The 72089-nt window shown below is 44.9% G+C and overlaps 3 protein-coding genes across 5 annotated transcripts; 2 read left to right on the top strand and 1 right to left on the bottom strand.

Moving 5' to 3' along the window:
* Positions 1-27004: 27004 nt before the first annotated feature.
* TNFAIP8L2 (TNF alpha induced protein 8 like 2) lies at positions 27005-40454 on the top strand. Of its 2 annotated transcripts, none has more exons than XM_077259465.1 (2): positions 27005-27260; positions 38447-40454. In XM_077259465.1, exon 2 carries the CDS (start codon positions 38450-38452, stop codon positions 39008-39010), a length of 561 nt encoding a protein of 186 aa, XP_077115580.1. In that variant the 5' UTR covers positions 27005-27260; positions 38447-38449; the 3' UTR covers positions 39011-40454. The 2 variants fall into 2 exon arrangements, with proteins under 2 accessions (XP_077115580.1, XP_077115590.1); XM_077259475.1 differs by lacking the exon at positions 27005-27260 and adding an exon at positions 36207-37117.
* Positions 40455-42443: 1989 nt separating this feature from the next.
* Positions 42444-48729, bottom strand: LYSMD1 (LysM domain containing 1). Of its 2 annotated transcripts, XM_077259453.1 has the most exons (4): positions 48510-48638; positions 48200-48398; positions 47043-47341; positions 42444-44476 (listed from the first exon to the last, which is right to left on the bottom strand). In XM_077259453.1, the coding sequence occupies exons 2-4, from the start codon at positions 48365-48367 to the stop codon at positions 44317-44319; spliced, it is 627 nt and encodes a 208-aa protein (XP_077115568.1). In that variant the 5' UTR covers positions 48368-48398; positions 48510-48638; the 3' UTR covers positions 42444-44316. The 2 variants fall into 2 exon arrangements, with proteins under 2 accessions (XP_077115568.1, XP_077115560.1); XM_077259445.1 differs by having other exon boundaries at positions 48200-48729.
* On the top strand, positions 48647-55642 carry SCNM1 (sodium channel modifier 1). The gene is made up of 8 exons (XM_077259432.1): positions 48647-48798; positions 48995-49065; positions 49376-49464; positions 49532-49629; positions 50333-50424; positions 50567-50721; positions 54827-54959; positions 55072-55642. The coding sequence occupies exons 1-8, from the start codon at positions 48748-48750 to the stop codon at positions 55169-55171; spliced, it is 789 nt and encodes a 262-aa protein (XP_077115547.1). The 5' UTR covers positions 48647-48747; the 3' UTR covers positions 55172-55642.
* Positions 55643-72089: the final 16447 nt, after the last annotated feature.

Below are 72089 nucleotides of genomic sequence, written 5' to 3'. Positions count from 1 at the left end.
ACCAATCATCCTGAAGATGGCTGACATAACATCTTAGATATTGTTCCAGCGTCTGGTTGGTACGCTCAGTCTGAACATTTGTCTGGGGATGGTAAGCAGATGAGAGACAGACATTAATATTGAGTGCAGAGCAAATCTCCTTCCAGAATCTTGAAGTGAACTGTACTCCATGGTCAGAGATGATCTCATCCGGAACCCCGTGCAACCGAAAGACATTCTGTATAACCAAGTTCACTGTATCTTTAGCTGAGGGGAGGCCAGTGCACGGAACAAAATGAGCAGCTTTAGTCAGGCGATCAACTACCACCATGATTGTATTCATGCCCCCTGATGTAGGCATCTCCACAATAAAGTCCATTGATATACACCCCCAAGGGCGGGATGGAACAGGTAATGGTTGTAGAAGACCCGTAGGTGCCACATGAGGAGTCTTGTAACGGGCACATACCTCGCAAGAGAGAACATAGTCCTTGGTATCCTTCAGGCAAGTTGGCCACCAGAAGAATCGGCTCAGGAACTCTTGTGTCTTCTGTACCCCCCTGTGACCAGCCACCTTGGAGTCATGTACCAACTTGAGGATCTGCAGACGGACGACCTCCGGGACGTAGATACGTCGATCTCTGAACCACATGCCACCCTTAAAGACAAGATTAATATCCACAGGTGGGTTGGCCAGAAATACATCACCTTCATAGGCCTCCCTGCACTCCTTCCACAAGTCCTAATCGTGGATAACTCCGATGAAATTGGCATCAGATAGAATGGTCTTGGATGGGGCTCCAGGTACGGAATCCGCAGCATGGATTCGGGATAAAGCATCAGCCTTCCCATTACGAGAACCTGGACGGTACGAGAAACAAAGTTAAATTGATTTAAAAATAAGTTCCAACAAGCTTGATGAGGAGAAAGACATCTAGCGGATCTAAGGAACTCTAGATTGCGATGGTCAGTTAGCACTATGTTCTGTTGTGTAGCTCCTTGCAGATGATGCCTCCATTCTTTGAAAGCCGCAATAATAGCCAGCAATTCCTTGTCGCCCACGTCGTAATTCTTCTCTGCTGAGGTTAGTCTACAGGAAAAGAAAGCACAAGGATGTAGCAGACCCTTCTCTCCAGTTCTTTGGGAGAGAATAGCCCCCAAAGCATTATCAGAAGCGTCCACCTCCACAATGAAAGGAAGTGTTGGATCTGGGTGTATCAACAGCGGTGCTGATGTGAAACAGACTTTAAGCCGATCAAAAGCTTCTTGAGCCTGTGATGACCACTTAAAGGGCTTTTCCTTCTTTGTCAAGGAAGTAATGGGACGGACAATATCAGAAAAATTTCGAATCAAGCGTCTGTAGAAATTTGCAAAACCAATAAAACGTTGGACCTCCTTAACGTTCTTGGGTACTGGCCAGTCAAGGATAGCCTGAATCTTACCAGATTCCATGTTCAGCCCCAGGGGAGAGATGATATAACCTTAAAAGTGTATCTCAGAACGATGGAACTCGCATTTCTCCGGCTTAATATACAGATGGTTCTCTTTCAGACTTCTTAAAACAGTTTTGACATGTTCTTCATGTTCCTGTAGAGAGTCAGAAAAGATTAGTATATCGTCCAAATAGATCACTACAAACTGGTCCAACAAATCTCTGAAAATGTCATTAGCAAGGTGTTGAAATGTTGCAGGGGTGTTACAAAGCCCGAAGGGCATCACAAGAGATTCAAAGTGTCCATACCGGCATCTGAATGCTGTCTTCCACTCATCCCCTGGACGAATACGCACCAAATTATAAGCCCCACGAAGATCCAGTTTATTAGAGAACACCTTAGCATGGCGGACTCTTTCCAGTAATTCGGGAATCAGAGGCAAAGGGTAACGGTTTCGTATGGTTACCTTATTGAGTTCTCGATAGTCAACACAGGGTCTCAGGGTCCCATCCTTCTTCTTTACAAAAAAGATAGGTGCCCCTGCTGGTGAGGAAGAAGGATGTATGAAGCCTTTGGCCAGATTTTCATCAATATACTCTTTTAAGGCTTGAAGCTCAGGGTATACGTTACCAAAAGGAATAGCTGCCCCAGGAAGCAGCTCAATGGGAAAGTCATAATGCCTTTGTGGAGGAAGCTGATCTGTATTCTTCTTGTCACAGATGTCAGAGAACTCTTTATAAGCTGGAGGTAAAGAAAATACCTATACATGTGGTTCCGTAGCCGTGGACTCAGGGACAGCTTCTGTTAACGCTGAGTTGCTCCTTGTTGGGAAGATAATCTCCTTGGTCTCCCAGTTGATAATTGGGTTCTGAGAACGCAACCAAGGAATGCCTAAAGTCACAGGAAAATGAGAAGAAATTAGCAAGAAAGAAAGTTGCTCCTGATGCTTAGGCTTCAACAAAATTTCAAGGGGTACGGTCTCCTGATCCACAGGCCCAGAGATTAAAGGTGACCCATCCACTGTTTCCATGGTAATTGGAGAGGCTCTTTGCTGAATTTTAATACCATGTTCCTTGGCAAATGCGATATCCATGAAATTGCCACCTGCACCAGAGTCAATCATAGCTGAACTGGAAGTCCACTGTCCTGAACACAGGATCTTAATAGGGAGAGAACAGTGAGAGTTCTTTTCCTTCAGCTCTTTGGGGGGTGAAGTCATAGAAAGTGAATGGAATACAGCGTTTAAAGGCAGGCTACATTCAGAGATGTCAGATTCATCATCACAGTTGTCATACTCCCCTATTGCTGCTAGCACCTTGAAAGGCCGTCTAGAACAGGGGTCCCCAACTCCAGTCCTCAAGGCCCACCAACAGGTCATGTTTTCAGGATTTCCTTAGTCTTGCCCAGGTGATAATTGCATCACCTGTGCAATACAAAGGAAATCCTGAAAACATGATCTGTTGGTGGGCCTTGAGGACTGGAGTTGGGGAACACTGGTCTAGAACACTTAGGGCAATTTATCAAGAAGTGGTCAGACTGGCCACAGTAGAAACATAGACTTTCATGCAGGCGATGCTCCCGGAGCTCATTGATCTTGCGCCTCTGAACGGAATCAATTTGCATGGGCACCTCCTCCATTTCCCGAGAGGTTTTACCTGCAGGCTCTTTGGAAGGAAGGGAAAAGTTAGAAACACGGTTATATGCAGCAAATTTCTCCTGCCTACGCTCAGTAAGGCGAATGTCTATGCGCACACAATACTGTATAAATGTCTCTAGCTCTTGTGGTGACTCAGAGCGGGCTAGTTCATCTTTTACAATACTAGACAGACCCCTTTTAAAAATAGGCAATTGTGCATAACTGTCCCAATTGGTATCTACCGCCAATCTCCTGAATTCAGTGGCATACTCAATAACAGAACGTTTAGCCTGGTGTAAAGACAACAAAGCAGATTCAGCGGTTGCACGGCGATTAGGGTCATCAAACATTAATGCCATAGCGGCCAAGAAATCATTCAAGTTATTTAACCGTGGGTCACGAGACTCATCGGATTCGCCCAGGCGAGCGCTCGTGAGGTCAGTAGCATTATTACACAGAATACTTTGGATCTATCAGTAGTAAAACGGTCAGCATGCACATCAAAATATAGCATACATTGATTCACAAAGCCACGAAATTTGTCACGATCACCATTAAATCTGAATGGGGGCAACTTAGGTGGGCTAGCTGGTGGCGGTTGCCCAGAGGGTAAAGTCACTTGTGCAGCTATTTGCGTGCTTATGTCCTGAAAAGCCCGTCCATACTGGGACTCTATGCCAGCAAGTTTGTTTTCCTGGGCTGCCATGCGGTTGCTCAAGTCCTGCAAAGTTTGTCCAAACACTTGTTGATTGTGTTCAAAGCTTCCAAACTTCTTTTGCAGACCTTCCACATCTTTCTGCAGTGATCTAATTATGGAAAACACCTGCTCTAATTTGCTTTCTGCAGTCATTGTTCCAGCAGTCTCCTTTTTTTTTAGGCTAGAGTATCCTGTAATAATTATAGGGGATAACTCAGGAGACTCTTTGCGTGGAACAAGACAACTACAGGACACAGTTTTATAAGTGGTAAAGTCTATATTACCACATGGTGATTCAAACAGGGGCAGAGAGAAACTCAAGTCCACAACACTTGGTGCAAATAATAAATGCAGCTTAGCAGTCTATAGGAAACTTCAGAGGAAAATGCAATCAAGGAGAAAGTCTATGAAGCACAGTTATTCTTGAGGATACTTGACACGAATAAATCCTTGTCTTAGTCCAGGCACAGATAGATATGCTTATTAGGCAGTTGAAATCATATCTTAGCTCAACCAGGGAGGCCTGGTTAATAGTCTCAGGTTATTGCAAAGAGAGACAGGAAGAGCAGGAGACACAGTGCACATGAGACCAAAGACGCCATCTTGAAAAAGGGCAGTAATGCACAAAAGGTAAAAAATGTTCAGAGTCCTGACAGTACTGGCTATTGGGCACACACTACAGTGAGGGTGATATAATTATTCCCAGCCGCAGCCTAGCAATACACTATAAAAACCTCGTTCCGTCACTGCCAGCGTTACCCACCAGCGCAGGACACTTCGCTCTCCACCAGCTCCTATTTCTTAATAACGTGCCAGGAGCTAACCCAATTGGTAGCGTAATTTACTTCAGAGAACGTGTAAGTACGTTATAGCGCAGGGAGAAACGAAGCAAGTAATTTTATTTATTTTACTCCAAAAGGTAGGCAGTGTTACAAAAGTCTAAAAAGATATTACAAAATGAGACAAGTATCATATGTACAGTACAATTAGAAAAATAAAAGGGATTAAAGGTGACAATAAACTTACAGTTCTTTCATATTATGGCTGACTATGCAGCTGGGGGAGGGGAGCATATGTTCCAATGCATCACAGAGTGTCTCTCAGCTAGTTCCCTGGACCAAGACTGAAGCAAAATAAGGTCTCACTGTCTTATACCCCTGGCCGTGTCATCACTGAGTGGGCAGAGTTATGGAAGGCACTCCTACTTTCTCAGAGGGACTCAGAGTTACGGAACATTCATAACCACCGTAGTTTCGAGGATGCAACCTCGTATAGCGACGATGGAATTATCATTGATCTTGTTTGGAGATTAGCGTTCTATTAATACCAAACATGACCTGGCTATGCAACGTGGGTAAGCAGTAATTCGTTTCTTGAATACCAATGGTACGGGAAATTAGAAAACGCACTGGGTGATGGCCTGGCCGATGCAGAGGCCAAAAATTTATTTGTCCTGCTTCCAAACCTAAGCTGGGCTATTATACACCAGTTTAAGAGCACAAAAGGAATGAACCATGCTCTTTGAACAAGGCTTTGTATGCCTGCTCACTGCACACTGTGAGGGAGAGGGAGGAGCTGACAGTGAAAAGAAGAGCTTTCTAGGCAGTATGAAGAGGGGGGTCAGAGATCCCACAGCGTGTGTCTGGAAAGCCATGGAACCTTCTGACGAATACCCAGAACATGGCATATTTACATTATCGTGACACTCGTGTACTGTATAAGCTAAGGAGGACGTTTTCAGCACACAAAAAATGGCTTATACACGAGTATATACAGTAACTACTATAATACTGCCCCTATGTACAAGAATATAACTACTATAATACTGCCCCTTGCACCTAATAAGTTATATGTTGTTACTGTATGCTATATTGTTGTAGTTGGATGTATAAGTTGTCATTGATTTTTTTAGGGGGATTGGTGGGACAGGTGACTTGGGGGAGCAGCGATTTTGCATTTCCTTTTCTTGTCCATGGTAGTAGGTTTCGCCTGTATTTGCAGTTTGGAGAGACATCAGGAGACATTAGGAGGCTCTCATGAAATTGGGGAAGACAGATGTGTGACCTCTAGAAGCTGAAATTGTGCAGTAGAGCACTTGGAGTGAGAAGTTTATCTTGGCGGAACGCTCGCTGTATAACAGTGTATATTACGGATTGCACTATTTATAGACTCATTTCAGGCTACTTTTGTTCTGTGCCCGGATTTTGTCTTCAACATTGAAATGACTCCGAAAATTATTTTTTTACTTCACAATGACAGTGGGGATAAAAAGTATTTAGTCAGCCACCAATTGTGCAAGTTCTCCCACTTAAAAAGATGAGAGAGGCCTGTAATTGACATCATAGGTAGACCATAGCTACGATAGTCAAAATTGAGAAATCAAATCCAGAAAATCACCTTGTCTGATTTTACAAGATTTATTTTTCAAACTATGGTGGAAAATATGTATTTGGTCACCTAAAAGCATGCAAGATTTCTGGCTCTCACAGACCTGTAACTTCTTCTTTAAGAGGCTCCTCTGTTCTCTGCTCATTCCTGTAGTAATGGCACCTGTTTTATCTTGTTATAAAAGACACCTGTCCACAACCTCAAACAGTCACACTTCCCAGGCTGGGAAGACTGAATCTGCAATAGGCAAGCAGCTTGGTGTGATGAAAGCAACTGTGGAAGCAATAATAAGAAAATGAAAGACATACAAGACCACTGATAATCTCCCTCGATCTGGGGCTCCACGCAAGATCTCACCCCATGGGGCCAAAATGATCACAAGAACGATGAGCAAAAATCCCAGAACCACAAGAGGGGACCTAGTGAATGACCTGCATAGAGCTGGGACCACCGTAACAAAGGCTACCATTAGTAACACACTACGCCACCAGGGACTCAAATCCCGCAGTGCCAGACATGTCCCCCGCTTAAGCCAGTACATGTCCGAGCCCGTCTGAAGTTTGCTAGAGAGCATTCGGATTATCCAGAAGAGTATTGGGAGAATGTTATTTGGTCTGATGAAACCAAAGTAGAACTGTTTGGTAGAAACAAAACTCGTCGTGTTTGGAGGAGACAGAATGCTGAGTTGCATCCAAAGAACACCATACCTACTGTGAAGCATGGGGGTGGCAACATCATGCTTTGGGGCTGTTTCTCTGCAAAGGGACCAGGACGACTGATCCGTGTACATGAAAGAATGAATGAGGCCATGTATTGTGAGATTTTGAGTGCAAACCTTCCATCAGCAAGGGCATGGAAGATGAAACGTGAATGGGTCTTTCAGCATGATAATGATCCCAAAGCACACCACCAGGGTAACGAAAGAGTGGCTTCGCAAGAAGTATATGAAGGTCCTGGAGTGGCCTAGCCAGTCTCTAGGTCTCAACCACATAGAAAACCTTTGGAGGGAGTTGAAAGTCCGTATTGCCCAGCGACCGGCCCAAAACATCACTGCTCTAGAAGAGATCTGAATGGAGGAATGGGCCAAGATACCACCAACAGTGTGTGCCAACGTTGTGAAGACTTACAGAAAACGTTTGACCTCTGTCATTGCCAACAAAGGATATATAACAAAATATTGAGATAAACTTTTGTTAACTACCAAATACTTATTTTCCACTATAATTTGAAAAATAAATCTTGCCAAATCAGACAAGGTGATTTTCTGGTTTCATTTTCTCATTTTGACTCTCATAGTTGTGGTCTACCTGTGATGTCAATTACAGGCCTCTCATCTTTTTAAGTGGGAGAACTAGCACAATTGGTGGCAGACTAAATACTTTTTTTTCCCCACTGTATTTGTAGACCTTTTAAGCACGATATACATTATGGGAGGTAAACTCCATGGGATATCATGGCCAGCAAGCATTGGGCTGTTAAACTGCTAGACACACAGGACTATGACACTAATCAAGCAGACACGGAGGACTATGGCCCAAAACCACTTAACACCAGAGTCTATGGCACAAAGAAGTCTTATTTAAAGTCTCTTAAAATGCATGCAGGCCCCAATCTTTTACTTAAGGCCCCGTCTCACATAGCGATTTACCAACGATCACGACCAGCGATACGACCTGCCCATGATCGTTGGTAAGTCGTTGTGTGGTCCCTGGGGAGCTGTCACACAGACAGCTCTCTCCAGCGACCAACGATCAGGGGAACCTCTTCGGCATCGTTGAAACTGTCTTCAACGATCCCGAAGTCCCCCTGCAGCACCCGGGTAACCAGGGTAAACATCGGGTTACTAAGTGCAGGGCCGCGCTTAGTAACCCGATGTTTACCCTGGTTACCAGTGAAGACATCGCTGGATCGGTGTCACACACACCGATTCAGCGATGTCAGCGGGACCTCAACGACCAAAAAAAGGTCCAGGCCATTCCGACACGACCAGCGATCTCGCAGCAGGGGCCTGATCGCTGGTACGTGTCACACATAGCGAGATCGCTACTGAGGTCGCTGTTGCGTCACAAAACTAGTGACTCAGCAGCGATCTCGCTAGCGATCTCGCTATGGGAGACGGGGCCTTTAGTAAAGAAAATGAATTTGTAAACTAAATTTATAAAATAAAAAGAAAAACATGTGAAAAGCTAAAAATATAGATACACAAATCAACAAACAAGAAATGTCACATGTAGTGTATTACATAATGCTTTTAAATGTACAGACTATACTGTCCCTACTAGATAACTGTTCACTATGTACAATAATATAACTACTATAATCCTGCCCCTATGTACAAGAATATAACTACCATAATACTGCCCCTATGTACAAGAATATAACTACTATAATACTGCCCCCTATGTACAAGAATATACACTACTATAATACTGGAAAGCAATAAGTCCAGCGCTGTAAGTCCATAAAATCCATTTTCATTTATTGCATAGCTTCAAATAGCATTAAAACAATTAAGTCATAGTCCAGACATTAAAAACATACACGTTTCAACGCAAAAACATGCGTCCTAATCATTGGCCAATGATTAAGATGCAAGTTTTTGCGTTGAAACGCATATATTTTTAATGTCTGAACTATGACTTAATTGTTTTAATGCTATTTGAAGCTATGGAATAAAAGAAAATGGATTTTATGGACTTACAGCGCTGGACTTATTCCTTTCAAGTTCTGAAAAACTTGCCACACAGCAGGATCCGCGCGCTCACGGAGGTGTTGAGCAGACACTAAACTTTTTTTGTGTACTATAATACTGCCCTTATGTACAAGAATATAACTACTATAATACTGCCCCTATGTACAAGAATATAACTACTATAACACTGCTCCTGTGTACAAGAATATAACTACTATAATATCGCTCCTATGTACAAGAATATAACTACTATAATACTGCCCCTATGTACAAGAATATAACTACTACCGTATAATACTGCCCCTATGTACAAGAATATAACTACTATAATACTGCTCCTATGTACAAGAATATAACTACTATAACACTGCTCCTATGTACAAGAATAAAACTACTATAATACTGCTCCTATGTCTACAATGTAACTATTATAATATTGTCCCTTTTGTACAAGAATATAACTACTATTATACTGCCTTCTATGTACAAGATTATCTAATATATAAAGCTGAATGTGTGTGTGTATGTCCGGGATTGGCATCTGCACCGTCGCAGCTACAGCCACAAAATATTGCACAGTCACACGTCTGGACCCTGAGAGCGTCATAGGCTATGTTGTGAGGCGAAATTTTAACCCCGCGCGTTCCAATTCACCAAACAATTTTGCCCCTATCTACATAATCCGGAAAAAATGAAAGGAAAAGCGTTGGAGGCAAATTAACAGCTGCCAGATGTGAACAAGGGGGACTTAAAGAGTGAGAGCGATGGCGCCAAAGAGTATATTCCGTACAGTTGCTAAGGTGGAACACAAAAGTCGCCACTCAAAACTCGCCACGCGCAAAATTCGCCACATGCAAAACTAGGCTCACGCAAAACTCGCCACACGTGCAAAACTCACCTCATGGAAAACTCGCCACACGCAAAACTTGCACACGTGGAAAAATTGCCACATGCACAAAAGTTGCAACACATGCAAAAGTTGCCTCACACAAAACTTGCACATGCTCAAAACGCACCACACATAAAACTCGCCACGCGCAAAACTCGCCATGCGCAAAACTTGCTGCACACAACTTGCTACACTAACCTGTCATATGCAACTAGTCACACAAAAAGTCGCTACATGCATGTTGCCACACAAAACTCATCTCACAAAAGTCTGGTATTATCCTTCAAAAATAAAAATCTGATTAATAAGCAGACAAACTACAAGAGCAACAAATGTATCATATATGAAATACGGCAGCTGTCAGTCACATGACCTGTCTATTATGTGTATGTGTGAGCTAATATATACTGCCAGGGGAGAAGACTTCCTGTTAGCTGGGGATTTATCAGGCTGCCAATTTAGCTTATAAATACTGAGGTAAAAATACTGACCAAATAACGTGTGAACGAGGTCTAATACAGGAGGAGATGACACACAGATATATACTATATACAGCAGGAGATGACATACAGGTATATACTATATACTGGAGGAGATGACTTACAGGTATATACTATATACAGGAGATGACATACAGTTATATACTATATACAGGAGGAGATGACATATAGGTACATACTATATACAGGGGAGATGACACACAGGTATATACTATATACAGGAGGAGATGACATACAGGTATATACTATATATAAGAGGAGATGACACACAGGTATATACTACATACAGGAGGAGATGACTTACAGGTATATACTATATACAGGAGGAGATGACATACAGGTATATACAGGATATACAGGAGGAGATGACATACAGGTACATATTATATACAGGGGAGATGACACACAGGTATCTATATATATATAATTGTCTAAGGGTTTTTCTGTCTGTCTGTCTGTCCTGGAAATCCTGCGTCGCTGATTGGTCGAGGCATGGCGACGATGATGTCATAAAGGTTGCCTCGACCAATCAGCGACGGGCACAGTCTGCCGCGAATTCGCCTCGACCAATCAGCGACGGGCACAGTATCGACGTAGATGTCATAATGGTTGCCATGGCGACGATGATGTCATAAAGGTTGCCTCGACCAATCAGCGACGGGCACAGTCTGCCGCGAATTCTGGAATCATCATTGTCCATATACTACGGGGACATGCATATTCTAGAATACCGATGCTTTAGAATCGGGCCACAATCTAGTATACTAAATACAGGAGCAGACGACACACAGATATATACTATATACAGGAGATGACATACAGGTATACTGTATACTATATACAGGGGAGATGACATACAGGTATATACTATATATAGGAGCAGATGACACACAGGTATGTACTATATACAGGAGGAGATGACTTACAGGTATATACTATATACAGGAGATGACATACAGGTATATACTATATATAGGAGGAGATGACATACAGGTATATACTATATATAGGAGGAGATGACTTACAGGTATATACTATATACAGGAGATGACATACAGGTATATACTATATACAGGAGGAGATGACACCCAGGTATACACTATATACAGGAGGAAATGACAAAGATATATACTATATAAAAGAGGAGATGACACATAGGTATATACAGGAGGAGATGACATACAACAGGTATATACTATATACAGGGGAGATGACATACAGGTATATACTATATATAGGAGGAGATGACATACAGGTATATACTATATACAGGAGGAGATGACACTAAGGTATATACAATATACAGAAGGAGATGACATACAGCAGGTATATACTATTCACAGGGGAAATGACATACAGGTATATACTATATACAGGGGAGATGACATACAGGTATATACTATATACAGGAGATGACATACAGGTGTATACTATATATAAGGGAGATGACAAACATGTATATACTGAGGGGAAAATGAGAGGTGTGAGGTGAAAATGAAAAGGTGTGAGTGCAAAATGAGAGGAGTGAGGGAAAATAGTGGAGTGATCGGAAAATGACAGATGTGAGGTCGAAATGACAAGTGTTATGGGGGGAATGAGAGGAGTGAGGGGGAAAATAAGAGGAGTGGGGAAAATGAGAGATGTGAGGGGGAAAATGAGAGGCGTGATGAGAGAAGTGAGGTACTATAACTAACCACAGATATTTACTATGTCCAGGCAATGCCGGGCTCTTCAGCTAGTAACTACTTTAATACTGCTCCTATGTACAAGAATATATCTACTATATTACTGCCCCTATGTACAAGAATATAACTACTACTAGATGGTGGCCCGATTCTAAGGCATCGGGTATTGTAGAATATGTATGTAGTTTATTTATGAAGATTTCAAAATAATGCAATGAATACACAGGATTCGGACGGCTGGGCGCGACCAATTAGCAAAGCGTGGTTCAAATCCCGCGCAAATTCGCAGCCAAACTGCGTCTGTCGCTGATTGTTCGCGGCCGGCTGAGCATGAACAATCAGTGAAGCCAGGGCCAGCTCCAGGTTTTTGAGGGCCCCGGACAAAAGAGTCTGATAGCCCACATAGCATATAACACAGCCCACGTAGTATATAGCACAGTCACGTAGTATATAGCACAGCCCATGTAGTATATAGCACAGCCCACGTAGTATATAGCACAGCCCTCGCAGTATATAACACAGCCCACGTAGTACATAGCAATGTGGGCACCATATCCCTGTAAAAAAAGAATTTTTTTCCAGCCCAGGCCTTTAGCGATGCTCCTCACGACGCTCCGTTCCCAGTAATGCCTTGCGGAAATAACCCGTGTTGATGTAGCGGTCTCGCGAGACCGCTACGTCATCTGGGGTCATTGCCGCAATGCATTCTTGGGACCGGAGCGTCTCGAGGAGCGGGAAAGGCTGTCGCGGACGCCGGAAGGTGAGAATATAATGTTTTGGGGTTTTTTTATTATTATTTTTAACATTACTGTATATGTTTTTACTATTGATGCTGCATAGGTGTTTAAATCCCGCCCCAATATCGCTGATTGGTTGCGACCTGCTGGCCGTGACCAATCAGCGACAGGTGCAGTCCGGCCGCGAATTGGCGCAGGATTTGAACTACGTTTCACTGATTGGTCACGCACTGTGTTTAAATCCCGCGCCAGTGTCGCTGATTGGTCGCGGCCAGCCAGCCACGACCAATCAGCGACGCAGGAGACGCTCCGTTCCCAGTAATGCCTTGCGGCAATAACCCGTGATGATGTAGCGGTCTCGCGAGACCGCTACGTGATCTGAGGTCATTGCCGCAATGCATTCTTGGAACCGTAGCGTCGCGAGGAGCGGGAAAGGCTAGCGCTGACGCCGTAAGGTGAGAATATAATTGCTTTTTTTTGTTTTATTATTTTTAACATTATATGTTTTTACTATTGATGCTGCATAGGCAGCATCAATAGTAAAAAGTTGGTCACACTTACAGGGTTAATAGCAGCGTTAACGAACTGCGTTACACCGCGTTATGCCACGGTGTAACGCAGTCCATTTAACGGATTGCTAAAACGCTATGTGGACGCTGACTGGTGGGGAGTATGGAGGGGGCACCGACTGGAGGGGAGTAGGGAGGGGCCAATTCGCGGCCGGACTGTGCCTGTCGCTGACTGGTCGTGCCCAGCCGGCCGCGACCAATCAGCGACGCGGGATTTCCGTGACAGAGAAACAGACAGACAGACAGACGGAAGTGGACCTTAGACGATTATATAGATAGATAATACGATAATACTGCCTCCTATGTACAAGATTATAACTACTATAATGTTGCCTTTATGTACAAGAATTTAACTACTATAATACTGCCTCCTATGTACAAGAATATAACTACTATATTACTACTCATATGTACAAGAATATAACTACTACAATACTGCACCCTATATACAGGAATATATCTACTATAATACTGCCCCTATGTACAAGAATAAATCTACTATAATACTGCCTCTATGTACAAGAATATAGCTACTATAATATTGCCCCTATGTACAAGAATATAACTACTACAATACTGCACCCTGTATACAGGAATATACTATAATACTGCTCCTATGTACAAAAATATAACTACTATAATACTGCCCCTATATACAAGAATATACAGTTAGGTCCATATATATTTGGACAGAGACAACATTTTTCTAGTTTTGGTTATAGACATTACCACAATGAATTTTAAACAAAACAATTCAGATGTAGCTGAAGCTCAGACTTTCAGCTTTCATTTGAGGGTATCCACATTAAAATTGGATGAAGGGTTTAGGAGTTTCAGCTCCTTAACATGTGCCACCCTGTTTTTAAAGGGACCATAAGTAATTGGACAATTGACTCCAAGGCTATTTCATGGACAGGTGTGGACAATCCCTTCGTTATTTCATTCTAAATTAAGCAGATTAAAGGCCTGGAGTTGATTTGAGGTGTGTTGCTTGCATTTGGAAGGTTTTGTTATGAAGTAAACATGCGGTCAAAGGAGCTCTCCATGCAGGTGAAACAAGCCATCCTTAAGCTGCGAAAACAGAAAAAACCCATCCGAGAAATTGCTACAATATTAGGAGTGGCAAAATCTACAGTTTGGTACATCCTGAGAAAGAAAGAAAGCACTGGTGAACTTATCAATGCAAAAAGACCTGGGTGCCCACGGAAGACAACAGTGGTGAATGATCGCAGAATAATCTCCATGGTGAAGAGAAACCCCTTCACAACAGCCAACCAAGTGACCAACACTCTCCAGGAGGTCGGCGTATCAATATCCAAATCTACCATAAAGAGAAGACTGCATGAAAGTAACTACAGAGGGTTCACTGCACGGTGCAAGCCACTCATAAGCATCAAGAATAAAAAGGCTAGACTGGACTTTGCTAAAAAACATCTAAAAAAGCCAGCACAGTTCTGGAAGAACATTCTTTGGACAGATGAAACCAAGATCAACCTCTACCAGAATGATGGAAAGAGAAAAGTATGGCGAAGGCGTGGTACTGCTCATAATCCAAAGCATACCACATCATCTGTAAACATGGCGGAGGGAGTGTGATGGCTTGGGCATGCATGGCTGCCAGTGGCACTGGGTCACTAGTGTTTATTGATGATGTGACACAGGACAGAAGCAGACGAATGAATTCTGAGGTATTCAGAGACATACTGTGTGCTCAGATCCAGCCAAATGCAGCCAAACTGATTGGTCGTCGTTTCATACTACAGATGGACAATGACCCAAAACATGAAGCCAAAGCAACCCAGGAGTTTATTAAAGCAAAGAAGTGGAATATTCTGGAATGGCCAAGTCAGTCACCTGATCTCAACCCAATTGAGCATGCATTTCACTTGTTAAAGACTAAACTTCAGACAGAAAGGCCCACAAACACAGCAACTGAAAACCACCACAGTGAAGGCCTGGCAGAGCATCAAAAAGGAGGAAACACAGCGTCTGGTGATGTCCATGACTTCAAGACTTCAGGCAGTCATTGCCAACAAATGGTTTTCAACCAAGTACTAAAAATGAGCATTTTATGTAAAATTATTGAATCTGTCCAATAACTTTTGGTCCCTTTAAAAACAGGGTGGCACATGTTAAGGAGCTGAAACTCCTAAACCCTTCATCCAATTTTAATGTGGGTACCCTCAAATGAAAGCTGAAAGTCTGAACTTCAACTGCATCTGAATTGTTTTGTTTAAAATTCATTGTGGTAATGTCTATAACCGAAATTATAAAAATGTTGTCTCTGTCCAAATATATATGGACCTAACTGTAACTACTATAATACTGCCCCATATATACAAGAATATAACTACTATAATACTGCCCTCTATGTACCCAAATATAACTACTACAATACTGACCCTTATGTACAAGAATATAACTACTATAATACTGCCCCTATGTACAAGAATATAACTACTATAATACTGCCCCATATGTACTAGAATATAACTGCTACTCGTCTGTCCCGTATGACTGACTATGGATCTGTTACTCTTTCCATCTTCTGAAACCTCCCGTAGTTTTACACCTCTTTCTGCTGATGTCATAGATTTAGTCAGATATTATCGTAGTTATTCATAGTTAGATATCTCTGTCGCTGGCAATAATGACTCTCTTCCAGTTTTCACATCTTGTAACCAAAATAAATTATTTACTATGTGCCTCAGGATACGAGGGTCTTTGACCTCTAGAGCTGCGCTCATTGGGTTGTTATATTTTAGGTTATGGGATATTGTGCTATAAGCCACAGATAGAGTCCGCTATACTGTAATCTATATATAAAAAGCTGAGTGTATGTATGTATGTGTGTGTATGTATCAAGCCATGCCCGCTCCACATAGCCTCGCCCACTCCGCATAGCCACACTCACTCCACACGCAAAGCCCCGTCCACGCGGCCCACATTGTTAGAACACATGGGCGGAGACACCTTCACCTCAAAAGCCACCCTGAAAAACTCACCGACTGCAACATCCCAGCATCTGCGAGCTACAATCAGGGCCACCACATTCAGAGTATCAGTGCACGGCAGGCACAGGTAACATCCAGCTTCATCGTGTCTAGAATGGAGTTGCTCCTGTGAGGCATGACGTCAAGTGAAAGGGAGAAGCCTCATGAATTACACCGCTGTGGTCATAACATGAAGTTTCTGTGCATGTGTGACGGGAAGAGAGGACTGAGGGGAACATGAGAAGAGTGAACAGAAAATGAGAGGAGTGAGGGGAAAATAGTGGAGTGAGGGGAAAATGAGAGGAGTGAGGTGAAAATAGTGGAGTGATCGGAAAATGACAGGTGTGAAGGGGGAAATGAGAGGTGTGAGGGGGAAAATGAGAGGAGGGGAAAATGAGAGATGTGAGGGGGAAAATGAGACTCATGATGGGAAAATAAGAGAAGTGAGGTGCTGCTGCAGTTTGAGGCTGTGTATAGAGAAGAGTGAGGTGCTGCAGGTGGAGGCTGTATATAAGGCCACATTCACACGATCAGTATTTGGTCAGTATTTTACCTCAGTATTTATAAGCCAAAACCATAAGTGGGAAAAAAAGTGGTGACGTGTTTCTAAGATACTTTTCCTTTGATTGTAAGCTAAAACTTGGAGTAAAACAAATACAGAGGTAAAAATACTGACCAAATAATGTGTGAACGAGGTCTAAAGGAGAAAAGTGTGGTGCTGCAGAAGAAGTAGGCTCTGTATACGATACGCTTTAATGCAATTAGTGCAATTTCCCTCGGGATCAAGTTTTTCCAACTGTATATGGAAGAGGAGTGTGAGGTGCTGATGGAGGAGGCAACTATAAAGAAGAAAAGCTGTGCTTTATGTGCAATATAATCATTATAGTTTGTTATAACTAACCACAGTTAGTTACTATGCCCGGGCAACGCCAGGCTCTTCAGAAAGTATATAATAAGCACAGAATAACAAGTAAGGTTCTGTTCACACCTTGTTTTGGGTTCACATTGATCATATATGCCATGAAAAACTGCGAGGCTGTGCTGTACGTCTACCATGAAGGTACGTCTAGTCTCATCCATGGTGCTGTTGGTAGTAGTTCTCCTTTCACTGAAGGAAAAGGAAGAGAAATATCTGCAATACTTGCACAATAATACCGCCATATTGTGCCCAATAACAATTCTTTGCAGTGACTACTTAATGCGAGTTCCGCAAAATGGTGTTATACATTTCAAGAGTAAAGTCATTAAATAGTGAACACAGAAAAGTGTCATCTGCTGCAAACATTACTTGCAATTTATTCCATAAATGCTACCACCATATAGTACCAAATAATTCAATACAGTATACATGCAAAACATGGAAACCCAAGATATTCATTCTCTAGGTAATATGCCATATACTGAACACATTAAAATGCCATTCTTCGGCCACATAACCTTAAAATGTAGTCCATAGATAATACTGCCATACAGTGCCAATTACTTCCATACAGTGTCTTTGAAATTCTGTGGGAAACCCAAAATAGTGTCATTTATTTTCTGAATAATGTTGCCATATAGTGAACACATTAAATTGCCATACATTTGTGACTTAACTATTTAATCTATTTAGTTCCTAAATATTACCACCATATTATGCGAAATAGTAATATCTTACATTGCCTGGGTAATGCTACCAACTTAAGAACACATAGAAGTGCTACATTCTGCCACATAGACTTCTTAATCTAGTTAATAAATAATGCTATCATATAGTTTCAAATATTTCCATACTTTGTAATTCTGTGGTAACGCCAAAATAGTGTCATATATCTACTAGGTAATACTGCTATAAGCTACCAAACTTACGTTATACTCTAATCCCTAAATAATACCACCATGCTGTGCCAAATAACTATTCTGTACAGTTTGTGTAATACTGAAAGTTCACCAAAATGGGGTTTTACATTTCCTGGGTAATACTTTCATATAGTGAACATGTTCTTACATGTTACATGCTACACACTGCCCACATAGCTTAATAATATAGCCTATGAATAATGCCACCATAATGTGCCAAATAATTCCAAAATAGGCTTAGGTAATATGAGTTCCAATAAGGCTATGTGCACACGCTGCGGATTTTGCTGCGGATGCACAGCGGATTGGCCGCTGCAGATTCGCAGCAGTTTTCCATGAGTGTACAGTACCATGTAAACCTATGGAAAACAAAATCCGCAGTGCACAAGCTGCGGAAAATACAGCGCGGAAACGTAGTGTTGTTTATTCCGCGGCAAGTCAATTCTTTGTGCGGATTCCGCAGCGGTTTACACCTGCTCCATAATAGGAATCTGCAGGTGTAAAACCGCATGTGAAATCTGCAAAAAAAACCGTGGTAAATCCGCGGTAATCCGCAGTGCAGTTTACCTGCGGATTTACCAAAATCCGCAACGTGTGCACATACCCTAAGAGTGTCAAACATTTCCTGTGTAATACTACCATATATTAAACACAATAAAATGCCATATATTGCCTACCCAACTTTGCCATTTAGTCCATAAATACTACTACCATACAGTGTGAAATAATTCCATATAGAGTTTATGCAATATTACGATTACCCTCAAAGAGGATCATGGATTTTCTGAGTAATACTATCACATAGTGAGCACATAAAAGTGTTATGAACTGCCCACATAACTTACCACCTAAATAATACCACCATTAATAATTACAAATAATTGCATATAAATTTTATGTAGTCATGTAAATACACTAAAATGATAATGATAATAGTAATAATTATTTTATATACTGTATACAAAGCCAACATATTCTGCAGCACTACTATTAAAATGATGTTTTACACTGCGTGAAAAATACTACCATATAGTGAAAACGTAAAATATAGCTTTCTAATCTATTCCAAACATAATACTGCCATAGTGTGCCAAATAATAATTCCATACAAAGTTTATGTAGTGCTATGATTACCCTCAAAACAGTGTCATCAATCTTCTACTACCACAAAGTGAACACAAAAATCCCATACAATGCCAGCATATTTTTGTAATCTACTCTATAAATAATATCGCCATACAATAACAAACAATTCAATGCAGATTTATGTAATCATGTGAATACACAAAAATGACGTCTTGCATATAGTGAAACGTAAAATGTAGCCTTCTAATCTAATACATAAATAATACCGCTATAGTGTGCTAAATAATAATTCCATACAGAGTTTATATAATGCTGTCATTACCCAAAATGAGAGTCAAGCATTTTCTAGGTGATGCTTAGTGAACAGGTCTAATCAATAAATACTATCGCCATACCGTGACAATTAATTCCATGTTGAGTTTATGCAATTACTTGGGTTTTCAAAAATGGTGTCTTACATATAGTTAATATAGCCTTTTCTAGTTTAGTCCATAAATAATACCGCCACATAGTGCTCAATTACTGACTGACAACATGAGATTAGCTTATTATAACCAAATGCTAGGCAGAAGGTTTGCGTTGACCTGGTCAGGAAGGAGTAGTGGAGACTCACAAATAGTGCACGATACGGGCCGGTAGCCCTTTACATGTTCTGTAACTCACTTTTTTTTTCTATCTGGCTGCACCTGAAAGAAATCATCCCCCCCAAAAAAATCTGCAGTGAATTAATAAGGGTTGGGAAATACTTGTTCTGAGGAATCTGCTAATAGACTGAATGTTTGCTTTGTTGCAGATTACAGAGTTGGCTGGGCGCTGGACTGTGATGTAGGCCCGAGACCCCAGGGTCAACACTGATGCTTCCTGTAAACTGGGTGGGGTGTTCCAAGCCTCCACTGGGCAGGACGGCCCAGAATACAACTGGAGCCCTAAACGCACAACTATAGGGTGTGATCTGCAGAGCTATAGCTAAAGAAAAGACTACTCGGTGAGTCTCATGACCACCCTTACTTCCAGACTGAGACCCTCGGAGGGAGCCACCAGACAAGACCCTGATAAAGGTAACAATCCTTGTATTCCTAGACCTGTGGACATAAATGGTGCTGTACAGTAGGGTTTCGATTGGGGACAATCAAAGAGGATCTCTCCTGTTGCTGTATCAGCACTACTAATTTTACGTGCAGCGCCCCCAGAGGAAAAACATTGCATTACAAGTCGTCTACTGAAATCAGTCCTCCAGAGCTGTAAACTCAAGTGTAGGCAATATAAGCTGGTATTGTGGAGCAGGATACTCCTTGAAGGCTTCATGATCTAGGTAGACATTATCTGGCGGATGCATGCCACGAAGAAGGGTGAAGTATCAACCTGGATTCTTAATGTCAGAGAGGATCCCATAATGGAAAATGGTCCAGAGAGGATACGGTGATGGCATCCATGTATTAGAGTCACTCGGCCTAGTGGGCAAATTATGGTGCAGGTACTAAGGTATCGAACTAAAGAGATATTAATGAAGAACTGAAATACAAAGAACATTTCTCCCAACCTTCCCAGATCCAGCAGTACAGTCCTCTGTCTCAGGAGGTCAGGGGTATGCCCACAAGAAATATAGTTGAATTTAATAGTGGAGCAAGGAGCGGACAGATCCCTGCTCCATCATTGTGTCAGAGTAGGGACAAATGAAGGACTTTCAGGGACTTCCAGGTCATATGACATTATCAGGACTGGATAGCAGAGACAAGCTCAAAAGCAGAGAATTGGGAAAGTGACAACACAAACACAGGTAAGTGTGGGGTCATGAATGGGGTATCGTACTGTACAGGAAAACCAATGGGCTTCACTGGGACAAATATTTGTGTATATATAAAGGACTGAAATAAAACTATACACAGCACATCCCAATGGCCCCGATCCAGCCCGATAGTTCCAAATTTGGGGAAGTGTCCCTGCAGGTCAGGGTATGTCCTCAGGACTTAGGTACAGCATATATGAATCCAATGGTGAAGCAGGGAGCCAACAGAATCCTGCTCCATCATTCCATGGGGGTGGAGACTAATGAAGGACTTGCAGGGACCTTCAGGTTATGTGATATTTTCAGGATTGGGAAGCAGAGACCTACTCAGTGACAGAGAAGCAGGAACAAGTGGGAGTCATTATCGGGGTATCGTACTGTATGGGAACAGCAATGGGCTTCACTGGGAGCAATATTTGGGCTCATACAAAGGACTGATTCAATGTACATACAGTATCTAGCCGGACAGTTCTGAACTTGGGAAGCTGTCCTAGGAGGTTGGGTTATGTCCTCATACATACTGTACATACGAGTCCAATGGCGGAGCAAGGAGCCAACTAATCCCTGCTCCATCATTCCAACTTGGTAGAGACTAATGAAGGACCTACAGGGACCTTTAGGTCACGTGACATTCTTAGAACTGGGCAGCAGAGAAGCGGGAAAGTGATAGGACTCACAGATTACTGTATGGGGGCACAGTGGTGGCAATGGACGGGGTACGGCATTGTATGGGTACACTAACTTGCAGCAGGAGCCATAATATAGGGAGGGTAAGCGGGTTTATTTTTGGGCACAGTTGCCCCCAGATCTTGGGGTCATGGGCTAAATATATCAGCTCTGACGGAAAGGGTTCCCATTCATTGCAGGGCATTAATTCCGGTAATAATAACATCCCCAGCTGTGTTGTTGTGCCCCCATAACAATAGCACGTGCTGCACCCCCGCCCTCAGCCACCACCATACTTCTGGCGAACAACAGAAGAGATTTGTCAGGGAGGAAGCCGAGCTGTGCACTATGGTTTCCTGCCCTCTTCCTGTCTATCTCGCTGAGGAGAGGATGTGATACCATACTGGGCGCTATTCACAGTGCTGCGCCGGAGGTGGCCGATCACCGGGGGCCGCTGAGGTTCTCCCCATTGTAAAGACAATACCCCAGGTGGGGAGGACAATAGGTGTTCACGAGGATCCTACAGCCACAAATAGGGAAAATATTAAGCAATAAGGAAAATATAATGGTGAGAAAAAGGGTCACGAGTATAACAATGGAGGAGGGGTGGTGGGCACTATCACTAACGAATGTAGCCCCTCTAAGGGCACACAGAATAATGATACATCATGGGTATACAGTATGGCAGAGATCACTATACACTGCACTCACAGTGCCTCCATAATAGCAATAATATCCACAGTGCCCTAATAATAACAGTGATATCCACAGTGCCCCCATAATAACAGTGATATCCACAGCGCCCCCATAATAACAGTGATATCCACAGTGCCCCCATAATAAGTGATATCCACAGTGCCCCCATAATAAGTGATATCCACAGTGCCCCCATAATAACAGTCATATCCACAGTGCCCCATAATAACAGTAATATCCACAGTGCCCCATAATAACAGTGATATCCACAGTGCCCCATAATAACAGTAATATCCACAGTGCCCCCATAATAACAGTGATATCCACAGTGCCCCATAATAACAGTAATATCCACAGTGCCCCCATAATAACAGTAATATCCACAGTGCCCCATAATAACAGTGATATCCACAGTGCCCCATAATAACAGTGATATCCACAGTGCCCCATAATAACAGTAATATCCACAGTGCCCCATAATAACAGTGATATCCACAGTGCCCCATAATAACAGTAATATCCACAGTGCCCCATAATAACAGTGATATCCACAGTGCCCCATAATAACAGTGATATCCACAGTGCCCCCATAATAACAGTAATATCCACAGTGCCCCCATAATAACAGTCATATCCACAGTGCCCCATAATAACAGTAATATCCACAGTGCCCCATAATAACAGTGATATCCACAGTGCCCCATAATAACAGTAATATCCACAGTGCCCCCATAATAACAGTGATATCCACAGTGCCCCATAATAACAGTGATATCCACAGTGCCCATAATAACATTGATATCCACAGTGCCCCATAATAAGTGATATCCATAGTGCCCCCATAATAACAGTGACATCCACAGTGCCCCCATAACAACAGTGATATCCACAGTGCCCCCATAATAACAGTGATATCCACAGCGCCCCACAATAATAAGACTGTTATGGGGACACTGTGGATATCACTGTTATTATGGGGGCACTGTGGATATCACTGTTATTATGGGGGCACTGTGGATGTCACTGTTATTATAGGGCACTGTGGATATCACTGTTATGGGGCACTGTGGATATCACTGTTATTATGGGGCTCTGTGGATATCACTGTTATTATGGGGCACTGTGGATGTCACTGTTATTATGGGGCACTGTGGATATCACTGCTATGGGGCATTGTGGATATCACTGTTATTATGGGGACACTGTGGATATCACTGTTATTATGGAGGCACTGTGGATATCACTGTTATTATGGGGGCACTGTGGATATCACTGTTATTATGGGGGCACTGTGGATGTCACTGTTATTATAGGGCACTGTGGATATCACTGTTATGGGGCACTGTGGATATCACTGTTATTATGGGGCTCTGTGGATATCACTGTTATTATGGGGCACTGTGGATGTCACTGTTATTATGGGGCACTGTGGATATCACTGCTATGGGGCATTGTGGATATCACTGTTATTATGGGGACACTGTGGATATCACTGTTATTATGGGGCTCTGTGGATATCACTGTTATTATGGGGCACTGTGGATGTCACTGTTATTATGGGGCACTGTGGATATCACTGTTATTATGGGGACACTGTGGATATCACTGTTATTATGGGGGCACTGTGGATATCACTGTTATTATGGGGGCACTGTGGATATCACTGTTATTATGGGGGCACTGTGGATATCACTGTTATTATGGGGGCACTGTGGATATCACTGTTATTATGGGGACACTGTGGTATCACTGTTATGGGCCACTGTGGATATCACTGTTATTATGGGGGCTCTGTGGATGTCACTGTTATTATGGGGCACTGTGGATATCACTGTTATTATGGAGGCAGTGAAGATGTCATTGTTTTGGGGGTGGGGTAATCGGCAACTTGTGATTCTTCAACTGTGAGGAAATGTTGGGGGTTGTAGTGTCCGATCATCTGCAGAGTAAGAGTTTGGAGGCTGCGGTCAGGAGAGATGGTCCACGTTTCTGCGGTGTCATGTAATATTCCGTCCACGTTTTGTTCTGCAGATTAGGACAGGTGTGATCCCAGGGAGCGCGACGGTGCGGTCAGCGAGAAGTATTAATGTCAGGTAAGGCGAGTCCTCATCATTTATTTAGTTTGAAGAGAAGAGACTGCAGCAGAGAAATGGCAGAAATATCGGCTGTGCAGTGGGCACAGGACACCGTTATTAGCGCATTGTTACCGTGTTGTAAACCTCTATAGTGCGGTATTGTGCTGTTGGTTTAGCATCATATAGCACTTTGTTTCGGGATTGACATGGCACCATTGTGTGTTCACAGTGTGGCGGTATTATGTAGGTACTGTATGGCGGTATTATGTAGGTACTGTATGGCGGCAGTAAATTGAGTTCAAGCTCTTCAGACTAAGAATTTCTTATCAACGTATTAGATCCGTATTTACCAGTGGAACTTCATAGTGTCTTCTCTAACATTTCCAGAAAACTCACTCTTCTCATCATACCTTATAGATTAGATACACGGCTCAGCAGACAGTATCACACAAGATGGGATTAGATACACAGCTCAGCACACGGTATCACACAGGATAGGATTAGATACACAGCTCAGCAGACAGTATCACACAGGATAGGATTAGATACACAGCTCAGCAGACAGTATCACACAGGATAGGATTAGATATACGGCTCAGCAGACAGTATCACACAGGATAGGATTAGATACACAGCTCAGCAGACAGTATCACACAGGATAGGGTTAGATACACGGCTCAGCAAACAGTATCACACAGGATTGGATTAGATACACGGCTCAGCAGTCAGTATCACACAGGATAGGATTAGATACACCCATTGAGCAGTCAGTATCACACACGGTAGGATTAGATACACCCATTGAGCAGTCAGTATCACACATGGCAGGATTAGATACACCCATTGAGCAGTCAGTATCACACATGGCAGGATTAGATACACCCATTGAGCAGTCAGTATCACACATGGCAGGATTAGATACACCCATTGAGCAGTCAGTAACACATATGGTAGGATTAGATACACCCATTGAGCAGTCAGTATCACACATGGCAGGATTAGATACACCCATTGAGCAGTCAGTATCACACATGGCAGGCTTAGATACACCCATTGAGCAGTCAGTATCACACATGGTAGGATTAGATACACCCATTGAGCAGTCAGTATCACACATGGCAGGATTAGATACACCCATTGAGCAGTCAGTAACACATATGGTAGGATTAGATACACCCATTGAGCAGTCAGTATCACACATGACAGGATTAGATACACCCATTGAACAGTCAGTATCACACATGACAGGATTAGATACACCCATTGAGCAGTCAGTATCACACATGACAGGATTAGATACACCCATTGAGCAGTCAGTATCACACATGGCAGGATTAGATACACCCATTGAGCAGTCAGTATCACACATGGCAGGATTAGATACACCCATTGAGCAGTCAGTATCACACATGGCAGGATTAGATACACCCATTGAGCAGTCAGTATCACACATGACAGGATTAGATACACCCATTGAGCAGTCAGTATCACACATGACAGGATTAGATACACCCATTGAGCAGTCAGTATCACACATGACAGGATTAGATACACCTATTGAGCAGTCAGTATCACACATGGCAGGATTAGATACACCCATTGAGCAGTCAGTATCACACATGACAGGATTAGATACACCCATTGAGCAGTCAGTATCACACATGACAGGATTAGATACACCCATTGAGCAGTCAGTATCACACATGGCAGGATTAGATACACCCATTGAGCAGTCAGTATCACACATGGCAGGATTAGATACACCCATTGAGCAGTCAGTATCACACGTGACAGGATTAGATACACCCGTTGAGCAGTCAGTATCACACATGGCAGGATTAGATACACCTATTGAGCAGTCAGTATCACACATGGCAGGATTAGATACACCCGTTGAGCAGTCAGTATCACACATGGCAGGATTAGATACACCCATTGAGCAGTCAGTATCACACATGGCAGGATTAGATACACCCATTGAGCAGTCAGTATCACACATGGTAGGATTAGATACACCCATTGAGCAGTCAGTATCACACACGGTAGGATTAGATACACCCATTGAGCAGTCAGTATCACACATGGCAGGATTAGATACACCCATTGAGCAGTCAGTATCACACATGGCAGGATTAGATACACCCATTGAGCAGTCAGTATCACACATGGCAGGATTAGATACACCCATTGAGCAGTCAGTAACACATATGGTAGGATTAGATACACCCATTGAGCAGTCAGTATCACACATGGCAGGCTTAGATACACCCATTGAGCAGTCAGTATCACACATGGTAGGATTAGATACACCCATTGAACAGTCAGTATCACACATGACAGGATTAGATACACCCATTGAGCAGTCAGTATCACACATGACAGGATTAGATACACCCATTGAGCAGTCAGTATCACACATGGCAGGATTAGATACACCCATTGAGCAGTCAGTATCACACATGGCAGGATTAGATACACCCATTGAGCAGTCAGTAACACATATGGTAGGATTAGATACACCCATTGAGCAGTCAGTGTCACACATGACAGGATTAGATACACCCATTGAGCAGTACTAGTCCCTGGAGAGTATCTGATGGTGACAGTCAGTATATCCCCGTGATGGAGGGCGCGGTGTTCCACGAGGGTTCGGATTTCTCCGTGATATCGCACGTCCCCTGACATGTCGCCGACCACACAGCTGTCAGGTACCGGAGCTCGTCCATGACAAAGCCTCAGGTTATCTGTGACATCACGGAGTTGTGCAGCGCCCCCTCCCCGGTGGAGGGCGGGACGGCTCTCAAGTTCCTCAAGGAAGTGCCCGAGAAGTTATCGGAGAAGTGTGAGACTGTGAGCGGCGGGAGAGACCGTGAGCCGAGGTGCGAGCTGCGGGGCTCACCGGAGAGCTGCACAAGTAAGTGATGGAGGCAGACGGGCCGGCATGGGACCGGGCGCCCGGTACGGCCAGGTCTCCTGTATGGTCACTCCTTACTTCTCGGGTTTAAGCAGAAGGTGCTGCAGAACAAAGAGGTCTGCGATCTCAGCCTGATGCCCACGGCGCGTTATCACTGCGTTACCGTATGTGGCTCAGTCACACCCAGCAGTCAGCGCCAGCATCTGTTCTCTGCACCAGCTAGCAGAGACGCAGGCAACATAGGTACCTGGCAAGCATGGGGTTAAGTCTTGCAAGAAGGGACATAGCTGGAGGAATACAATGAATTCGGTCTCTTTTCTGGTCTTGTAGGGACACGCCGACGGGAATGCGCATCTTTACAGCATAAAGTGTCACCCCACAGAGGGGAATTTCCAGGAAGATTCACTTTATTTTTAGTCCTCATGGTTGTATGGTTGTCAGAATCACAATACAGGATAAGACTGAGATAAGATGTCAGCACTCAGCCCTGAATAGAGACCCTGAACTCCATTCATCACTGTTGTGGCCTATCACGGCTAGGCAAGTGACCGCCATGGGGTCTACAGTAACCCCTGGACTCAGATAATGAGATGTATAACTCACTCACTCTCTCAACAGGTGCAGATCAAGTTCTTCTGCTGGTGAAGGTGCAGAGTGCAAGCTGTCACATGTTATCTGGATTAGGCTGTCACTTCTGTCACCCATAGTCCTGATGTCACAGCTTGGTTTACAGCCACTGCAGCTTTTTCATTGATTCAAGTCATTGTGGCCAATAAGTCACATCTGACCCTGGATTCTGTCTTCTATGTACTGTAAATGTGTCTGCACTATGGAAGTCTCCATCTTCTAGACCGAGTCCTACTTGCACTCATTCACTCTCTGTGTCTGCCTCTTCTCTAGGTTTTCTGCACTTTTCCTCCTTAAATTAATCTGTAAAATACATCTCGTCACAATTTATTTTCTTCTGCCTCTGCTCTATCTCACTCTTTTCATCTTTTTTTGTTTCCTTTTGTCTTTTTTTTCCCTTTCTATCAAGTGCTCTTTTTCCTCTCTTTCCTTATTTCTCTCTCCTTTCTTTCATTGTTTTTTACCCTCTCGGTCTTTTTCTCTCCCTCCTCTGTCAGTATCTTCTCTCTTACATTCTCATTTTTTTCACTTTTTCATTCACTTTCTCTTATTCCCCACTCTTCCTCTCACCTTCTCTCCCTTTTCTTTCTCTCTTGCTGTTTTCGACCCTTTTCTTTTCTGCTACTAGCTTTCCTTTTCTATCACTCTTTCTCTTACTCTCTCTCTTACTCTCTCTCTTTTTCCTCACTCTTTCTTCCAATCTCTCTGCCCATCTGGTAGGGGTCTGTGCTGTTAGGATGGGGCACTGGTGCTTTGTGACAGGAAGAGTTGGCTGCAGGTTTTCAGGGCATAGGAACCTGTCAGTCATCCTGAGGTTGAGGATGGACAGGAAACAGGCGGCTATCATGTCATAACCCCACCATTAACCATTTAGTTCCTGTACGTGGTTACAATGTCATTCTTACAGCAAAGGCTTAGGTGCTTTTCATAGTCATCTGTACATGAGCGCTCTCTGTGGAGCTCTAAGACTGACCTGAGACATTTGCCCTCCGGTGTCCAGCTAAGCTGGGGAGATAGTGTGTGCTCTGTGTCCAACCACCAGAGACCAGAATGCCTCCTATCCATCACTAGAGACCAGCGGTGACATCACTGAGAATGCCTCCTATCCATCACTAGAGACCAGCGGTGACATCACTGAGAATGCCTCCTATCCATCACTAGAGATCAGAGGTGACATCACTGAGAATGCCCCTATCCATCACTAGAGATCAGCGGTGACATCACTGAGAATGCCTCCTATCCATCAGTAGAGATCAGCAGTGACATCACTGAGAATGCCTCCTATCCATCACTAGAGATCAGCAGTGACATCACTGAGAATGCCTCCTATCCATCACTAGAGATCAGCGGTGACATCACTGAGAATGCCTCCTATCCATCACTAGAGATCAGCGGTGACATCACTGAGAATGCCTCCTATCCATCACTAGAGATCAGCGGTGACATCACTGAGAATGCCTCCTGTCCATCACTAGAGATCAGCGGTGACATCACTGAGAATGCCTCCTATCCATCACTAGAGATCAGCGGTGACATCACTGAGAATGCCTCCTATCCATCACTAGAGATCAGCGGTGACATCACTGAGAATGCCTCCTATCCATCACTAGAGATCAGCGGTGACATCACTGAGTGCCTCCTATCCATCACTAGAGATCAGCGGTGACATCACTGAGAATGCCTCCTATCCATCACTAGAGATCAGCGGTGACATCACTGAGAATGCCTCCTATCCATCACTAGAGATCAGAGGTGACATCACTGAGAATGCCTCCTATCCATCACTAGAGACCAGCAGTGACATCACTGAGAATGCCTCCTATCCATCATTAGAGATCAGCGGTGACATCACTGAGAATGCCTCCTATCCATCACTAGAGATCAGCGGTGACATCACTGAGAATGCCTCCTATCCATCACTAGAGATCAGCAGTGACATCACTGAGAATGCCTCCTATCCATCAGTAGAGATCAGCAGTGACATCACTGAGAATGCCTCCTATCCATCACTAGAGATCAGCGGTGACATCACTGAGAATGCCTCCTGTCCATCACTAGAGATCAGCGGTGACATCACTGAGAATGCCTCCTATCCATCACTAGAGATCAGCGGTGACATCACTGAGAATGCCTCCTATCCATCACTAGAGATCAGCGGTGACATCACTGAGAATGCCTCCTATCCATCACTAGAGATCAGAGGTGACATCACTGAGAATGCCTCCTATCCATCACTAGAGATCAGCGGTGACATCACTGAGAATGCCGCCTATCCATCACTAGAGATCAGAGGTGACATCACTGAGAATGCCTCCTATCCATCACTAGAGATCAGAGGTGACATCACTGAGAATGCCACCTATCCATCACTAGAGATCAGCGGTGACATCACTGAAAATGCCTCCTATCCATCACTAGAGATCAGCGGTGACATCACTGAGAATGTCTCCTATCCATCACTAGAGATCAGAGGTGACATCACTGAGAATGCCTCCTATCCATCACTAGAGATCAGCGGTGACATCACTGAGAATGCCTCCTATCCATCACTAGAGATCAGCGGTGACATCACTGAGAATGCCTCCTATCCATCACTAGAGATCAGAGGTGACATCACTGAGAATGCCTCCTATCCATCACTAGAGATCAGCGGTGACATCACTGAGAATGCCTCCTATCCATCACTAGAGATCAGCAGTGACATCACTGAGAATGCCTCCTATCCATCACTAGAGATCAGCAGTGATATCACTGAGAATGCCTCCTATCCATCACTAGAGGTCAGCGGTGACATCACTGAGAATGCCACCTATCCATCACTAGAGATCAGCGGTGACATCACTGAGAATACCTCCTATCCATCACTAGAGATCAGCGGTGACATCACTGAGAATGCCACCTATCCATCACTAGGGATCAGCGGTGACATCACTGAGAATGCCTCCTATCCATCACTAGAGATCAGAGGTGACATCACTGAGAATGCCTCCTATCCATCACTAGAGATCAGCGGTGACATCACTGAGAATGCCTCCTATCCATCACTAGAGATCAGCAGTGACATCACTGAGAATGCCACCTATCCATCACTAGAGATCAGCGGTGACATCACTGAGAATGCCTCCTATCCATCACTAGAGATCAGCAGTGACATCACTGAGAATGCCTCCTATCCATCACTAGAGATCAGCGGTGACATCACTGAGAATGCCTCCTATCCATCACTAGAGATCAGCAGTGACATCACTGAGAATGCCTCCTATCCATCACTAGAGATCAGCAGTGACATCACTGAGAATGTCTCCTATCCATCACTAGAGATCAGCGGTGACATCACTGAGAATGCCTCCTATCCATCACTAGAGATCAGCGGTGACATCACTGAGAATGCCTCCTATCCATCACTAGAGATCAGCAGTGACATCACTGAGAATGCCTCCTATCCATCACTAGAGATCAGCGGTAACATCACTGAAAATGCCTCCTATCCATCACTAGAGATCAGCGGTGACATCACTGAGAATGTCTCCTATCCATCACTAGAGATCAGAGGTGACATCACTGAGAATGCCACCTATCCATCACTAGAGATCAGCGGTGACATCACTGAGAATGCCTCCTATCCATCACTAGAGATCAGCAGTGACATCGCTGAGAATGCCTCCTATCCATCACTAGAGATCAGCAGTGACATCGCTGAGAATGCTCCTGTTTAAAAATCTAGAAATTATTTGGTTGAACTACAAATCCCAGGTTATGTGGTGCAGTCAGGAATTCTGATTTGACACTGGAGTGCTGCTCCTCACGCTGTGTAACAAGCACGCACCGATATACTCTTCACCGCTGCCAGTGTTTACACTGCTTACAAATCACAAATCACCTGTGGATGAGTCACGATCATTTAGTGTCACCATGTCCTCTGGCAGTGAAAAATTAAATTATTCCCATTCTCGGGAATAGTGGTGAAGGGGGTTAATGCTCACCCTACTGCTAGTAAGACCTGATTGCTTTTTGAGCACATAAAAACAAAATCAGTGTGATGGGTAATGTGAACCTAATCGGGAATATTCTAATATTGGGGTGACACACATGGCTGGGTTTCAAGTCTGATTTCTAATATATAGGAGCAGTATTATAGTAGTTATATTCTTGTACATAGGGGCAGTATTATAGTAGTTATATTCTTGTGCATAGGGGCCAGTATTATAGTAATTATATTCTTGTACATAGGGAGCAGTATTATAGTAATTATATTCTTGTACATAGGGGCAGTATTATAGTAGTTATATTCTTGTACATAGGGACAGTATTCTAGTAGTTATATTCTTGTACACAGGGGCAGTATTATAGTAGTTATATTCTTGTAAATAGGGGCAGTATTATAGTAGTTATATTCTTGTACATAGAGGCAGTATTCTAGTAGTTATATTCTTGTACATAGGAGCAGTATTATAGTAGTTATATTCTTGTAAATAGGGGCAGTATTATAGTAGTTATATTCTTGTACATAGAGGCAGTATTCTAGTAGTTATATTCTTGTACATAGGGGGTAGTATTATAGTATCTATATTCTTGTACACAGGGGCAGTATTATAGCAGTTATATTCTTGTACATAGGGGCAGTATTATAGTAGTTCTATTCTTTTACTACATAGGAGCAGTATTATAGTAATTATATTCTTGTACATAGGGGCAGTATTATAGTAGTTATATTCTTGTACATAGGGGCAGTATTATAGTAGTTATATTCTTGTACACAGGGGGCAGTATTATAGTAGTTATATTCTTGTACATAGTGGGCAGTATTGTAGTAGTTATATTCTGTACGTAGGGGCAGTATTATAGTAGCTATATTCCTGTACACAGGGGCAGTATTATAGTAGTTATTCTTGTAGATAGAGGGCAGTATTATAGCAGATATATTCTTGTACACAGGGGCAGTATTATAGTAGTTATATTCTTGTACATAGGAGCAGTATTATAGTAGTTATATTCTTGTACATAGTGGGCAGTATTATAGTAGTTATATTCTTGTACATTGGGGCGGTATTATAGTAGTTATATTCTTGTACATTGGGGCGGTATTATAGTAGTTATATTCTTGTACATTGGGGCGGTATTATAGTAGTTATATTCTAGAATATTGGCGCAGTACATTTTTTATTTTACATCACTTGAGCTGTAATCAGATAATTATTAAGACGTTACATTATCTTGGCTTAATCGCGACTTTCTACTTTTTGTCATTTTTGGATGTTTATCTAGTTTTCAGCCTAATTCACATATCATATGACTCTTTCCCTATGCGGAAGTGGTCACTTTCGTGCAACTGATTCAGATTTCTATATAACGATAGCTCAGAGGATTAACTATGAATGTCCCAATGGCCTGGGAACATTGGAGATTTTTTCAGAAATGAATCACTTGCAATTGATATTGCACTTTTGTGAAAGGGGATGATCTGATGTTGTGTGAGATCATCTCTTAAAATGCTAAATCCTTACTGAAGTGTATTAGGTGCCAGTATCCCAAGTCATCTCTAGTCCATCTGGTGCCTGTTCATTTTCAATAGTTTATATGTACAATTTGGGAGAGTGGGAGTCACATCAGCTTTCGCTTGTTTGCAATGCATGGATAAAAGGACCTCAACTCCACCAGGGAAAATGGGTCCAGTTGTTATGGACTCACTTGGTGAAGTGGATTAAGGTCTAAGAAACAACAAGGACCAGAGGCAATGGTGCAGGCGAGCAGGTCTTGACGGACGACACGTGAATCATCAAAAAGAACACAAGGCAGCAGAGCATGTTTGACGGTAGACAAAAAAGCGGAGCAGGTAGCATAGATGAAGCAGAGCATGGTGTGTGGACATACACAGGAACAGTGGCAGTATAGAAAACTGGTATCTTCCAGGAAGAAAGCAGTTAATCACAAGAAAGCAGTCTCATATCTTCCAGCAGGCAATGGTTAATATCAAAAATGTAGTAGAGAAGTAAATGCAGTCTGGTATCTTCTAGCAAAGCAATAGTTAATAGCAGCAATGTATGTAAACTGAAACTTGCAGCATGGAATGGTTAACGGCAGGAATAAAATGAAGTTTAGAAAAGCTGGAAACTTGCTTGAACAGATGCGTTACCTTGATTGCAGAGGCCAGGTTTGAACAGGAGTGAGAATAGCTGCAAGAAGTTGGTAACTTATATGCTGGGGTGATTGGCTTGTATGTCACACAGTAAGCAGGACTGAACTTGGAAACAACGCTGATGGTGGCATGCAAGTCAGTAGAAGCAGAGGAGATGATGGACTCAAAGCTGAGGGGCTGAGCAGAAGAACACCTGCTCTTTAATTCCCAAGAACCTGGCTTCTTCCTGAGCTAGCCTTAAAAGGCCTAGGCTGATGAGGTCAGAGGAGTTTTCCTGGCTTCCAGAGACTAAGGCTAATGAAGGAAGAAATGTCCAAAGCCAGGATAGGCGAGTAACTCCAATATTTCAGGGCTTTCTCACTGTTTTAAATTAATTACTTTTTTGGTGTAATTACAGAGCGGATCAGACATTACATCCTACACCAAATGTGTCAAGTGGGTGTGTTTTGGAGGACCGCACCCAGTTGGTTAAAAAACAATAAGGACTAGATTTGTATACAGGGAAGAGAGGGTCATATAGCAATAATGTTGAGTCACAGGAACAAAAGAAAGTGACATTTAAAGCATGTAAAAAATAAGTTTATGGGAAGTGACATGTTCCCTTCAAAAAATTGTCATACTGGTGGCTCATTGCACCCTCGGTATCAAAGCCCTAAATCATCAAATGTCCCTGATAAAGATTGCCTGCATGGATGCAGCATAGAGTACAACACTGTTCATCCTGATCTTCCAGGTTCATGTACAGGCGAAAACAAAGACAAACAATACAGAGAGTGAGACAAAAAATGACACAATTGTGATTTGCAATCACAAGCTCATTTCCTCCTGTAATAGCGACTTTCTGTTCACAACCAAGAGGGAGTGGTGGGGGAGGTGATTGTTATATTATCCTCCCCCCCCAGCTAGATCTTTTCTACCTCTCGTGTTTTCTGGAATCTCTCCGTTTGTTCTGTCAGAGCATAAACAGGATTATTTCGTGAGGCCGAAAGCAAATATCATCTTGTGTTCCTAGGAGGGAGGAGGAATCGGCGGCACTGAATTTAAAGGGAACAAGTCCCTATGAAATCCTCCAACACCATGTTTTAAAGCAAGAGGACCTGAGCAGACTGATGTATAGTTTTGTGAAAAGTGATTCAGTCTAACTTGTATTTTCATTCATTTCAATATCTGCTTATTCTGAGTCCAGTGGGCGGTGTCTTGTCAGGGATGTGTCAGTCACTGATTAGGACTGCCCACTGGACTCCTAATCCTTAAGCTAGGAAGAATTAGAAAGCATAGAATACACTTTCTACTTCATCTTTCCACACAGAACTGTACATAAATCCGCTCGGCTCCTCCTGCTCTGTAACCCGCTGCCCCTATAGGGGTCATCACTGGCAAACTGTCTGAATGAAATCAAGGGCTACAATGCAGTTCAGAACTTTAGGAAAGCTGGATGAGCCGTGAGGGCAATCATGCTGGGTGTCACGCAGCTTTTCTAGAGTTCTGAATGGCAAGTTTGCCTAGCTATAATGCAGATTTGCTACTCAGGACTCCAGAGAAGCTGGGTGATCGTATAATCTCAGTCATATAATTAACCCCGCTTTAATGAAGTTCTGTCACTGTCCAGAAATAGACAGATTATATCTTTTCAGGACTTTGGGAAAGTTGGACATGTTGGTTTTCACCCAGCTTTAGAAGACTGGCAGCAATGGCGACACCACTGTATTGTTGGTCCAAACCGTAGGAAAGGTGGATGAGCTCGAAAATCAGCCATATTTGTGTTTAACCAGCTTTCCTGGAGTTCTGAAGGACAAGTTTGTCCAGGTCTGGCTAACACCCCTTACAAGGCTGTGGAAAGGGTCGTAAATTGGCGTACAAAGTAGCCTATCTCCACTAGGTGGCTCCAGCAAGACCGCTTTCTTTCCAGGAGAGAGCTCATTTGCATATGTTTCCCATAAGACTCCACACTCCGCTTGTCTTAAGGAGTCCTGGTTTTTCCCAAGTCACAAAACGACTCTTACAATCAGATTTCTTTTGGAGCATAAGGGGTTAAGCAGACAATTAGAAAAAAAAGCAGCATATCTTGTTTTATTGGGCTGCCCTACAGACGCTCCTCCGCAGACCATGTGACACGCGGCAGGGGAGGGTCGGGAGGCGATTGTTACTGGTAACAAGTTGGTCTGGAAATCCGATACAAAGTGACAATGGACCTCTCCGCACACCTGACAACAATGAGCAGGGCTTTCTTTTTTTCGGTAGCTTCTGGTGAAGTGTCAGACATAATGGTTGCTTGTTTGCACAGCTCGTTCTATTCTCATTAAACAGGAAATACTTCCTGCATCCTGCACGGCGCGGCGAGGAGCACGACTCATCCAAACGGGGAAGAACTGCCGCCTCCGGCTACTTATGCATGGAGCTCCGGTAATGGAGACGCCTGACAAAAAGGTCACAGATTTTGATGCGGTTTTCAAGACAAATCCATAAGTGAATCGATAAAAATGGAAGCAGAAAAGAATCTGGAGTATCAGTTTCCAACAGCTGATCCTTTTGTTCCTTGTAAAGTAAGACACCGCAAAGTCTGGTCATAGAGAGCACAGGAGCTCTTGGCGAAACCGAGCGGTCATGTGCACAGTAGACTCAAGAGTGATAGCTGGAGGCTGAATGATCATCTGACATATCTTATGTATGAGTTGCTTAACGGACGCCAAGTTCAAGGCTCGGTTTCTACAGAGTTGATCCTTCTAGGCCTTCGGAGCAGAATAATCACAAGACCCCACAAGAATCAATGAGTTTTGAGACCCAATGTGCCTCATACCAAAAATATATAACCAGCTCCTAACCAACATTTTCATATGATTTTCATAAATCAAAGATGCTTTTTTTGAAATTCAAACCAAGACTGTAAAAGTGACCTGAAGATATGGAGACCGTTGCTAGTAAAGACCACTAGGATGAGGTCTTCGTGGAAGGCCTGTGGCTCTGTGGTCCTACAATAAAAAGTAAAAATAATCAGGCAAATTGGGCTTCTCCTCCCGGCATAACATACAGGTGCACAAAATTGTGATCATGCCATCTTCATGTTTAATATTCTAAGTCCAACATTGGTTCCAAGGTAATACGATGTTTTTCTAGGCTGATGTTTTATGCAGGACCTTATTTATGTCCATAGAGTAAGAAGTTGACAGGTCAGTCAGGAAGCACCTTCAATCTTTTGACTAACCAGGCACAGTATCTTCAGAAACTTGTTGTAGACCGGGTGTATCTCTGTCTGATAAGGGTGGGAAACTGGATTTAAATCTGACCAGGTTTTTTTAATCATATTTGTGATTGCTTCCATTCAGACGTCAAAAATATATTGGCAGCCTGTCTACATCTATATTTTATTACATCCAGATATTAACCACAAAAACGTTTCTAATTATCTCCAGCTTGGAGGAATGCAATTACGACTCGTAGTATCCCACGCGGAGCTTCAGATTGAATTCTTGGAATGAGCCAAACTATTATGAATCATCTCATTCAACGATATGACCTTAATTAGTCTTGAATATTCAGCTTTTGACACTTTGGTTCTTGGAAGCACAGAAGAACTGGTGTATTCAGTATTTATCTCCTTAAAAATGTTTTGTCCAATGTGGAAAATATGGTTAAGTTGGTAACTCATATTGACTTCTAGATGTGGTCATCTTCTCTAAACAAATGGCCTGGAATAAATTAACTGTAAAGACATCTGGCCAAAGATCTAGGTGTCCTCACAATTAACGACCCTTGTGTACATGAAACAATCTGTGAGGGTTTACAGATGGTCTCTCCTACTGTATATCTTTTAAGGTGTGGAGGAGATAATGTGGATTTTCAGGAATGAAAATCTGTAATAGGAAGGAGTCACACTTGCGAGTGTGATGCGAGTCTCTCACATCAGTACCGGACACTGCCACCGGCACTCGGACCGGAGTGTGCGGCTGCATAGAAATACATGCAAGTGTGACCCCAGCCATAGTGTGAGATCTGAGAAACATCCACATATAAAGAGGATTTTGCAGATCATTTGAAGAATATGTTTATTTCTGTTTAGTTTACATCCCTAGTTGGCATAGTCTTAAAGTGGTCCCCGCTAGGAGCAAAAGGTTAATTTTACAAGGTGATACCAAAACATATACTACCTTTACGGGATTCTCAGTTGAAAATTAGACCATCTTTACAGGGTCCGTTATCATCGATATTTCTTTGTTTTGAGGATAACCAAGTGGTTTTTTAATGGACTCCAAAAAGTTCTTAGTCACCTAATTGCGTCTGAGAATTTGTTAAGAAACATTGAGCACTGACTACTCTTGATGTGCTCCTCATGGTACCAAAAGGTATCTAACATCATACTTGACTTGTAAAAGTTATATTTTTATCAATATAATTAATCTGTTTCTTCTTGTACTTCTCATTGCAGACCATGGAGACCTTCAGTTCCAAAGATCTTGCCCTCCAGGCTCAAAAGAAAATCTTGAGTCGCATGGCCAGTAAATCCATGGTGAACATGTTCATTGATGAAACAAGTGGTGAAGTCTTGGATGAACTTTACAGAGTTTCTAAAGAGTACACGAAAAACAAAGCAGAGTCTCAAAAAGTCATCAAAAACTTGATCAAGATTGCAGTAAAAATTGGTGTTTTGTATCGTCACAACCGTTTTAGCCCAGAGGAACTGGTCCTAGCTGAAGATTTCAAGAACAAGTTACACAATGGAGCAATGACGGCCATTAGCTTCTACGAAGTAGAATTTACTTATGAGAAGGAGGTGCTGCCCGGAATCCTCACAGAATGCAAAAACTTGCTCCTTCGCCTTGTGGACAAGCACCTTACCCCTAAGTCCCATGGTCGCATCCAGCATGTGTTCAACCACTTCGCAAACAAGGAAATGCTCAGTGAACTTTATGACCCCAATGGGTCTATGAAGCCCCATTTACAGAAAATTTGTCAGGGAATGAACAAATTGATTGATGATGGGAAACTGTGAGATACATTGGACTCAAGAATGGAAATGGTGCAAAATGATGGACTTAACTTGGAGAATAAAGACCAGGATTTTACTACGTTCGCGGGTAATCAACCTTGGGAACAGTGAACTGGTGTTTATGATATGAATGAAAGGGTTCCTATATGTTGTCAATGGGATATCCAAACTTAAAGACAAGTAAGCAGTGGACACATTTGTGTTTTGCTGCATAAAGTAAATCTTCCAAAAACTTGGTCTTAAAGATGTAAAAGGATAGACTGTTTTTCATCTTTTTTCAGTCCAAAGATGTTGAATATTTTCGAAGAACTCCATCATTGACCAAAGAGTTCTCTTGGTGACGATGTCTGGTCTCTTGTTGAGGTGCTTCATGCCACAAGTTCACCCATTCCACCTACAACTTGTATAAGCGTTTACACAATAGGAACCTGCCTGGAGAACATATTTGTGATGCATGTTCCGTGACTTTAAAGTATTTTGGTACACATAGGGCATATTGGTTGTTATGTGTCTTACAGAGACAGAACACAAAATTGTAAAATTCTTGTCAATTTGATGTTTGAGATGATGGCAGGGTCCATAATCACTAATCTTGTGCTTCATGGTTGTCCCTGCTATTGAATGATGTGTATATTTGATCAAGAAATTTAGGGAATTTCAATGGGTCTACTATCGATGTTGTCTTCTTGCAGAACAAAATAATGTTTACAGCCTCTTGGGAACATTAGCAGAATTCATTGAGTGAAACACCCAACTTTAAGGGACCTTACAAATTGAGCAACCTCGAAAACAAGAAACCCACTGCTTCCTTTCACAAATTTAAGTTATTTTGGTACAGAGTTATCAAAAAAAACAAAGGTTCAAAAATGCTGGTTCTCCGGTGGACCCTACCGGTCTTTGTTTACAAGATGCCACCACCTAACAGCTACATCCAGTCACTGGTATCAGCAATCAAATGCCTTACTACTGGCATCGTGGCTCAGTGTTGAGGGGTGATAGTATTGGTGTGGTACGTAAGCGTTGAGACTGACTACAGTTTGTCAAGACCGGTAGGGACCACTGGAGGTACAGCTGTCTCTACTGCGACAACCATCTATGTACTTTTTAGGTACATAAAAAAAAATAATAATTAAAAAAAAAAAATCTGTGAAAACCTTCCCTATATCTATATAAACATATTTTATTGTAAAAGTCTATAGTTAAATCTGCTAAGATTTCAATCCTAAGAATGATCAAAATGCCGGAATGAATACTTTTGTTTTGTTTTTTTTAACTTGCAACTTGAAAATGTGGATTTCTGTGCCTACAACAAAAAAACATTTCCTCAGTTACGTATAGTTTTATTTCTTGAATACCGTAAATGAATTGTGGTATCGGATTGGTTTATACTTTTTATTATACTACATTCACTGTAAAGCTGCAGTTTTGATACTGTCTTCATACTATACTTTTTTTGTCTTTTTTTTTTTTTATATTGAGAGCATACTCAATCGTTCAATTAACTGGGCTACGAAAAGTGCAAAAACAGAACATGTTCTGAGAGGTAAAGGGTTAATAATGTAACGTATTTTCGCAATTTCCCTTTCTCGTGATCTGAACCTTCCTCCTCCTCAGACGTCTAGAATGACGATTGTAAATAAAGCTTTGTCTCCAGACTCCGAGGCGAGGTGTGGCGGCTTGTCCTCCATGTTATGAGGCTTTTTTTTGCGTCTCCTCGGTCTTTAATATGAAAGGAGGAAGAAAGGAAGGTGATAAAAGAGTCGAGGGATTATTGAGAAGTCGTCTTTCGCCGCAGCTCGTGTCACCGCCATTATTCAGACCACTTAACTAATAAAATTGATACAAAATAGTAAAGTGTGTGCATTGTCATGGAGACACTGAGGGTTAAATGATCCTAAAGGATATTTTCCCTAAAAATATAAATGATTAATGCCTGGCCTTAAAAAAAAAATAACAATGAATAAACAATAAAAGAAAGGATTATGCACCCACAAATATGTATAGTGTGTACAATATCAGGTCAGTGGGACGTGTCACAGCCACGGGATGCCGGGACTCCATGGTCTGCCTCCACCAGCTTGTCTTCTATCCATAGTGCATCCTGGTGCCATCTCTTTTGCAAAATGATGCACCCACCCGACTGTCCATATGATGGAAAAAGTGAATCACAGACCAAGACCCCCACAGACCTGCTGTATACCAGGAACACCCCACCAGACCTGCCGTATACTGGAAACACCCCACAAGACCTGCCGTATACCGGGAAAACCCCACCAGACCTGCCGTATACCTGAAACACCCCACAGGACCAGCCATATACCTGAAACACCCCCACAAGAGCTGCCGTATACCAGGAACACCCCACAAGAGCTGCCGCAAACTGGGAACACCCCACAAGACCTGCCGTATACCGGGAGCACCCCACAAGACCTGCCGTATACCGGGAGCATCCTACAAGACCTGCCGTATAACGGGAACACCCCACAGGACCTGCCGTATACCGGGAACACCCAAGACCTGCCGTATACCGGGAACACCCCACAAGACCTGCCGTATACCGGGAACACCCCACCAGACCTGCCGTATACCGGGAACACCCCACAGGACCTGCCGTATACAGGGAACACCCCACATGACCTGCAGTATACCGGGAACACCCCACATGACCTGCCGTATACCAGGAACACCCCACAGACCTGCCGTATACCGGGAACACCCCACAAGACCTGCCGTATACCGGGAACACCCCACAAGACCTGCCGTATACCGGGAACACCCCACCAGACCTGCCGTATACCGGGAGCACCCCACAAGACCAGCCGTATACCGGGAGCACCCCACAAGACCAGCCATATACCAGCAACACCCCACAAGACCTGCCGTATACCGGGAACACCCCGTAGACCTGCAGTATACAGGGAACACCCCACAGACCTGCCGTATACCGGGAGTACCCCACAAGACCAGCCATATACCAGCAACACCCCACAAGACCTGCCGTATACCGGGAACACCCCATAGACCTGCAGTATACAGGGAACACCCCACAAGACCTGCCGTATACCGGGAACACCCCATAGACCTGCAGTATACAGGGAACACCCCACATGACCTGCAGTATACAGGGAACACCCCACATGACCTGCCGTATACCAGGAACACCCCACATGACCTGCCGTATACCAGGAACACCCCACAGACCTGCCGTATACAGGGAACACTCCACATGACCTGCCGTATACCAGGAACACCCCACAGACCTGCCGTATACTGGGAACACTCCACATGACCTGCCATACACCGGAACACCGCACAGATTCAGTCACTCAGATCCCTCCACTTGCTCATTCTTCCTGCTTCCAACACCTCATGTTGTGGCTGATTGGTGGTTATAGTATATAACTCAAGTTAATGATTCCCCCAAAATCCCACGTCTGAACTATATAGGAATTTAAACACAAATTGAACACTTTTTTAATTATTTTTTTTACCAGCTTTTGACAGAATAACACTGAAAAGAATAAATTATTTTATACAAAATTTCTACAAAACATACGTATCATCTGAAAAGAAGCCGCGCATTTATAGTTCTACGCACTGATTATATCAGAAAAGGTATAAACTGTTCGGTCATACCAACAGCGCCACACGAGGGCCACCAGCATATAACACACTTGGTCATATGTTCAAGATTATGTCCTCAAAAATATAAATAAAAAGTAAAAAATATTTTGCCTCAGTCGTTAAAGCCTAAAAACATTACAAATCCTCCTCACTTGTTTATTAATGGGAAGTGACATAAATGCTGGGTTACAGAACAGCGCCACACCAGCCCACAGGTTGTGAGTGGTACTGCATCTCAGCCGTTTCTACTTTAATGGAGCTGTACTGCAATTCACCACACAACCTGTAGGCAGGTAGTGGCGCAGTTTCTGGTAGTAAGCAGCCATGCTTTTCTAACCCTTTAAGTAAGTATTTCATTAAATAAATAGACCAGGGAAAGCTGCGTGACGACCTCGGAGAAGTTGTAGTCTAGGATCTCAGATACCCAACCAGGGATCAAAGATCGTCACCTGTCACGGATAAATGACCAGGACTTTAACCGCATTTACGGCTCGTTGGAGAGGTAGTGGGAAAAAAACCTTGAACTGTCCACAGATTCCAGTATGACCAGTCCGGACAAGTATTAATAGCTGTCGTGTAATCAATATCCATCAACGTCCATCTCTATGAAATGTAATGTAAAAAAAACGACCTTAACGGCAGAAATTACGCTTTACGGCAATTGATTCACAGCAGTGCAGAAAAGCAACGACATCAAAATAAAGCTAAATGGCATAAAAATGGGTAATAGGCACAAAGACACCAAGTTATTGCAGTTACCAGAGTAGCGTTAGACATTTTGTAGGACAATGGCGCCCCCATCTGGTGAAATGGTGACTAGGAGAGAATAGTATGTGTAATATAGAAACATGTCCAAAAGTATGTGCGCCCTGAAGTAATTTATAGCCACTTGTGTAAAATCCAACCTAAAGAAGTAGAATGAGCTACACAATGCAAAGAGGAGGCCGGGTTGGGGTAAAGCCAGGTCCTTTTCAGGCTCAAGGCTTACAGGACTGTGAGTCCAACCTGATAACCTACCGTCAGTGCCCGATCCCAAAAGATTTGTGGCTGGATGGACGCCAGATTCTACAACTCGCCTCCATGTCTCAATTCATGTGGTTCCGAAATAAGAAGCCTCATATGCATGAGGTATTCAGGGGAGCACATACTTTTGCCGTCGATGGCGTGTGTGAGTGTGGAGGACCTGTTACACACAGAGGAGGGCTAGCATTACGTGTGCATAGGATTTCTAAATTTATAGACCCTGAGATTGAAAAGAAACAAAAAAAAAGTTGAAAAAAATACTTACGGTATTTCTATTTTTTCGAAAGCACTAAAAATAAAAAGTCAAATTCAAATAAAAAGAATAAAAAGTAAAACAAAAAAGACAACAGAAAAAGACAAGCTAAAAAAAAGAATAATAAAAACAGACTAAAATGTAATACAATTAAGAAAAAATAGTGAAAAAGTAAAATAAAAAATAAAATATGCTACATTAAAAAAAGTAACAAGAAACAAAAAAAACACAAAATAAATAATATAAAAACTAAAATAAAAACAAATAAATTAAATAAAAAACAACAACTCAGGAACTGAAGTTAAAGTTAAATGTCCCCTGACACCTCACGCATCGAGAATTGGGAAATTTTAGTGACCAAAGTTAAGATTAACAAAAATCAAGTTAAAAAAAAATCATGAAAATAAAGTTAGAGTTTAAACATCTCATCTTCACGGTCCCGGAGGGTAGACGTCCGCGTGGTAACAGTTAGAGGGACCGGTCCAAGCAGGGAACGTTGGGCAGAGGCTTCCTCTCTGGTGCCTTGGTAGCCGGCCACTTCTTCGGGGGCTAAGTCCTCTTCTTTGGCTCTGAAAGTACGAAATATAGGTAAGAAATTGTAATCTTCTACTGTACATGACCGCTGCAGCCGATCACTAGGCTCAGTGATCACTTGGCGTATCATAGCTGAGGCCAGTGATTATCTGCAGCGGAGATAGGAGGAGCTAGCGAGGGTTTATGTACAGTGGGGAAAACAAGTATTTGTTACTCTGCCGATTTTGCAAGTTTTCCCACCTACAAAGAATGGAGAGGTCTGAAATATTTATCGTAGGTACAGTTCACCTGTGAGAGACAGAATCTAAAAATCACATTATATGATTTATACATAAATTCATTGCATTTTATTGCATGTAATAATTATTTGATCACCTACCAACCAGCAAGAATTCTGGCCCTCCCAAGCCTATTTGTTTTTCTGTAAGAAGCCCTCCTACTCTGCACTCATTACCCTTTATTAATTGCTCCCTTTTGAACTTGTTACCTATATAAAAGACACCTGTCCACACAATCAATCACACTCCAACCTCTCCACCGTGGCCAAGACCAAATAGCTGCCTAAGGACACAGGTACAAAATTCTAAGCCTTCACAAGGCTGAGCTGGGCTACAGGAGAATAGGCAAACAGCTTGGTGAGAGGGCAACTGTTGGCACAATTATTATAAAATGGAAGAAACACATGATGACTGTCAATCTTCCTCAGTCTGGGGCTCCATGCAAGATCTCGCCTCGTGAGGTAAGCATGATTCTGAGAAAGGTCAGAAATCAGCTCAGAACTACACGGGAGGACCTGGTCAATGACCTGAAGAAGGCTGGGACCACAGTCTCAAGCATTAGCGCTAGTAACACACTACGCCGTCATGTATTAAAATCCTGCAGGGCACACAAGGTCTCCCTACTCACGCCAACACAGGTCCAGGCCTGTTTGAAGTTCACCAATGACCATCTGGATGATGCAGAGGACGCATAGGAGGTCATGTGGTCAGATGAGACCAAAATAGAACTTTCTGGAAACAACTGCTCTCATTGGAGGAAGAAGGATGAGTACAACCCAAAGAACACTGTCCCAAATGTGAAGTATGGCGGGGGAAACATCATAGTTTGGGGGGTGCTTTTCTGCAAAGGGTACAGGACAACTGCACTGTATTGAAGAGAGGATAGATGAGGTCATGAATTGTGAGATTTTGGCTAACGACCTCCTTCCCTCAGTAAGAGCACTGAAGACGGGTCGTGGCTGGGTCTTCCAGCATGACAATGACCCGAAACACACAGGCAGGGCAACTAAGGAATGACTCCATAAGAAGGATTTCAAGGTCCCAGAGTGGTCTAGCCAGTCTCCAGACCTGAACCCAACAGAAAATCTTTGGAGGGAGCTGAAACTCAATGTTGCCCAGTGACGGCCATGAAACCTGAAAGATCTGGAGGAGATCTGTATGGAGGAGTGGGCCAAAATCCCTGCTGCGGTGTGTGCAAACTTGGTAAAAAACTACAGGAAATGTCTGACCTCTGTAATTGCAAACAAAGGTTTCTGTACCAAATATTAAGTTCTGTTTTTCTATTGTATCAAATACTTATTTCATGTAATAAAATGCTAATTAATTATGTAAAAATCATTTTTTCTGTTTTTTATTTTTAGATTGTGTCTCTCACAGGTGAAGCGTAGCTAAGATATACCCGTATATACTCGTGTAATAAGCCAAGATGACGTGGTTAGTGTGCGCCCTCTGCCTGAACAGTCACTGCAGAGAGCCGGCGACGCTGAAGAGCAGCGGGCAGCAACGAGAGGCGAGGATGTCATTATATGGGGCATATTTTTCTATGGAGCATCTTATGGGGCATCATTAACCTTTGCGCTGCATTATATGGGGCATATTTTTCTATGGAGCATCTTATGGGGCCATCATGAACTGCATGGAGCATTATATGGGGCATGTTTGTATATGGAGCATCTTATGGGGCCACCATGAACTGTATGGAGCATCTTATGGGGCTCCTGATTCAATATGGATATTCAAAAACACTTAGCCTACTGATGTCTCAATCAATTTTACTTTTATTGGTATCTATTTTTACTTTTGACATTTACCGGTAGCTGCTGCATTTCCCACCCTAGGCTTATACTTGAGTCAATACATTTTCCCATTTTTTTGTGGCAAAATTAGGGGGGTCGGCTTATACTCGAGTATATACGGTAAATTACAGACCTCTCCATTCTGTCTAGGTGAGGTATTTGCAAAATGGGCAGTGTATGAAATACTTATTTTCCCCACTGTAAGTCACTATTCTGATTTTATGTCATTTCTTCCTCGCAGACATTTTGTTGCAATACTGGAAAACCCCTTTAGTGACTAAGGATTTTTCATTTGTTTCTTTCACTTCCACTTTTTTAAGGCCACAACTTTGTAATTCTTTGTCGGTCAGCAATTTCTCCGTAACATGATAATGTGATTACACAGGTGAGACGAACGATTGTTTTGTGTAACCCCTTAGGTGCCGTTGTGTCTGACCACGGCTGTGTGAGCGCAGTGTCGGCTTTGTAACACCCCTGGTACCCAGTGTGACGGCGTGGGCATCCATGACTGTGGTAATGATACTTACACCTCCCGCATCTTCTTGACCGCCGCCCTCTTGGAGACGCGGATCCTGGTGTCCAGCTTGGTCATGAATTCAGAGGTAGAGACCTCGTCCTTTCGGGCATCCAGGGACATACTGCGCTGAGGGCGACTCTCCGTCCCCTCCTTCCCTGCGCCGTTGCCCCCCGCCGCCCCTGAATCCCCTGTCGTATGCGCCCCGTTGATCAGCTCCGGTTGCTCCATCAGGACGGGGATGCTGAGGTATTTCTTAAGGAAGATGGAGTCGTTGGTGTAGAGTCGGTTCGCTCTCTTGATCTGCTCCATCTGCGGAGAGACACATCCGATTAGAGGAGGCCTCTCAGTGTGACCGGCTCCGGGTCGCCCTCCATCCCACCCCTCCCAGCTAGTGACCACCCAGGGGGTGGCTCTGATCCTGGTATGGTTACCGCACATTTACAAGGTTAGACAGAAGCAAGGCGTTTCCTCCATCAGCCTCATAGCACCAGCTCATTGGGCATGCTGGGACTTGTAGTAGGACGGCAACTAAGAAGCAATCAGCAGCCAAATTGACTTCTAGGTTAAGCTGGGAGTAGTAGTCCCACGAGCCGCCTGAACACCAGGAGTTACAGTTCCACAACAGCATGCTGGGAGTTATAGTACTACAGTAAGCAGAGGATTTAGAGGCCACTATTTTGCCTACTTCTGGACATGCTGGAAGTTATATTTCTACAATGACGCCCAGTGCTGACTTACATGAACATAATTAATGGCCTATTGGAAATGCTGGGAGTTACAGTACCAAAGCAAACAGTGAACTAGGTGTCTGATGGTACGCAAGGAGCCGAAGCCATGGACATGCTGGGAGCTATAGTTCCACAATGACGCCTAGTGCAGACGTACATGAACCCAATAAATGTTCCATTGGACATGCTGGGAGTTTTAGTACCACAGCAACAAGCAGATTAAGAGCCTGTAGGTAAGTAAGACGCTTCCAACCCTATAGACGGTGCTGTGGGCATGCTGGGAGCTATAGTTCCACAATGACGCCTAGTGCAGACGTACATGAACCCAATAAATGTTCCATTGGACATGCTGGGAGTTACAGTACCACAGCAGCCAGCACCTTAGGAGCCTGTCGGTACCTAAGGAGCTTCTGACCCTACAGCCTGTGCCGAGACTCACCGTGACCCCATACTTCAGCGCCAGCCCTGGCAGCGTGTCCCCTGGCTGCACCAGGTGTTCCAGCTTCCTCAGCCGGGCCGGGGAGTAGGAGGACTGGACCAGGCTGCCATAGGAGCGTGTCCTGGCACCCCGCAGCAGCCCCGAGTCCCCTTCTTCCCTGGAGGCCATGCTTCCTGCAGCACAATGAGGTTCCTTGTCACTGTCACATGATGGGAGAAAACAAGAAGAGAATTCAATTAAAAGAGCCGAACTAGGAGGACAGCCATGGTCACATGACCCACCGCAGCAGCAGCGGGTCTATTGCACAAACCCCTTCTAGTGCTAGAAATGGTCAGCAGCAGCTGGCCAGCGGTGACAGCCGCGAAGCATCCTGGGAAGTGTAGTCCCAAGCACAGGAGGGCCGTAGACGTCATAATACTAAAAAACTACATATTCCGGCAAGGAACGGGCGACGCTAAACGTGTAACATGCGCGACCGAACGTGCGAACTACAGTTCCCATGAAGCTTCGCGCGGCGTTACGGTGGCCGCTTGGTGAGAAAGATCAAGATGTCTTTTAAACGAGAAGGGGATGACAGCAGCCAGCTGAACGTGCTGAAGGTGAGTTTTGGTGATGGGTGAGCGTCCATTTGCTGGAGGACTACAAGTTTAAGCATGTCTTTAGCTTGTATACAGGAAGTTATTGCGCTTTTCTTCTAATGCCTATGGGGGCGGAGTCAGAAAGCGATATGGCGGCCACCAGTGAGGCTTTAAAGGGGGAAATCTAAAACATACATATACATTTTTTTCTTTACAGAAGAGAAGAGTTGCCGACTTGTTGGCCAGTTACATCCCGGAGGACGAAGCGCTGCTCCTCAAGAATGGAACGTACGTGATTATCTGGTGACCTCCGCCTTAAAGGTCGGGCGGAGGTTCAGCTCTTATCTTCGAGTATTCTCACTCACAGACTTCTCGACAACAGGAAGTGTTCAGCAATGAGGCTGTCAGACATCGGCGGACCCCTGACTGCCCGTGTAGGAGCGATGCGCAGTGGTGGAAGGACCCTGCGGGGGCTTCTGCTTACGGTCAGGGGTTGGCGGACGTCTGACACCCACACACCTCGGCATGCCTAGTGGTCAGGAGGCTGTTGGCTGCACTGCATGGTAACGCGGGCTGTCTGGTGTGTTCCCCTTCCCAGGTACGCCTGCACCGTGTGTCACCACAGGCCAGTCTTCGATACCGTCGACATGCTGACCGTGCATCGGAAAGGAAAGAAGCACACGGCTTGTGAGTAGAGGCTTTACCCCGTGGTTTGTGGGGTCCTGTTGGTTTATCTGCTCTCTCGCCCATCCAGGTTTACAGAGATTTTATGGGAAGAAGGCGGCTCACAGGAACGAGGTCCAGAAACGGCAGCACGAGCAGTATGTCCGGGCAGAGGAGGCCGGGGAGCAGGTCTGTGCACCACGGGGTAACTGCACCCCTAATTTACCGCTCTCATGTCACACACAAGGGTCACGGCAGAACTAGTGTGAGAGCCTCTTCCTGTACGCTGCCTCTCTGCGGATGTTGCCTCTCTCTGCGGACTGTCACTTTTCCGCAGACATTCTATTTATTTGTCTCCCTGAGAACCGTTGCCTTTCTGCAGATTGCCATCTCTCTTTGTAGACCGCTTCTGTGGTCGTTTTCTTTCTTCATACACCACCTCTATGGTTGGCGCCTCTCTATAGGCTGCCTCTATTCATACACCGCCTTTCTTTGTAGGCCGCCTCTCCTTCAGACGCCCCTTTTTTTGGTCGTTGCCTCTCTTCATACACCACATCTGTGGTCGTCCCCTCTTTTCATAGGCCGCCTTTCTTTGTAGACTGCCTCACTTCATACGCCGCCTTTATGGTTGTCGCCTCTCTTTGTAGGCCACCTCTCTTCATACACTGCATTTGTGATTGTCGCCTCTCTTCATACACTGCCTTTCTTTGTAGGCCGCCTCTCTTCATGTGCCTCTCTTTGTAGGCTGACTCTCTTCACAGGCCGCCTGTGTGGTCATCGCCTTTCTCTGTAGGCCGACTCCCTGGTGCCTGCCTGTGTATACGGAGTCAGGATGTCCTCTACTTTCTGTAAATTAACAATATCTGTCTTGAATCTCTCCTTTTGCCTTCAGCTTCCGGCTCCTCTACTGGAGCAGACCAGAAAGATTACCCAGCATGCACTGCTGAAAGCTGCACCATATAACAGCTGCTGCACCAGACACAGGTACTAGGCTGCAATGCACCTTCATTTAGAGAAAGATTATCTAAGCCCCCATAGAGTCTTTAATTAGAGAGATGCCCATGACTGTGGTTGGTCTGTTGTTACTATTGATTAACACTTTTTTTCTAACTCTATTTTTTTCCAGGCCTGAAGAAGTGAGAAGGAAAGGAAGGTCTTCTGAGAATGGGGGGTCTACCCAGGCCATGACTTCTCTGCTGATTAACCGTCCAGTATGTGTTCAACGTGACCAACCCAAGACACCTGCAGAGACATCTCGTCCTGAGCCGAGCAGCTCCACAGGTGACAGCTGTGAAGGGTTAAACGTATTTATTCTTTTCTACTGATCCTGAGTTACATCCTGTATTATACTCCAGAGCTGCACTCACTATTCTGCTGGTACAGTCACTGTGTACATACATTACTGATCCTGAGTTACATCCTGTATTATACTCCAGAGCTGTACTCCCTATTCTGCTGGTGCAGTCAGTGTATGTGTACATACAATACAATACAATACAATACAATACATTACTGATCCTGTACTGATCCTGAGTTACATCCTGTATTATACTCTAGAGCTGCACTCACTATTCTGCTGGTGCAGTCACTGTGTACATACATTACATTACTGATCCTGAGTTACATCCTGTATTATACTCCAGAGCTGTACTCCCTATTCTGCTGGTGCAGTCAGTGTGTACATACAATACATTACATTACTGATCCTGTACTGATCCTGAGTTACATCCTGTATTATACTCTAGAGCTGCACTCACTATTCTGCTGGTACAGTCACTGTGTACATACAGTTAGGTCCATATATATTTGGACAGAGACAACATTTTTTCTCATTTTGGTTCTAGACATTACCACAATGAATTTTAAACAAAACAATTCAGATTCAGTTGAAGTTCAGACTTTCAGCTTTCATTTGAGGGTATCCACATTAAAATTGGATGAAGGGTTTAGGAGTTTCAGCTCCTTAACATGTGCCACCCTGTTTTTAAAGGGACCAAAAGTAATTGGACAGATTCAATAATTTTAAATTAAATGTTCATTTCTAGTACTTGGTTGAAAACCCTTTGTTGGCAATGACTGCCTGAAGTCTTGAACTCATGGACATCACCAGACGCTGTGTTTCCTCCTTTTTCATGGTCTGCCAGGCCTTCACTGCGGTGGTTTTCAGTTGATGTTTGTTTGTGGGGCTTTCTGTCTGAAGTTTAGTCTTTAACAAGTGAAATGCATGCTCAATTGGGCTGAGATCAGGTGACTGACTTGGCCATTCAAGAATATTCCACTTCTTTGCTTTAATAAACTCCTGGGTTGCTTTGGCTTCATGTTTTGGGTCATTGTCCATCTGTAGTATGAAACGACGACCAATCAGTTTGGCTGCATTTGGCTGGATCTGAGCACACAGTATGGCTCTGAATACCTCAGAATTCATTCGGCTGCTTCTGTCCTGTGTCACATCATCAATAAACACTAGTGACCCAGTGCCACTGGCAGCCATGCATGCCCAAGCCATCACACTGCCTCCGCCGTGTTTTACAGATGATGTGGTATGCTTTGGATCATGAGCTGTACCACGCCTTCGCCATACTTTTCTCTTTCCATTATTCTGGTAGAGGTTGATCTTGGTTTCATCTGTCCATAGAATGTTCTTCCAGAACTGTGCTGGCTTTTTTAGATGTTTTATAGCAAAGTCCAGTCTAGCCTTTTTATTCTTGACACTTATGAGTGGTTTGCACCGTGCAGTGAACCCTCTGTATTTACTTTCATGCAGTCTTCTCTTTATGATAGATTTGGATATTGATACGCCGACCTCCTGGAGAGTGCTGTTCACTTGGTTGGCTGTTGTGAAGGGGTTTCTCTTCACCATGGAGATTATTCTGCGATCACCCACCACTGTTGTCTTCCGTGGGCACCCAGATCTTTTTGCATTGATAAGTTCACCAGTGCTTTCTTTCTTTCTCAGGATGTACCAAACTGTAGATTTTGCCACTCCTAATATTGTAACAATTTCTCGGATGGGCTTTTTCTGTTTTCGCAGCTTAAGGATGGCTTGTTTCACCTGCATGGAGAGCACTTTTGACCGAATGTTTACTTCATAGGAAAACCTTCCAAATGCAAGCACCACACCTCACATCAACTCCAGGCCTTTTATCTGCTTAATTGAGAATGACATAATGAAGGGATTGCCCACACCTGTCCATGAAATAGCCTTGGAGTCAATTGTCCAATTACTTTTGGTCCCTTTAAAAAACAGGGTGGCACATGTTAAGGAGCTGAAACTCCTAAACTCTTCATCCAATTTTAATATGGATACCCTCAAATGAAAGCTGAAAGTCTGAACTTCAACTGCATCTGAATTGTTTTGTTTAAAATTAAATTTTGGTAATGTCTATAACCAAAATGAGAAAAATGTTGTCTCTGTCCAAATATATATGGACCTAACTGTACATTAAATTACTGATCCTGAGTTACATCCTGTATTATACTCCAGAGCTGTGCTCCCTATTCTGCTGGTGCAGTCAGTGTGTACATACAATACATTACATTACTGATCCTGTACTGATCCTGAGTTACATCCTGTATTATACCTCAGAGCTGCACTCATTATTCTGCTGGTGCAGTCACTGTGTACATACATTACTGATCCTGTGTTACATCCTGTAATCCTGTTTTATACCCCAGAGCTGCACTCACTATTTTGCTGGTGCAGTCACTGTGTACATACATTACATTACTGATCCTGAGTTACATCCTGTATTATACCCCAGAGCTGCACTCACTATTCTGCTGGTGCAGTCACTGTGTACATACATTACATTACTTATCCTGTACTGATCCTGAGTTACATCCTGTATTATACTCCAGAGCTGCACTCACTATTCTGCTGGTGCAGTCACTATGTACATACATTACATTACTGATCCTGTTCTGATCCTGAGTTACACCCTGTATTATATCCCAGAGCTGCACTCCCTATTCTGCTGGTGCAGTCACTGTGTACATACATTACATTACTTATCCTGTACTGATCCTGAGTTACATCCTGTATTATACCCCAGAGCTGCACTCACTATTCTGCTGATGCAGTCACTGTGTATATACATTACATTACTGATCCTGAGTTACATCCTGTATTATACCCCAGATCTGGACTCACTATTCTGCTGGTGCAGTCACTGTGTACATACAATACAATACAATACATTACATTACTGATCCTGTACTGATCCTGAGTTACATCCTGTATTATACTCCAGAGCTGTACTCCCTATTCTGCTGGTGCAGTCATTGTGTACATACAATACAATACAATACATTACATTACTGATCCTGTACTGATCCTGAGTTACATCCTGTATTATACCTCAGAGCTGCACTCATTATTCTGCTGGTGCAGTCACTGTGTACATACATTACTGATCCTGTACTGATCCTGAGTTACATCCTGCATTATACCCCAGAGCTGCACTCACTAGTCTTCTGGTGCAGTCACTGTGTACATACATTACATTACTGATCCTGAGTTACATCCTGTATTATACTCCAGATCTGGACTCGCTATTCTGCTGGTGCAGTCACTGTGTACATACATTACATTACTGATCCTGTACTGATCCTGAGTTACATCCTGTATTATACCCCAGAGCTGCACTCACTATTCTGCTGATGCAGTCACTGTGTATATACATTACTGATCCTGATTTACATCCAGTATTATACCACAGAGCTGCACTCACTATTCTGCTGATGCAGTCACTGTGTACATTCATTACATTACTTATCCTGTACTGATCCTGATTTACATCCAGTATTATACCCCAGAGCTGCACTCACTATTCTGCTGATGCAGTCACTGTGTATATACATTGCATTACTGATCCTGAGTTACATCCTGTATTATACCCCAGATCTGGACTCTCTATTCTGCTGGTGCAGTCACTGTGTACATACATTACATTACTTATCCTGTACTGATCCTGAGTTACATCCTGTATTATACCCCAGATCTGGACTCTCTATTCTGCTGGTGCAGTCACTGTGTACATACATTACATTACTGATCCTGAGTTACATCCTGTATTATACCCCAGAGCTGCACTCACTATTCTGCTGGTGCAGTCACTGTGTACATACATTACATTACTGATCCTGTACTGATCCTGAGTTACATCCTGTATTATACTCCAGAGCTGTACTCCCTATTCTGCTGGTGCAGTCAGTGTGTACATACAGTACATTACTGATCCTGAGTTACATCCTGTATTATACCCCAGAGCTGCACTCACTATTCTGCTGGTGCAGTCTCTGTATACATGCATGTGTGGTGCTGGTAAAACCTAGGTACAGATGTTTGTATACATTCAGCAGATACAGATGTGTTATCATTTCTTAGGTAGCTGCAGGCAATCACACTCAAAGAAAGAGGGTAAAAACAAGAAGTTGCGGAAATCTTTGGAGAAAGGAGAGGATGCTGCCGATGACCCCGAGAGAAGGCGAGTGATGGAGCACTACCTGTCCCTGAGGAGGTAAGCACGCCTTGCCAGGTATAAACTACTGCTGAGCACTATAGTACCGCCATTTGGTGACCCCCTTGGTCAGGCAGTTTGTGGCGGTTTCTCATTCCTCCTCTCTCCGCAGCTCTGGGTGGATTCCTGACGGCGCAGGAAAATGGGTGAAAGATGAAAATGTTGAGTTTGACTCTGATGAGGAAGAGCCTCCAGAAATTCCACCACCCTGATCCGCAGTCCAGGGCCAGAAATGTAGACAACCATCTACCGGCCTTTTCCGTCTACCATTAAAGGGGTTGTCAGGCCTAAAATGGGAAGTCTGCAGTCACTCTGTGTGACTGGAGACTTATGAATCCCACCCAGCACATGCATTGTGCAAGGGTATGGAGCATGGGCCTCACCCATGAGACGGCGTTTGCCCGGGAGTATGCATGTCTCATACATCACCTTCAGCCCCGGCTCAGAAATGGGTGACTCGTCGGTGTGCACGAGTGTGATTCATAAGTCTGCAGTCACACAGAGTGTCCGCAGAGTTTTCATTTTAGACTGGGCAACCCCTTTAAATATGACTGTTTTAACTTGCAGTTGAACTCCTGGCCTGCCAGAGGGCGCTATATCATCAAGAATTTTGTGTCGTAATTATGTATTTTACATTTATTATTCTTGCAAATAATTCAGTATATAAAATATATTTTTTTTGCAAAATGTTGTAGTGTTTTGGCTAAACAAATCCACAAGCCAAATATAAAAAATACAAGTGGGCAGCAAAAGGGAAATGTCATCTTCTAATATCATCTGTAGAAATGACCAAGTGGCTAACTGCTGACATGCCATAATCAGGGCCATTTTGACCAGTCAGTGATCCTACTGCCAAACAAAATATCAGCTCTAATGTGAGTAATAACCTGACGTTCTATGTATAGTTCTGTATGCAGAAGCACTAGGCTGGAAATATGAGCAAGTCAATGGTAGCTGCAATACACAGATCAACCATTAGATGGGGTAAAGGGATGGACCCTTCAAATAAACAAGAAGCCAAAAATTAAAGCAGCACAATACTGAAGCCAAGAAAGGTGTTCATATCTTTTAACCCTAGAACGCATACCCATAGAAATCTACACATTCACGCACCTGGGGCCTTTTAGGCCTGTTTACAATTGTCATGGAATAACTCAAATAAAAATACTTTTCAAAGTTTATTGCAAAGTAAGGATGCATTCCCACTAGCGCAGGGGTCCACCAGGACGGGATTCCGTAATGGATCTGACCTCCTGGTGACCCCAGCTAAGGCTGGCGGAATCCTGGAGTTACCAGGAGGTCAGATCCATTATGGATCCCCTTCTGGCGGACCCCAGCGCTACTGGGAACACAGCCTAAGATGTGTATATTTCAAAACATAATTATGTGCATAAAACAACAAAAAAGTAAGTAAACGGGCACGCCAAATATAGGCATTCTATATGCAATTTTTTTATGAAAAAATTTTTTGGTTGTAGAAAACTTGGTGCAGGAATATTTATTTGTAACTTTACATATTCCCCCGACAATTCTCGCATATTATTTTTTTCGGCTGAATGTTCCTTGCATACATTTTGTCCGCAAGTAGAACAAAAACGCTCCGATTTTCTTTCCTTCTTTGCTGGACAAATATAGCAGCGCTGTCATGCAGAATCCACACTCTTCCCAGCAATAGCAGAGTCATAAAAGTTCTTCCCCAGCAACAATACAGACAAAAAGACGAAGTATCACATGTAAACCTAGTACAGGCCTAGAAGGCCCCAGGTGCGTGAGTATGGGGTAGTCCCAAAAAAAGGTTGTTATACCAAAATGTCTGTAACATAAAAATATATGAATAACTGGAAATTACTAACAACTATATACCTGAGGATTACCTAGATTTTCAAAATTCTAACTAAAGTACTTTTACAGAAAATAGAAAACAAGTAAAACCTGGCAGGCCTGCGAGGCCCCAGGTATGCGTTCTAGGGTTAACCATTTTTTGACTTGTCTTACATGTGATCACTTCTCACGAACAAGCCGTAATATGGAGTTGTCAGGAAGTCAGATGCTAGAAAGGCTCGTAGTATAGAGGGGCAAGATGATGGCGTGGACGACTGGGCTGTCATGCACCATACTGACAGTTCAGTACACTGTAGATCCTATAGAGTGGCTGAGCTGTCACGCACAGCGTCCCTAGTTCTCGGTGTGTGATGAAATCTTGACCGTGTCCCCTCTTCTATGGGGGGTGGCCTCTGGGTTCCCCAGACTTCTTAGGAAACCAAGAATGAAAGGCCCTGATCAATCAGTTTGGCTGGAACCCAAAAGCGCTCCTCTGGTCCGTGTCTCTTCCGATGGATGAGATACTGGGAGGGAATTTCAGACCCTACAAGAATCCACAATTCTCTGCACCTCACACTCTAAACTTAAACTGTCATCAACCGTAATCACAGGAAGTGGGGATGAGGGTGACATCACCGAAGGGACAAACTCTTTCCACAGAGTTCTATGGAGGACATGAGGGATACAAAGAGACGGATTGACCACTTCCATAATCTAATAGAGTCCAATGAACTGCAGACCTAACTTTGCTGACGGTATCTGAAGGTTTGGTTGTCATCCAGAAACATTAAACTTATCACCTACTTTAAAAACTGGGACCACCGAACGTCTTCTATCGGCCTTCTGTTTTTTGGAGAGCTTGAGCAGCCTCAATATTCTTCTGAGCCTCCTTCCAGACATCTCCGAGTTTCTATATGGCGACTTCCATCCCAGGACACTCCGTACTAATCCTGGAAAATTTCTGTAAAATGGAGATGAGAACCATAGTTACAGAAAAACGGCAAGGCTCCAGTGGACTGATAAATCTGACTGTTTGAGGCGAACTCAGCAAGTGGTAAGAATGAAGTCCAAAGATTGATTTGTCCTCTCTCTGACCGTAGGTTTCAGGATGGTATTTTGCACTGTCTAAGGGTACCGTCACACATTGAAATTTTCATCGCTGCGACGGCACGATCCGTGACGTCGCAGCGATCGTATGAATATCGCTCCAGCGTCGTAGACTGCGGTCACACGTTGCAATCACGGCGCTGGAGCGATGCCGAAGTCCCCGGGTAACCAGGGTAAACATCGGGTAACTAAGCGCAGGGCCGCGCTTAGTAACCCGATGTTTACCCTGGTTACCAGCGTAAACGTAAAAAAACAAACAGTACATACTCACCCGTCGGTGTCCTTCAGGTCCCTTGCCGTCTGCTTCCTGCTCTGAGTGCAGCCGTACAGTGAGAGCAGAGCGCAGCACCGCTGTGATCTGCTCTCACTTTCCGGCCGGCACTCAGAGCAGGAAGCAGACGGCAAGGGACCTGAAGGACACCGACGGGTGAGTATGTACGGTTTGTTTTTTTACGTTTACGCTTGTAACCAGGGTAAACATCGGGTTACTAAGCGCGGCCCTGCGCTTAGTTACCCGATGTTTACCCTGGTTACAAGCGAAGACATCGCTGGATCGCTGTCACACACAACGATCCAGCGATGTCAGCGGGTGATCAAGCGACGAAAGAAAGTTCCATACGATCTGCTACGACGTACGATTCTCAGCAGGATCCCTGATCGCTGCTGCGTGTCAGACACTGCGATATCGTAACGATATCGCTAGAACGTCACGAATCGTAACGTCGTAGCGATGGAAATTTCAATGTGTGACGGTACCCTAAGTCAATCCACAGTCTCTTACAAAATGGTCTCCAAAACATGGAGATAAACTGCATGCCCCATCAGATACAATGTTAAGAGGAATTCCTTTCAACGGTGCCACATGACAAATAAACAACCTGGAGAGTGTCTCTGCTTTAGGTAACTCTGATAAAGGAACAAAATGAGCTTGTTTGCTGAATCGGTCAGCTACCACCCAAATAGCAGTCTTCCCATCAGACAGAGCCAACTCTGATGACATCCATGGACAGTCTTTCCAGAATTGGCAACGTCTAACTTTTGCGTGTGCGCAGACTTCACAGATGGGTACAGTTTTGTGCACTTCTGAAAAGGACAACGCTGAACAGAGGCCAGACAGAGTCCAGAGTAACTCTGCTGCCTCATTATGGTGAGTGGATCCCTAGGGGGGTTCATCTGAATCACGTCATTTGGAGATTTATATGGAAAGCCCTGAGTAAGTGCTCAGCGAAGAGTGCCGGGTAACTGTGATCCTAAGATCTGTTATCTATTAATGGAAATATAGGGGGCTTCCACCTTACTGGTAGTACAAAGGCGCTGGAAAAGCGAAATGGCTCCTTGCCCCCCAAAACAGAAATTCAGCAAATTCTGTTCTCCCAAATCCAAATGTTCACCCTCCCTTCTGAGCCCCACATTGTACCTAAACCACATTTCTTTCTCGCTTCATTAGGGGGACACGGGTAACCATGGGTGTATGCTGCTTTCACTAGGAGGCTGACACTATGTGCAGCGCCCCAGAGTCCTGGTCGTTGCAGTACTGGTGCTCCGCCGCTAAGGGGGGCTATGGTACGTCTGATGGCACTGAAGGAGTTCATCTGACAAGGTATCACAGACACCAATACATTTCACAGTCTGGCCTCCAGGGGGAGCTAAGTGCACTATGCATTAGGCCACTCCTCACAGTCTGGTAAAACTGGGGGTTGGATAGGAAGTTAGATCAGAAAGCTGACTGGGTTGGAACCAGGCAACACCTTGTGGCAGAGGGTGTTGTAGGGGAAGATTCAGAGGGGTCCCTGTCAGGGGTGGGATCCTGACAGAGGCCTAGCGAACAGAGAGAACGTTACGGGACCGCGCCTGCACCTGATCGCGGCGGTACCCTAAGAAAGGACAAGAAGCGAGGTATATTGTGCTGAGTGAGAAACGAGATCAACGCAACAAGGAGAAATACCAGTGGGAGTCGTGCTGTAAGAACGAGGCAACATCCTACTGAGGCGCGTAGCCAGTGGCCGGAACGCCGAGGAAGTATCAGGCTCCAAGCAATACTTCAAACCTACGGCAGGACAGTCAGCTATAGGCGGGCTGTCTCACACCAATCACCTATGAAGACATGGGGGGCACACTAGGAGAAGGGCGACACTAGGGTCCAGGAAGAGCTCCGAGCCTACTCGTCATACGGGTGCGTCCTAGCCATATCATCTGGGGGACGAAGAAGAACATCAGAATCTAGTTGTGAGGGAACACGAGAAACAGACACAACAGTTGTGGGGACTATCCCGTAAGCACAGCAGGGAAGGACCACAACACACAAGCGCTAGAAGGTAGGCACAGATTTCCACCTGCAAAGGGAGCTCTGGATGTGCCATCGGACCGGCCGGACTTGCGCAGCCTGGTTAACCGTATTCCGGACTGAGGATCCTGAAGCCTTCAGTAAAGAGGTAAAGAGACTGCAACCTGGTGTCCTCGTTATTTACTGTGACCGGCACTGCACCGCACTACCACCATCATCTACACCCTATTATTTGGGCGCCCCTCAGCAGGGTCACGGACCGGGCCTAGCCACCGTGACAACCCCAGAACAGAGACTCAGAGGCCCGGTACCGGGTACCCCTCGGCCCTGCGGCAGTGGGGGCGCTGAAAACTTGGCGTCACGAACAGGATCTACTTAAGCCTGAAGAATCAGGTCATGTGTGCCTTGGAACTGTGATTTATTGTGCTTGGACTGTGATTTATTGCAAAGACTGTGTATTGCCACTTGCCGCCAGAAGTTCCCACCAAAGCCGCCGCCATTACAGCGCTAAGGAGAGCGCAGGAGAAGAAGAGGGGCGTGGAGTAGGCGTGGACCAGCTGAAGAGCGCGAAAGACAATGGCCGCCCAGTCTAAATATTTCTGCACTGTGAGGACGTGTCCGTCAGCAGCTGAGATCCGCCTCCTGATTCTCAATGGTGGGCGGAGACAGAGAAAACGAAACCGCCCACGAAGGAGAGAGCGGGAAAAAGACCAGGAAGCGACCCATGCGGAGGACGCCATGACGAGTTGCTCAGACCAGGAATACGGGGTTGAAGCCGAAGACTTCCCCAGCCACCCGGATGAGCACAGTGGCCAGCTCTCCGTGATCGGGACCGGTCTCCTGCAAATGGAGATGGAGGGCCTGATCGAACAACTCCTCCAGCTACGGACGGAGATGCCAGCGGAGGACCTTCTGATGCCGGACCCTACGTTGCTGCCGGAACCCCAGCCGACGCTCCCATTGACTATACCACCAGCAGAGCCGACCAAAGAGGAAGGGCACACACCGACTGGTGAGTCCGCCGACCCTGTCCCGCTGGCTGAGGGTCTGTTGATAGGCCCCGTCGCGGCACCCCCTCTCCCTGGGACCCATAGACTCCAGCGCTTGTTGCCGTGGGAGGAGGCAACGGGTATGGAACACCTCTTGAAAGCCCCGATTCCACCAATTACCCCGTTGAGTGAGGTCCATGCGGAGCGTACAGTATGCCGCTTGGTGAACCTAGGACCCAACCTCATGGGGTTCCCCGGGGTGAAGACACAGGAAGGGGAGATGGTACAGGCCCTGAGCTGGGAGGAATACCAGGCCCAGCTGGAACAGCAGTGGGAGGAGAATGAAAAGGTGTACCAGGCCGGGCTGGAGGCCTACCACCAAAGGGACTTGGCGGTCAAGGACCGGGCCTGCAAGGACCCCATCGCTCACTAGGCCCCGCGCAGGCAGGGCACCGTTGTCGCCTTCAAGCTCCGCGGAGGCTGGGGCTTTATCAAAGAGCCGGGCCTGTACGCCGAAGTCTTTGTTAACCGACGGGATGTGGAGTCTCATCTCAGAGAGGGCCACCCAGACCGGGTTAACTCTTAAAGGGATCCCTTTGTTTACCCGGGATCCCTTCTTCTGCTTTTTGTTTTGTTTCCTGTTTATTCATCATTGAAAGAACTGCTGAATCATGAACAATGCATGATTACAAACTTTTTGTACATAGTTTGCACCTTCTTAAAGGTGCTCTCTACTGGTTTTACACAAGGAAAGGACTCTTTGCGAAGACACTGGTCTTGGAACCAGCACCGGAGTCCTTACTGCGAACAGACTTGCAGCTTGAGAAGTTGCACTACCTCATAGAGACTTGGTCCCCTCTTAAAGGGGATGTTCACATATTGCACTTATGAACAGTGTTGCTTTAAGATGGTTAAATGGCAATAATGTCTTGAAAGAAGAAGTTAAATGTAGCTAACTAGTTGATTGTGAGAAATGTTTAATGATGTTGATAGAAGAATGAGGACAGAAAGTGAACCCGTACGGGGTTAGTCAGTGAGTCCTCCTAGGAGCCATACAGAGATGGCTCAGTAATCCTGAACTGAAAGATGGATGATAAGTTCTATACCATGTATAGTAGTAGAAAGGCAGTAGGCCCGGGCAGAAAGGGGCGGTCCTGTAACAGAAAGGAGAGGCAGTAGGCCTGGAGCAGATAGGACAGGCGGTCCTGCAGATGTAAAGAAGGAGAATGCAGAAAAGTTGATTAGCCTTATAATGTTTTATAAGAAGGTCTTTAGTGGATTTAGTGAGTACGTCCTTAAAGGCAATGTTAAATTATTGTTCAAAAATTTTGCACTTAGTAGAATACCCAGTTGGGTAAGAAAAGTTATTTATAGTGTGTTACTTAAATATTTAACCATGTTTGTAACGTTCAAGTGTCCTCACCTCCCATAAAGGGAAGCTCTGTTAAAAAGTTTACTTGTACTTGCATTTCCAAAATTGTATGTCTTTTTGCTGACATGTATTGTTGTTTTCTTCCCAGTCCAGGAGTACTGGATTTAACCGGGGGGGAGTGCAGCGCCCCAGAGTCCTGGTCGTTGCAGTACTGGTGCTCCGCCGCTAAGGGGGGCTATGGTACGTCTGATGGCACTGAAGGAGTTCATCTGACCAGGTATCACAGACACCAATACATTTCACAGTCTGGCCTCCAGGGGGAGCTAAGGGCACTATGCATTAGGCCACTCCTCACAGTCTGGTAAAACTTGGGGTTGGATAGGAAGTTAGATCAGAAAGCTGACTGGGTTGGAACCAGGCAACACCTTGTGGCAGAGGGTGTTGTAGGGGAAGATTCAGAGGGGTCCCTGTCAGGGGTGGGATCCTGACAGAGGCCTAGCGAACAGAGAGAACGTTACGGGACCGCGCCTGCACCTGATCGCGGCGGTACCCTAAGAAAGGACAAGAAGCGAGGTATATTGTGCTGAGTGAGAAACGAGATCAACGCAACAAGGAGAAATACCAGTGGGAGTTGTGCTGTAAGAACGAGGCAACATCCTACTGAGGCGCGTAGCCGGTGGCCGGAACGCCGAGGAAGTATCAGGTTCCAAGCAATACTTCAAACCTACGGCAGGACAGTCAGCTATAGGCGGGCTGTCTCACACCAATCACCTATGAAGACATGGGGGGCACACTAGGAGAAGGGCGACACTAGGGTCCAGGAAGAGCTCCGAGCCTACTCGTCATACGGGTGCGTCCTAGCCATATCATCTGGGGGACGAAGAAGAACATCAGAATCTAGTTGTGAGGGAACACGAGAAACAGACACAACAGTTGTGGGGACTATTCCGTAAGCACAGCAGGGAAGGACCACAACACACAAGCGCTAGAAGGTAGGCACAGATTTCCACCTGCAAAGGGAGCTCTGGATGTGCCATCGGACCGGCCGGACTTGCGCAGCCTGGTTAACCGTATTCCGGACTGAGGATCCTGAAGCCTTCAGTAAAGAGGTAAAGAGACTGCAACCTGGTGTCCTCGTTATTTACTGTGACCGGCACTGCACCGCACTACCACCATCATCTACACCCTATTATTTGGGCGCCCCTCAGCAGGGTCACGGACCGGGCCTAGCCACCGTGACAACCCCAGAACAGAGACTCAGAGGCCCGGTACCGGGTACCCCTCGGCCCTGCGGCAGTGGGGGCGCTGCATATGCAAATAAGGAAACGTTAACTCCTCGGCAGTATACATTCCTCCGACAGGCACAATGCAACTCAGTTTTTGCGTAGTGTCTGTAGGAGGCAGACCTGGATCTAACCACCAGATCTGCATTATTTTCTTTTACAGGGTTTTTGTGTTTTATTAATCATATCTCTTTCAGATTCACTTCTTCAGGTAACAGGGTGCAGATTCTCACCCTGTTTTTCCCACACTTAAGCGACAGAGAGCAGTGTGGTACTCCCCGCATTGCCCACTCTCGGACCCGCTGGCAGGATTTCGTCCCCTGTTACCCTTACGGGTGTTTCAGGGTGACTTCTTGGTGGCTAGTCCTCGCCTTTTCCCCTCTTCACCCCTCTTCTCGGAGAGGGCTGAGAGGAAGACGGTGGTCATCTATGGTGACCTCCCTCCTTGTAAGGGGTTGACGCCGTCTTCTTCACTGTCCGGAGATGGTGCGGGAAGGAGGATCTTACTCCATGACCTTCTTCTTCTCCGAGGGATTCTGATGCGATCCTCAGACACCAAGGAGCTGGATTCAAGCAAGGTAGCAAGTGGGACAGGAGCCCACTTTTTCACCCACCCCCCCCCCCCATGGCAGCGCTCACCGCTCTCTAGATTTCAAATTTCCCGCCTAATCGCGCGATTCCCGGCATATTGCAGCCTTCTCCTTCCCTCGTTAGGCCACGCCCCCTTGCCGGTCTAGGCCTATCCGCTCCGCACTTTCATTTTCTCCAGCGCCGGGTACGCCCCCTCTGCTGTGCACTGCCTCGGCTCTCCACACCAACACGCCACTCCAAGCGCGTCGGCCTTGTAGATTGTAAGCTATCACGAGCAGGGTCGTCTTATTGTGCTTTAATTATTGTATTGTTAACGTTGTTACTTATGACTGTTGTGTTTGAAACTGTTAAGCTGTAAAGTGCTGCGAAATATGTTGGTGCTATATAAATAAAGATTATTATTATCAGGACGCTGGTTTCTTTTTCTTGTGTACGCCCACACTTCTGCGTGCCCGAACACAGATTTGCCCGCCCACCGCTCGCTCCAGCGTTGCATAGCCAGAGAGAACTGCGTCCATCTTGGCGGGCTCCTGCAGCGTCTTCAGGATTCGGAGGGGGACACAGTACCTGCGCTGCTTCTGCAGTTGCTCGGTGTCTGGTAGGCTCTGCATTCCCTGCCTCCTTTCTCGGCTTTACTCCCTTCAGCAGCATCGCCTTCTTAGCGTTCTGCTGCAGTCCTCACTTAAGCAGTATCGCCGGCATAGCATTCTGCTACAGCCCTCTTCAGCAGTATCGCCTTTATAGCGTCCTGCTGCAGTCCTCATGCAGGCTCTACCTATGCCCAACCCCAAACAGGCTTCCGGCTACAAACCCACGGTGACCCATTACGCTTGTGCCCGCTGTAAGAGAGTGGGCTTCAGGTCAGCCGTCGCCTTTCTGTCTGTCCTGCAGTCCTTCCACCATGTCTGTCCCTCAGGAAGCTTCTATTGCTCTGGATGAGTGCACTCCCCCGGAGTGGGCTGTTGCTATATCTCAGTCAGTCTCAGACCTGATAAAAGTGTCCCAGTCCCTGGTACAGGTCCTGGAACGCTTGCCGCTTCTATCTTCTGCCACCAGTGCCATGAACGCCTCCCACGGCGATTTGCTCGCACCTGACCACGACCTGCACAGGGTCAGATTGGAAAAAGGATCCAGAAAGAGGACTCTTTCTAGCTCCTCATCCAGCTCTCCGGAACCCGCGGCACCATCTAGAATACCCCTCTCCACCCGTTCCCCCTCCTCTGAGGGTCGGATGTACTTTCGCACTCGAGAGTCTGATTCAGATACAGATCAGACCTCTGGCACGCAGGACATGGTAGCCTTATTTCGGCTATTATTCAAACCCTTGAACTTAAGGAGGAGGATTCCACCTCCCAGGAGGACTCCGTTTCATTCAAACGGGTGAAACGGCCCTCTAGAGTTTTTCCCAATCACAAAGAGTTTGAGAATACTACCTCTAGACACTGGGAACAACCCGGAAAACGTTTTCCAGGAAGAAAGCGTCTGGATATCTTGTACCCCTTTAATCCAGACCTAGTCAGCAAAAGGTCTGATTCCCCTAAGGTAGATCCGCCTCTCTCTCGTCTATCCTCGCAGACAGTTCTGTCTATCCCTGATGCAGCATCTCTTAAGGATGCTACGGACAGGCAAATTGAGGCTTTAACTAAATCAGCCTCTGAGGCGTCCGGCGCCTCTCTCTGCCCGAATTTCGCCTCCTCTTGGGTGGCGAAAGCCGTGTCTGCCTGGGCCAAGATACTTCACAGGGGCATCGTTGCTTCGGAGGAACTAGCTGATTTAGCGGACCAGATTGCACACGCGGGTAAATATCTGTTAAATGCCTCCTTGGATGCGGCTGCTTGTTCCACAAGAGCAAACAGCAACATCATTGCCATTCGCTGTGTCCTTTGGTTGAAGGCGTGGAACGCTGACCTCGCTTCTAAAAAGTCTCTCACTGGCCTTTCGTTCTAGGGCTCCAGGCTTTTCGGCACTAAGCTAGACCAGATCATCTCTGACGCTACAGGTGGAAAGAGCACCTCTCCCCCTCAATCCAAGCCTAAGCGCCCCTTTTAATCGTAGGGGACCCCAGTCCTTTCGTCCCTTCCGGCCCTTCTCCTTTTCTGGCGGTTCCTTCCAGCAGGAGCATTCTTCCGCTCAGGGGGAACGGAGAAAACCTTCCTTCAGGCCTACCCCTCACTGGAGGGCTTAGAGCCGCTCTTCTAAACCTTCCAGATCTCACGGCCACAGATTCTCTTCAAAATGACGGGTCACCCCCACCTGGAAATCTTTCCAGGGAGGGAGGCAGGCTTCTTCTGTTCACAAAGGCTTGGTTATCGGTAGTCGACGACGCCTGGGTCAGGGAGATTGTTACATCAGGCTACAAAATAGAATTTTCTTCGCCCCCAGGAAGACGTTTCTTCCTCTCCTGTCCACCCAAGCAGCTGCCCCATGCCCCAGGGCTACTCCAGGCCGTCGATGTCCTCCTCACCTCAGGAGTGATCGTTCCTGTTCCTTACCGTGAGCGGTTTTCGGGTTTTTACTCAAATCTGTTCGTAGTTCCAAAAAAAGACGTCTCTCTCCACCTGATTTTGGATCTCAAACAGTTGAACCGCCACCTTCGAGTTCAACACTTCAAGATGGAGTCACTGCGTTCGGTGATCGCTTCCATGGAACCGGGGGGATATCTGTGCTCTGTGGACATTCAGGATGTGTACCTGCACATTCCGATTTGTCAGCAGCATCAGAGGTTCCTTCGTTTCACGATCCAGGAACAACATTACCAGTTTACAGCTCTCCCGTTTGGCCTAGCATACGCCCCCAGGGTCTTTACGAAAGTAATGGCAGCAGTCAAGACCATCCTTCGTTCAAAGGGGATCCTCATAATCCCCTATCTCGACGACCTTCTGGTTAAGGGTCTGTCTCACCAGGACTGCGACCAGAGTCTCCAGATCACTCTGGCTGGATAATCAACAGGGACAAGTCGACCTTGATTCCAACTCAATGCCTCGAGTTCCTGGGCATGGAATTCAACACCATCCAAGCTCGGGTCTTCCTCCCGAAAGAGAAGTTCTCTCTCCGCCAGGGCATCAGAGCCTTAAAGCGCCCGGTTCCTCTGCCTCTACAGCTCTGTATGAAAGTTCTAGGGAAGATGGTCGCTGTGGAGAAACAGGGTCAGTGGGTGCTCTCGTCCGCTGGCCAGGCTGTCTTTAGCAAGACTGCATGGACCACGGCTCATACCACTGAACGCCCGCTCTATCTCCCCGTGGGCAATACACTACACAGACAACACAGGGTTAAGGTAAAACTGTGTGGCAATACTTTATTGAACCACAACACACAATAGCAAACAGAACAATCTCACCATGGCTGGAATTGTTTGGTTATATGGGCGCATATAAAATATCACTGCGTCTCCACGTAGTTCCAGTATGACACGATGTCAGAGCTCCCAGGGTCACATGGGCGCATATAAAAGATCACTGCTTCTCCATGTATTTCCAGTTGACACGATATCAGAGCTCCCAGGGTCGCTACTCCATCTGTGGATGAACGCACAGAGAAGGGGTAATGACAAGCATAGGGAGATGACCAAGAACTGTCCATAGAGTCCATACAAGGTCCAAAGCCAGTTGACACGAGAGTCACCACCTGGCTTATCTGACCATCTCCATGGAACCAGGCGACCAGCGGGTCCCAACTCTGGCTTTCTCCAAACATATCCATGGTGCAGAGATGGTCACTGGATCAGATCTGTGTCCTTCCAACCGGTGCTGAAAACCCCTAGGTTGTTTCCTATAGAATCATAGATCAGTGTCCCTCGTGATGGTGCCATGATGAATTGGCTGCAGTCCTTTCTCTTGTCGGGTGGTTTGCAGAATGTCTGGCTGGTAGCTCTGTGTTACTTCAGTCTCTCCGGATGTGATCTCTGAGTCTTTTTTATACCCAAGGCATGTAAGCTATTTTTAGAATTACCCAGGGTCTTTCAGTCCAACATCAAGGTAAGGTAAACAATGGTGATGGGATTAAGTAGCACTATTAGCATATAAGCACACATCAATAAACAAAGCTTAACCCACTCAATGTACAGTCAGGCCATGTTCACACTTTGCGGTTTTTACCGCGGATCCGCGGCGATTTTGATGCTGCGGGTCCGCAGCAGTTTCCATTGCGTTTACATTAACATGTAAACCCTATGGAAATCCCAAACCGCAGTGCACATGCTGCGGGAAAAACCACGCAGAAACGCAGCGGTTTACAACCCGCAGCATGTCACTTCTTTGTGCAGAATCGCTGCGATTCTGCACCCATAGGAATGCATTGAAACGCTTACATCCCGCATGGGGCTGTGCCCACGTTGCGGGAAGTAAGCAGACAATGTGCGGGTGGTACCCGGGGTGGAGGAGAGGAGACTCTCCTCCAGGCCCTGGGAACCATATTTGGGGTAAAAAAAAGAATTAAAATAAAAAATCATGTTATACTCACCTCTCAGCGCTGCACGCGGCCGGCCGGTCAGAGTTGCTGTGCGAACAGGACCTGCGGTGACGTCGCGTTCACATGACCGTGACGAAGGGTCCTTCTCGCACAGCATCTTTGGAACCGGAGCGCCGGGTGCAGCGCCGAGGAGATCGAGACGTCAGAGGGTGAGTATATAAACTTTTTTTTTTATTTTAACATTACTATTGATGCTGCATATTGCTGCATATGCAGCATCAATAGTATAGGCGGAAACCCGCAGCGGAAACCGTGGAACAAACCACGATAAATCTGCAGGGATAACCGCAGCGGTTTTGCCCTGCAGATTTATCAAATCCGCTGCGGGAGAACCCGCAGAGGTCACCCGCAAAGTGTGAACATGGCCTTAAGGTACCTTCACACTCAGCAACTTTACGAGAACGACAACGAACCGTGACGTTGCAGCGTCCTGGTTAGCAATCTCGTTGTGTTTGACACGCAGCAGTGATCAGGATCCTGCTGTGATATCGCTGGTCGGAGCTAGAAGTCCAGAACTTTATTTGGTCGTCAGGTCAACGTGTTTGATGTCTGTCACGTCCCCCGGCGTCCACAGGGTTAAAACTGCTTTCGACAAGAGCGCTGCTAATATGCACGCGCTGCTGCCGAGAGCTTCCCTGCACTGAATGTGTCAGCGCCGGCAGTAACAGCGGTGACGTCACCGCTGTGCTCTGCTTTACGGCCGGCGCTGACACAGTCAGTGCAGGGAAGCTCTCGGCCGGAGCGCGTGCATTAGCAGCGCTCCTGCCGAAAGCAGTTTTAACCCTGTGGATGCCGGGGGACGTGACAGACATCAGAATGTGAGTATGTACTGGTTTTTTTTTTAACTTTTACAATGGTAACCAGGGTAAATATCGGGTTACTAAGCGCGGCCCTGCGCTTAGTAACCCGATATTTACCCTGGTTACCCGGGTGCTGCAGGGGGACTTAGGCATCGTTGAAGACAGTTTCAACGATGCCGAAGTCGTTCCCCTGATCGTTGGTCGCTGGAGAGAGCTGTCTGTGTGACAGCTCCCCAGCGACCACACAACGACTTACCAACGATCACGGCCAGGTCGTATCGCTGGTCGTGATCGTTGGTAAGTCGTTTAGTGTAACTCCAGCTTTAGTCTGTAATAGTGACTGTACATTGAGTGGGTTAAGCTTTGTTTATTGATGTGTGCTTATATGCTAATAGTGCTACTTAATCCCATCACCATTGTTTACCTTATCTTGATGTTGGACTGAAAGACCCTGGGTAATTCTAAAAATAGTTTACATGCCTTGGGTATAAAAAAAGACTCAGAGATCACATCTCGTTAACGATATCATTTTGTGCGACTCAGCCTTTACACAATATGTTATATAGTATATCAGTGGGCAAGTCTGTCTCCTTGACCCACCAGACATAAACACTTAAATTCACAAGCCAATATACAGATAAAAAGCCAGTTATTTTGTTTTTGCAAAACATGGTTGTCTGGGAAATTAAGATACAATATGGTTTCTTCACAGTCGCTTCCATGGAAGCAGTACCTTACGCTCAATTTCACTCTCGCCTTCTCCAGCTGGCTCTCCTGTCTGCCTTGGACAAGAACCCACTTTCCCCAGATTGCCCAATTCGCCTTCCTCTCAATGTGAGACAGTCTTTCACTTGGTGGACGCTTTCCGCCTCCATCCTGCGCAGGAGGTAATTTCTCCCCCTCCACTGGCAGATCATCACTGTTATGATCTGGTGACCTTGGAGCCACATGAAAACTTTCTCTGGAGTCGGTGGAACCTGTACTGACTGCAAATCCTGAACTAACACCGCAACTAGAAGTAGCCGTGGGGTGTGCCTAACAAACCCTAGACACCTCGACACAGCCGGGGGACTAAATACCCCAATAGATGGAAATAGGAATGCTATCTTGCCTCAGAGCAGACCCCCAAAGGATAGGCAGCCCCCCACGAATAATGACTGTGAGTAGGAGAAGAATAGACACACGCAGGTAGAAAACAGGATTTAGCAAAAGAGGCCACTCTAGCTAAATAGGAAAGGATAGGACAGATTACTAGGCGGTCAGTATTAAAACCCTTCCAAAAATATCCACAGCAGATAATACAAAAAGTTCCACAATCTAACTAAAGACATGGAATGTATATCTGCCACTCCAGAGAATCCAACAAGACTGAGAAAATACTGACACAGTCTAAGCTGGACAAGAAAACACCAAGAAGAGCACTGAATTGTGAAGCACACAGCATGTGTGCCACAGGAAAAAAAAAACAGACACTTATCTTTGCTGATTTGGCAGAAAGGCAGGAGGAACCAGGCAGAGGTCCAACACCTCCCAACAACAATTGACAACTGGCAAGGACTAATGAATCCTGCACACCTAAATACCCCAGTCAGAACTGCAATCAGCAGACACACCTGACCAGGACTGCAACCCAGGGACAACTGCATTACCACCTACTACCACCGGAGGGAACCCAAAAGCAGAATTCACAACAGTACCCTCCCCTTGAGGAGGGGTCACTGAACCCTCACCAGCGCCCCCAGGCCGATCAGGACGAGCCAGATGAAAGGCACGGACCAGATCAGCAGCATGGACATCAGAAGCAAAAACCCAAGAATTATCCTCCTGGCCATAACCCTTCCATTTGACAAGGTACTGAAGCCTCCGCCTCGAAAAACGAGAATCCAAAATCTTCTCAACCACATACTCCAACTCCCCATCAACCAAAACAGGGGCCGGAGGATCAACAGAGGGAACAACGGGCACCACATATTTCCGCAATAAAGATCTATGGAAGACATTATGGATAGCAAAAGAGGCCGGAAGCGCCAATCGAAAAGACACCGGATTAATAATCTCAGAAATCCTATAAGGACCAATAAACCGAGGCTTAAACTTAGGGGAAGAGACCTTCATAGGAACATGACGGGAAGACAACCAAACCAAATCCCCAACCCGAAGCCGGGAACCAACACACCGACGACGGTTAGCAAAACGTTGAGCCTCCTCCTGAGACAACACCAAATTGTCCACCACATGAGCCCAAATCTGCTGCAACCTGTCAACCACAGAATCCACACCAGGACAGTCAGAAGGCTCAACCTGCCCAGAAGAAAAACAAGGATGAAAACCAAAATTACAAAAAAAGGCGAAACCAAAGTAGCCGAACTAGCCCGATTATTAAGGGCAAACTCAGCCAATGGCAAAAAGGCCACCC

Source organism: Ranitomeya variabilis, chromosome 1 (assembly GCF_051348905.1).
Source record: "Ranitomeya variabilis isolate aRanVar5 chromosome 1, aRanVar5.hap1, whole genome shotgun sequence".
NCBI classification, from domain to species: Eukaryota; Metazoa; Chordata; class Amphibia; order Anura; family Dendrobatidae; genus Ranitomeya; species Ranitomeya variabilis.
This window is presented reverse-complemented; position numbering and strand designations above follow the sequence as displayed.

Coding starts and splice junctions, on each gene's coding strand:
- TNFAIP8L2 (XM_077259465.1), top strand. CDS start 38,450: ATGGAGACCTTCAGTTCCAAAGATCTTGCCCTCCAGGCTCAAAAGAAA.
- LYSMD1 (XM_077259445.1), bottom strand. CDS start 48,367: ATGGCCTCCAGGGAAGAAGGGGACTCGGGGCTGCTGCGGGGTGCCAGG. Junction 47,342..48,199: donor CGCTGAAGTATGGGGTCACG/GTGAGTCTCGGC, acceptor GTCTCTCCGCAG/ATGGAGCAGATCAAGAGAGC. Junction 44,477..47,042: donor GTCAAGAAGATGCGGGAGGT/GTAAGTATCATT, acceptor TCGTACTTTCAG/AGCCAAAGAAGAGGACTTAG.
- SCNM1 (XM_077259432.1), top strand. CDS start 48,748: ATGTCTTTTAAACGAGAAGGGGATGACAGCAGCCAGCTGAACGTGCTG. Junction 48,799..48,994: donor GCCAGCTGAACGTGCTGAAG/GTGAGTTTTGGT, acceptor TTTTCTTTACAG/AAGAGAAGAGTTGCCGACTT. Junction 50,722..54,826: donor TGAGCCGAGCAGCTCCACAG/GTGACAGCTGTG, acceptor ATCATTTCTTAG/GTAGCTGCAGGCAATCACAC.